At 53.7% G+C, this 60,948-nt stretch overlaps 3 protein-coding genes and 1 pseudogene across 11 annotated transcripts in view; 1 reads left to right on the top strand and 3 right to left on the bottom strand.

Annotated features, from left to right (window-relative positions):
• Positions 1–321: 321 nt before the first annotated feature.
• PLCB2 (phospholipase C beta 2) lies at positions 322–35,812 on the bottom strand. Of its 7 annotated transcripts, XM_032175037.2 has the most exons (34): positions 35,682–35,812; positions 23,200–23,250; positions 20,059–20,169; positions 16,490–16,567; positions 15,774–15,842; positions 14,955–15,095; positions 14,756–14,835; positions 14,621–14,674; positions 14,443–14,518; positions 11,623–11,723; positions 11,293–11,459; positions 11,056–11,202; positions 10,717–10,874; positions 10,372–10,454; positions 10,016–10,100; positions 9,241–9,403; positions 9,018–9,130; positions 8,792–8,888; positions 7,693–7,777; positions 7,427–7,551; positions 6,718–6,872; positions 6,014–6,178; positions 5,364–5,463; positions 4,777–4,881; positions 4,503–4,597; positions 4,287–4,362; positions 4,045–4,089; positions 3,704–3,926; positions 3,457–3,622; positions 3,184–3,260; positions 3,000–3,095; positions 2,449–2,506; positions 1,715–1,801; positions 328–1,361 (listed from the first exon to the last, which is right to left on the bottom strand). In XM_032175037.2, the coding sequence occupies exons 3-34, from the start codon at positions 20,140–20,142 to the stop codon at positions 1,158–1,160; spliced, it is 3,558 nt and encodes a 1,185-aa protein (XP_032030928.1). In that variant the 5' UTR covers positions 20,143–20,169; positions 23,200–23,250; positions 35,682–35,812; the 3' UTR covers positions 328–1,157. The 7 variants fall into 7 exon arrangements, with proteins under 7 accessions (XP_058283488.1, XP_032030932.1, XP_032030928.1 ...); XM_058427505.1 differs by lacking the exons at positions 23,200–23,250; positions 35,682–35,812 and having other exon boundaries at positions 322–1,361; positions 9,253–9,403; positions 20,059–20,408; XM_032175038.2 differs by lacking the exons at positions 23,200–23,250; positions 35,682–35,812 and having other exon boundaries at positions 4,045–4,086; positions 20,059–20,395.
• Positions 23,388–27,240, bottom strand: LOC131381151 (large ribosomal subunit protein uL10-like; annotated as a pseudogene).
• Positions 35,813–36,169: 357 nt separating the features above from the next.
• INAFM2 (InaF motif containing 2) lies at positions 36,170–39,130 on the top strand. Of its 2 annotated transcripts, none has more exons than XR_009209646.1 (2): positions 36,170–37,366; positions 37,756–39,130. XR_009209646.1 is itself a non-coding variant. In XM_058427507.1 (2 exons), the coding sequence occupies exon 1, from the start codon at positions 36,463–36,465 to the stop codon at positions 36,922–36,924; it is 462 nt and encodes a 153-aa protein (XP_058283490.1). In that variant the 5' UTR covers positions 36,170–36,462; the 3' UTR covers positions 36,925–36,973; positions 37,756–39,130. The 2 variants fall into 2 exon arrangements, 1 of the variants encoding a protein (XP_058283490.1); XM_058427507.1 differs by having other exon boundaries at positions 36,170–36,973.
• Positions 39,131–43,877: 4,747 nt separating this feature from the next.
• Positions 43,878–60,948, bottom strand: part of CCDC9B (coiled-coil domain containing 9B) — a 24,685-nt gene continuing 7,614 nt past the window's right edge. Inside the window, exons 1-11 of one of the 2 annotated variants that reach the window (XM_032175331.2) lie at positions 53,248–53,384; positions 52,343–52,453; positions 51,948–52,055; positions 51,184–51,339; positions 50,970–51,095; positions 50,161–50,330; positions 49,814–49,872; positions 49,180–49,233; positions 48,994–49,084; positions 48,200–48,242; positions 43,878–48,116 (exon numbers count right to left, since the gene is read on the bottom strand). In XM_032175331.2, coding sequence (XP_032031222.2) covers positions 47,574–48,116; positions 48,200–48,242; positions 48,994–49,084; positions 49,180–49,233; positions 49,814–49,872; positions 50,161–50,330; positions 50,970–51,095; positions 51,184–51,339; positions 51,948–52,055; positions 52,343–52,453; positions 53,248–53,259 — 1,473 coding nt within the window. In that variant the 5' untranslated portion in view covers positions 53,260–53,384 and the 3' untranslated portion in view covers positions 43,878–47,573. Of the gene's footprint in view, positions 48,117–48,199; positions 48,243–48,993; positions 49,085–49,179; positions 49,234–49,813; positions 49,873–50,160; positions 50,331–50,969; positions 51,096–51,183; positions 51,340–51,947; positions 52,056–52,342; positions 52,454–53,247; positions 53,385–60,948 lie in introns of those variants that run through there. The other variant, XM_058427694.1, reaches the window with a different exon arrangement.

Raw genomic sequence — 60,948 nt, 5'->3', positions numbered from 1 at the left:
AATAGGGGACATCTTTGCACTCAGCTCTTCTGTTCCAACCCTGAGAGTGGAGACAATGAAGGGCCACATCTGTGTGGGGGCGAAGAGGGGGTGACATAATTTTCCAGTGATTGTGGCATCAGGGCCAGCAGAAGGGGAAATGAATCCTCTTCAAGCCCAGAGGCAGGGCTATTTCACTGGACTCTGGAAAGGACCCCCCCCTCCCCTGGGTTCACCTCCCAAGAGATTTTTTTTTCCCCAGCCTGTTTCATTTCAGGGGCACTCTACTACCCTGCCCCACATTTCCTACCTGTAGAATAGAGACCAGGCTTAAGCAGGAAACACTGGGACAAGGTTCTTTAATAGGAGTAAGAAAGAGAAAAATAAATATACCTCATAAATTCAGGAGAGCAAATGATGCTGACCCTGTCAGGCAGGCAGCCTGAGAGGGGTACATGCTAGAACTGCCTGCCCCCAGGCCTAGGAAGAGGGGTGAGCCAGGTTCAGGGTGGAACAGCACCCAAGAGGCCACTGCCCCTTGTGACTCAGCCAAGCAGGGCCAGGGCAGCTTTTCCATTTCAGCCTCCCGTTCCGGACAGGCAGAGGGGAGGGGAGGGCCCTCAGCCAGGGAGTGGCCGTCCCCAGGGAGCTGTGAGGTAGTGCCAGGCTCTGCCTCAAGGAGTGGACAAGGCCAACTCAGGGCAGGCCTGATGGGGCCTGGAAGCCTGGCAGAGCTGCTAACATTGGGGCAGGAGGGTTCGGGGCTAGAGTGGAGGTTCCAGGTGAGTGGGTCCAACCCTCCAGGTGAGGAAACTGAGCCCAGAGTGGGGACCGCTGGTTGCTCAATAGGAAAGGCAGAGTGGGGCCAGGATCCCACTTTCTGCCTTCCAGTCCATAGTCTTTTGCCCTCAACAAATATGACACTTATCTAGAGATAGGGGGGAAGTAGGAAGTCAGCTTGAGACGACTTCTAAGCCCCAGAGAGGCCCTGCCGTGAGGGTGCCTGGGTCCTGTCTCGGCCTCTGGCCTGGCCGTTGAGGAGGGGGCTGCAGCGTCCAAGGCAGCCACAGGTTCCCACAGCCTCAGAAGGCTGGGGCTCCTTTTTCCTGGGGGAATAGAACCACATCCCAGAGAAGGGGCTGAATATCTTTGCTAAATGTCCCAGTGGGATGGGGGCATCAGAGGCGGCTCTCCTGGGTATCTGCCTTTGCTACGAGTGGGTCCTGCTCACACAGCTCTGGGGGGCACTCGCAGACCCCCTCAGGCTTGTCCTTGGCCTCAGAGGGAAAGCAGGTCCTGAGGCAGGCCCTCACCGACTCCTTCACCTCTGCCTCCAGACCCTTCATCCTGGCCTCGTACTCTGCCAGCGCCTCCTTCTGGAACTGTGGAGACAGCAAGGACCCCTGCCTGGCTCAGGAGGGGCCCCCTGGCCACCCTTGCTCCCTGGACAGTGGGAAAAGGAGATGCCCAATATCCATGTTCGGAGCTCCCAGGAGACTGGGGTGAGAGGCGGGGTGGGGGAGTGGTGGAGCCCATCAGGAGCCTCTCAAGAAAGGGGATCCTAACCAGGCAGAGATCTGCAGAGCTGCCTCATTTGAACGGGCCTCGGGACCCCACAGTGAAGGATGATGGCCCCCTTCCCCTACCCTCTCACTGGCAGCTCCCTGGGGCAAGGCCCCTTTACAACCTGGAACCCATTCGGTTCTGCTGGCAGCCCCAGTAGTGAACTTGTTACCTGCTTTTCCATCTCCCGTATCTGTTCCAGGCAAGCCGCCTGCTTCACCTCCAGCTTCTCCTGGTGCCTCTCCAAGTTCTCCGTCATCTGGGTGGGAGTGGATGGCAGAGAATCAGGACAGCACAGACAGGCAAGCTAGGTCAGAATCCAGCTGTAATCCCAGCTGACTAGTTGTAAGACTTTGGGCAAATTCCTTAACATTTAGGTAGTTTTTAAAATTTGTAAGATAAGGATAGCAGCACCTGTCTCACTGGACTGTAAAAGATTATACGAGACAGCTCATGTGAGGCACCTGGCAGAGTGCCTGGCACAGGTCAGGACCCAGTAGGTGGCAGCTGTGTTCTGTGGTTAATGATCCCTAGGGGAGCTTCAGGTCCATTCTCTCTTCTTACTCCTTGGCACCTCAGGAAGCTTCCTCACTCCCTCTTCATCCCCTGACCCTCGCCAGTCCCAGCCTCCCCTGGTCCTGATATGGGCCAGTTAGCCCATATCATTTCTACACACGAGAACTGGCCAGAGACAGATCCCTTCAGGCTGGTACCCCAACCTCCATACACAGGCCGGAACCCCAGGATGTCCCCTCCCACTTCAGCTGCATGGACAGCGCTGGACAGTGCATCTCCTAAGGGCAAAGTCAGGGCCTGGGGCCACCCCTTCCCACTCGTGAAGAGAGAGAGAGAGAGCGTGTGTGTGTGTGTGTGTGTGTAGGAAGGAAGGACACAGCCCTTACACACCTGCTTGATCACCTGCACTACTTCCTGGATGTGGGAGTTGTTAATCTCTCTCTTCAACCTGTTGGTGTAATTGGAGTTTTAGAAAAGGGAGAAAACCCCTAGGGAGAGTAGGGTAACGTGAAGTCTACGCAGGGTGTAGGCAAATGAGAAATCCAACATAAGGCAGGAACCAGCTGGGGGCAGATGTGGGGACCCAAAGAGTATGTAGGGGCCACTGGGAGTCCTGGGGCCCTCTGAGGGAACCATTTCCCCACCAAAACACGCTGTCCCTCCGTGGGAAACAGTGCCACCACAGTGGACAGGCTGCGATCCCAAGGCCTCAGCTCCCTCCCTGCAGGCTTGGCTGCCTCCAGAGCTCTGCCCATGTAGTGTTGGCCTCCATGTTTTGTCTGAGGGGGACACTCGGATCAAAGGTGACAGGTGGGATCCGCTTTTTGGAGAGCCGGGGACAGGTGCATCTTTGGGAAGTGAGTCAGGATCCACTTGTAGAGAGGCCCCTTTCCACCTGAAGTGGGGTCTGCCCAGCCCTGGGCCTCCCCTCCAGGGCTCACCTCTCCTGGGCCATCTTGTTTACAGTGACTTTGGTCATGCCCTGGATCCGCTCCAGTCTCTTCATCTCCAGCTTTTTCTTCATCTCTTTGGTGTCGCTGCAGAGAGACAGGCATGAAGGAGCTGTTTTGTGCGGCTGAGCCCTTGCTGGGAGGCGAGGCAGGTGTGGGAGGGAGGCAGTCGTACCTCTCCGACGTCTCCTTCAGGGCCTTCAGCTCTGCAGCCTGTTTCTCTCTAGCCAGCTCCATCATTTTGGAGATTTGCTGCGGGGAGAGGAAGTAGGCTTGGCGAGAAGCCCTTTGTTGTTCAGAGGGAGTGGTGGGGGGTCGGTGGGAGGGCGGGAAGGGTCGGTGGAGGGGGAGTCGGTGAGGGGGTTGGGTCGGGGGGAGGGGCGGATGGGCAGATGGGGTCGGTGGGGGGTGGGGCTGGTGGGGTTGTCGCCCCGCCCCTCCAGGCCACCTCGGCCGCGTGCTGCTCCTTGCGCTTCAGAACGCACTCGTACTGCTCCTCGCCCTGCCGCAGCAGCTCCAGCTCCAGCCTGTCCTTCAGCTCCCGCACGCGCCCGTCCACGCCCTCAGGGCCCTCGCCCGGCGCGGCTCCGGCGCTCTCCTCGCAGGGCAGGCTCCTGGGGAGGCCACGTGGGGACAGGCCCTGAGATCCTCCGCCGCCCGCGCTGCAGAGGGCAGGGCACCGCCACGGACCTTACCTCTTCTTGCGAGAGCCCTTGCCCGGACCGAGCTTGCAGGCCCCGCCGCCCCCCACGCCCGGTGGCCCGAGCTCGGCCAGCTGCGCCGCGCCCCGCTGCAGCAGCTCCTCCCAGCGCCGCGCTCCGCGCCGCTCCAACTCCTGCAGCTCCTTCTCGTGCCGCCGCTGCAGCTTCACGACGCCCTTTAGCTCCCGGAGCTCCTCCAGGCTGGCGGTCTGCGGCTCTGCGGAGGCCCGGGTGAGGCGCACCACCGGCCAGGCCGTCCTGCCTGTCCAACCCCCAAGGAGCCCCGGACCCGCCCCAGGCTCATCCCCGAGATCACCGGACTCAGCAGGCCTTACCCGCAGCTTCTTTCATAGCCTCTTCCCTGGCCCCGGTCCTGGCTGCTGCAAGAGCCAAGGGCTGGGCTGGCAGGTGCTCTGGGGGGCCCCTTGGCTCCATTCGCCTCCCCTACACCGCCCCTGGGAGTCGCAGTATGTGCCCCCTGCCCTGCACTTTCCCCAAGTGAAATTTTTTAAAGGGAAGTGCCTGTGGGTGCAGAGGTGGAGGTGCCCCCAGTAGGTGTGCGGACCGAAGCTCATACCTGGTGACCCATTGCTCGTTGGGGCCAACGCCCCATTGACCTGGCTGGCAACTGGACTCCCCAGTGGGAAGGGCTTCTGTGCAGGGAGAGCAGGTTAGGAAGGTGGCTTGACAGCCCTCTCTCCCCGAGCCTGGGACTCGGCCCTCCCCCCATCCTCTCCCATAAATAGGGCCGAGCTCTGGTGAGCCCCTGGCCAGCAGTGCAGGCAACACAGACCTCAGGCAGACCTCCCATGGCCTCCTTGAGCTTCAGAGACTTCTTGTCATGGGCACTGAAGAACTTAATGGGGTTGGCGAGGGCCACAGTGAGATCTGGGTGGGTGCACAGGACATTACAACATGGTGTATATGGAGATGTGCCTGGAAGTCTCCCCTGTCCTCACCCACTCCAGGATGCCCCATCTGGATCCCACCCCACTCTGGAAGCTGGCTTGATGGGAAGGAAGGGGGAACAGACACCCTGGGGCTCCTGGCATGCCATGGGCTCCTACCTGCCCAAGCACCAGGTACGTAGTCCTTCATCTCCAGGAAGATGAAGAGCGCAGGCATGGTGAGGGGCATGTTGCTCTCACTGTGCAGGCACAGGTGGTGGTACCCTGTCAGACAGGACAGGGTAGGCAGTGAGCCAGAGCCCCTTCCTGCCAGCGCTGTGTACACACAGCCGAGGACTCAAGGGTCTGAGTCTGGCACTACACCATCCTGGCTGTGTGACTTCAGCCAGGTTACTTTAACTGTCTGAGACTTTACTCATCTGTGAAGAGGGGATGAGTGTCTACTCGTGTGGTTATTGTGAGGATGAAGTGAGAATGTATTATAAGCCCTTAGCACATTTTAAATGCCCGTAAGTGTCAGCTACTTGAGAAACTGCCCCAGCCGTTTCAGAAAATTATAGCAATTCTGTTAGGTGGGCAGAGTTCCCACCTCTCTCAGGTTCCTGGAGAGGTACTGTTCTGCCCTACTCCTTATAATGTGAGGGCTTAGGTAAGGCCTCACTCCAGGCCCCCTCCCAGAAACTGCCCCACCCTGTGCACAGGCTCCTGCTGCTGATCTTGGAACAGTGAAGGATCCCACTCCTTACCAGAATTTAGGGCATTGATGGGGATGATGCGGTGTCCAAGAAACTTGTTGCCTTCCTCCATCACAGCCACCCTGAGGGAGGCCAGCTCAGGCATCAAGATCTGGGGAGAGTTGGGGACATGACAGGCTGGGAGGGGAGAGAGGAGCCAAGCTGCCCCCCTGCCTGGCTCCAGAAGTCTCAGCATCAGTGTGAGAACATGGTGAGTGTCACCAGATTTGGTGAGGACAGACAGAGGGCACACTCTAGGCCATATACAAAGATATCCCAACAGTACATGCCGTGGCTGGTTCCACACAGGGGAGGAGGGCTGGATTTGCAGCCCAGGGCCGAGGGGGCCTGGCACAGACAGCCCTTGGCAGCTTTGCCAGTGGGTATCCAGTGGGGCAAAAGACTCCCATGGGACCCTCAACACTGAGATCACATTTCTGCCTCTAATACACACACACACACACACACACACACACACACTCTGCCTACCAAGTAAACTTCTGTAAACTTAGGTTTTGCACTCTTGTAACAGGAGGGCCCAGGGTAAGTGGTGGGAAGAGGAGGAGGAGGAAGGTCAAGGAGCTGCCTTGTTTACTTCCTCTTGTCTGTAAGTAGAGGCCAAGAACTAGACAGACTCTGCCCTGCCATGCCCTGGCCCCCACCTTCTCAAAGATAAAGGGCTCCTCCTTCCAGACAGGATTGATGGAGTTGGTACTAGGTGACAGCTTAGTTCGATAGCGCCTCTTGGGGTCCCCAGGAAGGCCAAACAGCTCCACTTCCACATAGGTGCGCACGCTGCGTTCTGACAGGAACTGCCCAGAGATCACCTGGGGGTAGGGGCCCAGGAAAACCAGCATCAAATCCCCACCCAGGCTCTTCCCCAAGCATCTGGGGCCCCTGGCTCCCTAGAGCTGAAGCATTCGTTCTTGGGTGTTATGAAGAACCTCATTCAGCTCTGGCCATAAGTAGAGGCTGTGTAGCCCACAGGTTACAGCTAAGCTCTGAGGACCAGGGAGCTTCTAGCATGAAGGGAAGAGGTGGGCCTCCCACCTCCCTCCCTAGCCAAGGAGGGAACAACACCTTCCCCAAGGACCTGGGGCTCCAGCTGCCCCATTCTGCCCACTCTTCCTCCCCTCCCCCACCCCAGCCTCAGCCCTTCCCATTGGTTTCCATGGGGACCAAGTGGCAGCCTCCAGTGCTGAGGAGGAGGCAGTTTCCAAGGCAACTTGCTACTGCAGGAACTGGCTGGGGCTGAAGTTTCCAGGATATCAGGGGAGGGGGTTGGGAGTTGAGTGAGGGGTGGGCTCCTGTGCCCTTCTACTCAAGACCTCAGCCTCCCGGCCACTTGTGTGCCCCAGGGCCTTGCCGTGATGGAAAGGGTGGTGGCCACCACCACGTCAATGCGGTCCACTGAGAAGGGGTTGAACTGCTTGTCCGGCCGGCGCATGAACTCGTGCTTGAGGAGGTAGCCACTCTGCCCGTTGAACTCAAACACTGCCATGTTCTGCTGCATGGGCAAGTCTGGAGGGACAAGGACACTCAGTGAGGAAGGCCCAGCCCTGAGGCTGTGCCCAGTCTCCATTTCCTCCATTCCCAGCCTTTGCTGTCTGGTGAATGGGGAGGTTGGGTGGACCATGAGGATGAGGGCTTCTCCTGTCCCAGTCTGGTTCCTTGTGGTGTCTTCTCTCTTAGGCAGGGTCCACAGCCTGGAGGCAGCAAGGAGGAAAGCCACAGACAGGCTGAGGGCCTGTGGTGGGAGCTGGGGCAGCTGGGGCAGGCTGAGGGCCTGTGGTGGGAGCTGGGGTAGCTGGGGCAGGTGGCCCACAGACACACCTGGGTGGAGCGGCCAGAACCCACACTGGCAGCCTGGCATCTTCACATCCACCATGTATGCGCAGGCACACAGGCACAGGCTAATGCATTTCTACCCCCAAATTCTCACGCACCTGGGCATGCTCCCAGAGTCTACACTAACAGCAGGACTCCCCAGGCTGTTCCAAAGACCCCTCAAGGATGTAAAGGTGGGGGGTGCAGGGACCAGGGAAGGATTCTTAGGGGCCTGGGAATGCCCTCACCCATCGTCTGGAAGTTGAGGGCAACCATCTGGCATCCAGCATTCCAGAACATCTGGGGCATGTAGTTTGAGGAGTCCATGCGGGTTCCCTTGGGGTAAATGCGGCTCATCTGGCGCTTGTTGTAGCTGTCCCTGAGTATAGGACCCTAGCCCAAGGCCCTCTGCACCAGGAGGACCTAACAGCTTACCCTGGGGGCCCTGTCCCCAGGCCCTCCTCTGGCTCCCCACCCCAGCCGGGGACCCTGGCCACTGAAACCTCAAGGATACTCCACAAACTGCACTGAGGCCTTGGAGAGCAGATCATATGCCTTGAGCTCTGTGAAGGATGAGATGACATAACTTCGGTTCTTTTCTACATAGGGGAGAAAGGGAGGGGAGGAGTCTTATCAGGCTGTCCCCTCCCTCAGTCTTGGCCTCCCCTTTGGGGCAGCTCCCTCTGGCCTATAGAGATGCCTCCAACCCAGTATTTCCACTGAGGCCTGAGGTTTAGGGACCAACCTCTGGGAGAAGTGTATGGATCACAGTGCCTGCTGGGGTGAGGGGTGTTCTCAGTGTGTATGCACAGGAGTGGAGTGTGTGCCATGGATGTCAAGAGTGAGACCCACATGCCATAGATGGGCACAGAGGGCATGGGGAACATGCCAGGCTGAGCCTAGGGGGTCAGTAACATGCTGTGCACACACGAAATGTGAACGCATGCTTTGATGTGCACAGGGAATGAGGTATGTAAGCTATGGCTGAATGCGTCTGGGGAGAGGGGCACATTAAATGTAGTACATGCTATGAGTGTGCCCAGATGGGGATGTAGGCTGTGGGTTCAGGGATGAGAAGTCAGTGCTACAGAAGTCCAACTGTGCACAGGAGGAGACAGAAAGAGGTGCTCGTGTACAGGACATGCACAGAGAGTGAGAGGAACGTACTGTGCTTGTGTCCAGAGAAGATAAAGGTAAACAGTCGGGGTGTGCATGAAAGGGGGAGGGTGCAAGGGAGCAGTATGCTCTGGTGGCTTTCTCTGCCTCCACTCCCTCTTAGGAAGTCTCATGTCCCACGGCCAGGGCTTCTGGGCTTGGGCCAGCCCACAGCACAGTTCAGCCCTGGGAGCCACAGAGCCTGCAGGCAGCTGCAGGAGCCCCAGGCCATCCCAGCCAAGGTGGCCTGTCATAACGCCCAGCCTGTCACCGACACACTCCAGAGCATTCTGTTTGGTGCCAAGTTCCTCACTAGAGAAACTGGGAGCCACTGCCACTTAAGCAAGCCCTTTGCCTGACTCCGTGGCTGGATATTTATAGGCAGGGCCCCAAGTCCAAGGAAGGGGGAGATCCCCCTTCTTCTTACCCACCCATAAAAGTTACTCATGCTAACTTACGGGCAGAGAACTCAAAGGAGATGAATTTGGTGGGCTGGATGTAATTGACTAGGCTGGACATCTCCTCATAAGCCGTCACTTCCAGGCCCGCTGTGCCCTAAGGAGGAGAGGGGAGGGCAAAGAAGAGGAGGATGGTGCAGAGCCCAGGAATGTGGCCCAAGGCCCCCATCCAGAGGGCTCAGCGGTGGAGGATGACACAGAGGGGTCCGGGGCTACCCCTACACACCTCATCCGACTGCATCTTCTTAATCTCTTCTTCGTCCAGGTTTCCTGACTCCTCGTCCTCTTCCTCTTCCACCTCCTCCTCCTCCAGCTCAGTCCCTTCCTCGCCAGCCCACACTGCCACACACAGCTCTGTCGGCACTGGCTCCTGCATGGCTCCTCCAGGTCCAGCCCCTCTCCTGTTCCAGATGCTCCTAATACCCCCGCCATAGTCCTCCCTGACTCACCTGTGCCCTCACCTGCAGGGGCACTGGGTGGGCCGCTGCCCTCAGCCTCCCCACCAGGATCCTTACTGGAGGAGGTGGGGCCAGAAAACTGGTTCTTCTTGTTCTTGATGAGGATCTTGCCCCTGAGATCCTCAGGGCTGGGCAGGGGGACACCTGGTTTCAGCTATGGAGTGGAGAGCAGGTCAGCACCATCTTCTCACCTTCATGGCATAGGCTGAGCTCCTTAATACCAAGCATGCTCCCTCGGCCTCCCCCACTCCTCTTGACCCGCCTCTCACTACTGCTCGTCATCCCCATTCTCACTGAGATAAATCCAGCTTATCCCTTGGAGTAAATGCGGCTCATCTGGTGCTTGTTGTAGCTGTCCCTGAGTATGGGACCCTGGCCCAAGGCCATCTGCACCAGGAGGACCTAACAGGCTACTCTAGGAGCCCTGTCCATCACTTCCTCTAGGAAGCCTTCCCTGATCCCCAAGACCCGATCAGAACTCCCCAGGTGCTCCCATAACAACCACTGGGTTGTAATGGCCTGGTTACTTGTCTGTCTCCTCACTAGAGGGTAATACACCTGAGGGTAGGGACTGTGTCTTTGTCACTAGCATACCCCGAAGCCCAGCACAGTGCCTGACACATGGTAGGTGACAGGATCCCAGACCCGCATCTAACCAAGTGAACCCTAGCATCCTCTGGAAGTGTCTCCCTCCCTAACCTGGTTCCCACCCTGCCCCAGGTTCCCAGGCCCAAGGCCCAAACGTCCCACAGCGAAGCCCACTCACTGGGAACTTTTCCAGGGGCTCTGTGAGCAGCATATCCCCAAAGATCGTCCGGCAATACTCAGCCATCTTAGCCTGCTGGCGGGGTCTGCAGGGAGCAAAAGTGGGGATGGGGTTCAGCCGCTCAGCACCAACCCTATTATGCATCCTTTTGTGCCCTCGATGACCCAGATCAGGGGCCAAGAGGTCAGGGAGGCTGGGACTTGAGCAGGAGAACGTGGGGCCTTAGGGAGATTATACTGAGACATGGGAGATGCTGTAGGCAATGGCTAGAGGCTGGGGCAGTTGCGGGGAGGACAGTTGCAGGCAGGAGACTGGGGACTGGGTGAGAATGTGGCTGAATGGGCCTGGATACGCACGAGTCCACATGGTTCTCAAACGACAGGATGATGGGATAGGGGGAGGTCTTAAAGGCACTTTCTGCAATAGCCTCAATTGCTTCCTGGAGGAGAAGGAGACTCCATGAATAGAAGGTCAGCGTTCCGACTGCCTGTCCCATGATAGCACTTTTCCCCCCTGCCTAGTTTCAATACACACATAAAACTGGATGGCCGCCATTGGCCCCCAATCCCTGAGGTCCCCACTGGTCTGAGGCCTTCCAGCCATTCCTCCTCTCTAGCTTCAGCCCTCCAACCCCTCAAAGCTTCTGGCCCAGAGCCCTTCCCTACTGCCACTGCCACCAGCCTCTGTGCCCAGGGTCTCACTTTGAAGAAGATGTCTGTAGTCATGGTGAAGCCATGAGTGATAATGGGCTCCTCGTCAGGGGGTTTCCCCTTCCAGCAGTCTAGCTCCACACAACGGCAGCCAGAGAGCAGCACCTGGCGGTACATCTCAGCCGAGGAGACGCCTGAGAACTGGCCGGCTGAGCCAGAGGATGGCAAAGAGGTGGGGGCATCACCCAAAGGCAGCCCAGCTCTCCCCCCACCGCCACTCCATCATGGTCTGTATTATTCTCAGGGCCAGCAGCATGTGGGCAACCCCTATGGAGGATGCAGGGAACCCCTGTGAAAGCAGAGGTTGGCACCGAGGTTATCAGGGCCCACCTGTCAGGTAGGTGTTGTGGGACGAGTTGATGAAGTAATGATTGAGTGGCTGCGTCATGTCGTGGTGGAGCAGCAGCTTGTCCTGGGCCAGCACGCTGTTCTCTGGCCCACAGAGAAACCAGACCATGCCTTCAGGTGACAGCTGGCCTGGGGGACAGGAGATAGCTGTCAGGGCTGCAGCCCCGCTGTCAAGGCAGGACAGGACCACAGGGGACGAGGGGTTCCCTTAGTCCTCACCCCTCTGCACATTGATGCCACTGGGCTCATACTTGTCGATGAGGCCCTGCACCTGGTCAGGCCGTGCTGGCGGGAACAGCAGGGAGTTAAGCCGGGAGTCCCGCTGTTTCTGGTTGATGAATTTGGTCAGGTGCTCCTTCGTCATGTAGGGTTTGGCCTTAGCATGGCTTCAGGCCAGAGAGAAGAGCACAGATCCATATCCCTTGGGCCTGGAGGCTTAGACAACCCGCTTGTCCAGTGAAGCCTCCTGATTCCCACCATGGCAGGTGGGAGGAGGGGATTGTTAGCCACCACCCTTTTCCCATGACCAGCACAACCCAAGAAACTCACTAAGAAGTGAAGATCTCATCTATTTCTGGCCGAGGACAGAGGCTCATGAGGAAACTCTTGTAGACAGGTTCTGGGAAGTCCTCAGGATTGATGGCGTCATTCTGGGGGCATAGTAACTTTATTGCCCCTGCCCTCACCTTCTCAGAGCTAAGAACCGCAAACTCGGCCCAGCCCTGGTCAAGGGGACCTGGTCAGAAGGTGGGCTCAAGGCAGACAGAAGAACTTCAAGGACACCCAAGCACCCACTTCTCAAGGCCCTGGTTGCTGAGCAGAGAGTGTGCTTAGCTGGTTTGCTCTGACCCTGATTTTGTACAGTGGCTATTCCATCAGCTGGGGCAGGATCAGAACTAAGAATGACCAGAATGAGGTAGAAAAGAGGTCAGAAGAAATGGTGCTGCTTGCCAGGCTAGTAGGCTGTCTTTTTTAAGTGGAGGACAAATATTCAAAAAGAAGCAATTTGAATATAAACATATATGCACCTAACAACAGAACCCCATAATATAAAAAACAAAAACTGATAGAATTGAAAGGAGGACAATTCAACAATAATATTTGGAGACACCAAAAGCATGGGGACAAAGAAAGATAAATTAAACGTCATCAAAATTAAAAACTTTTGTGCTTCAAAGGACACCATCAAGAAAGTGAAAAAGGTAACCCACAGAATGGGATAAAATATTTGCAAATCAGATAAGAGATAAGTCAACAAAAAGACAACCCAATTGAAAGATGGACAATGGATTTGGACAGGTATTTCTCCAAAGAAGACATATAAGTGACCAATAAACACAGAAAAGGTGCTCAATATCATTTGTAGTTAGAGAAATGCAAGTCAAAACCACAATGAGATACCACTCCCGCTAGGATGGCTAAAACTAAAAACAGACAATCGCAAGTGTTAGTGGGATGTGACTAAACTAAAACCCCACACAGCACTTTGGGAGGCTGAGGAGGGTGGATCACCTGAGGTCAGGAGTTCGAGACCAGCCTGGCCAATATGGTGAAACCCCATCTCTACTAAAAATACAAAAATTAGCCTAGCATGGTGGCACATGCTTGTAATCCCAGCTACTTAGGAGGCTGAGGCAGGAGAATCGCTTGAACCTGGGAGGCAGAGGTTGCAGTGAGCTAAGATCGCACCACTGCACTCCAGCCTGGGCAACAGAGTGAGACTCTGTCTCAGAAATAAATAAATAAATCCCTACACAATGCTCTCACTTTAGAAAACAGTTCAGCGGTTTCTCAAAATGTTAAATATAGAGTGACCACATGACCCAACAATTCCACCCCTGGGTATATACCCAAGAGAATTTACACATGTTCACACAAAATCATGTACATGAATATTCATAACCAAAAAGTACGAAAAACCCAAACATCTACCAACTGATAAACAGATGAACAAAATGTGGTATATCCATACAATGGAATATTACTAGGCGGTAAAAAGGAATGAAGTACTCATGCATGCTACAACATGGATAAACCTTGAAAACATTATGACAAATGAATAAAGCCTGACATCGAAGAGCACATATTTATGATTTCATTTACTTTACCACCAGAATAGGCAAATCTATAGAAATAGAAACGAAAAGTACATTTGTAGTATTCAGGGATTCTGCACCTTTGCATTCCTTCCCCCCCAAAAAAAACATTAAATGTCTTTCAGAATCACACTGGAAGGCCAACATCAGTCTTAGTTTGGAGCAGAGGGTCTGAGCAGGAGAGTCTAACTAGATCTCCCCAAACCCATCCCTGTCTCTGGAGCTTCAGCTCCAAGCAAAGTTGGGTCAGTAGCCTCTACTAAGACACAAGGAAAGCAGATAGATAAGGAGGACTTAGCCAGAGGAGCTCAGGCGGCAGGAGAGAGGGAGGGTGGATATGTGCTGACCACAGGTAAGTGTTGCTGGCTGTAGGGGAGCTGGAGGAGCCCATTCCTACCTCTCCCCAACGCCACATTTGGATCCCTGTGACTGACTGCATCAAGGAATCACCAACTCTGCAGAGCTGTGGCTGTGGGGTAAATGCTCCTCCTGGGATTCATGTGGGCAGGTGATCAATGGGGGTCGTAGTTTTATTTATTTATAATGTTCCAAATTCTTACCAGGAGAAAATACTCCATGGGGTATAGGTTGGGACCCACACAAGAGCACTGGCCAAGCAGGCACAGGGGCTGAGATTTGCTCCATTAGCCAGGCTTGAACCCTAGCTCAGGGCCATACCAGCCCAGAGGGCTCCTTTTAGTAATTCACATAAGTTGTCTCATGGGGTGACCCTGCTTACAACTTGTAATTAAAAATTAATTACTTAACTAAAAAGACAGGGAAAAAAATGCTTTTCTGTACAGAGCAGAAGTCTGCATCTTGGCAGTTCCGCCTTTGGTTCAGTTCCTCTCCCTCAACACCCTGCAGACTTCCAGATCCCTGCAGACTGCTGCCTGCCACTGCCGACCTTATCTCGTTCCTCCAGGCTGAAAATATTCACGCTTAGCTCCCATTCCCAACACTAGACTGGGAATGCACGCCGTTTCTGCTGCCTGCCCTGAACACAGTCCATCAACCATAGCCCCAGCGCCCCCACCACCCAGGGTAGGGGATACAGAAAAACCTGCTTGGAGCTCAGTGTCTCACCCCCTTGCCCTGGCTCCACCCCTGTGCCTAGTGTCAGTAACCAGCAGCTCCAGGGTTGATTGGCTCTCCAGGCTCTTGGCTGGGGCTGTGATGTCACCTCTGCTCCCCCACCCATCATTCCTGGCGAAGTTGCTTTCTGGTGGGGACAAGAATACTGGGGGATGGGCAGGGGTGCAGATCCACTCACTTTGCCTTTGGGGAGGTGGCAGGCACTGAGAGCAGCTTCCACCCGCTTACGGTCAGCAGGAAACATCTGGAAAAAGCTGAAGGGGCAGAGAAAGGTACCAGGTAGAGAGAGGAGTCAGGCCTGAAAACAAAAGCTTTGGGGAGCCCCTGGAAGCCTGGGGAGGGGTTGGGGGGCTCACTTCTTCACCGGAATCTTCCCTTCAGAATTGAGCTGCATCTTGAGCTTCACAAGGCTGGGGGGCAGAAAGCAGCCCGTCAAGGCCCAGGGCTGGCATGCTCAGCACCAGGGCTCAGGCCAGGCAGGGGGCGCTTACATCTTGTCCAGGAAGGTGCTGCGAGAGGCGTTGGCTGTCAGCGGATGCTTGACTAGGGCCAGTACGTCCTCAGCCCAGACCTGCACGACCACAGAGAGCAGCAGTCAGGCTCCTGAGCATCCCCGCCCAGGCCTGTGTCTCTCAGGAAGTCCAGGTTATCCCAGGGGCCCAGACCCAGGCCCGGTGCTCCCTGGCACACCTTGCCCACGTTCTCCTTGTAGGAGACGAAGTTGTGGAAGCTGAGGTCCACCATGTCCGGGCCGGACACCACTGTGAGTGTCTTCAGCAGGAAGCTGTTGTCAGGAAAGTCCATGTTGAAGACCTCCCGGAGCTTCTGACTCTGCAGCACGTGGTGGCATGGTTAGGATGGAGGTGTGCTCCCTCCCTGCCCAGTGTGGCTCTCTCTGGCCCTCCCCTCAGCCACTTGGGCTATGGCCCACTGGGCAGAACCCCATCCCCATCCCAGGAACCACAGGCCTTAGCATCTTCCTGTCCCTGACTCCAGTGGCTGGGATGGGAAGGAGAGGGAGGCCCTGAGGAAAAGGTTAGCCAAGATGGCGGGCAGGGAGGCGGGCCTGGGATTCCTGTGCGTGTTGGTTGCCACTTTTGTTTGAAGACAGATTCTTAGCTCCCAGTCTCAGGAAACCGCGCTTCCCACCAATCCCTTCCTCCAATTTTCCTACCAGCATTAGGCAAATATAGGCAAACTAGTCCGGGGGTGGGGGTGTAAACCACCCCTCCCAGACAGGCTGGGGTGCTTTAGGGGCAGGAGCTGACCCCTCCTCCCAGATCCCTGCCCTCTCAGCTCACTGTGCGCAGTTCTGAAGCTCAGAGCCCAGGCGAGCCCAGGAGCCGCTGCTCCCCTTCCTTGGCTTCCGGCCACAGTCCTTGCTGCCCAGCCCAGGAACCATTCCCCATGCTCCAGAAGTCAGGCTTCCCACCCCTACAGGGACCCCTGCCCTTGCCCCATGGAGCTAGTAGCTGTGCTTGAGCCTGGGCTGCTACTGGACACACCTACCTTGGGCATCTTGGCAAACTTCCCAAAGCGAGTATCCCGGATGCTGGTGATATCCAGAAACTCCATCTCCTGGGGGTGGTGGTGGGGGGATCCCGGTAGGAGCAAAGAAGGGATGTGGGACAAAAAGTCCAGGTCAAGAATGAGCAACAGGGAGAAGGGAGCTTCCACACCCTTCAAATCTTGGCCAACACCTCTCTCTAGATGCCAGGCTGCCCAGGGCCACCTGGACCCCACCTTCCCTTCCTATGGCCCAGGTTCTCTCTACTCATGCAGATCCCCCTCCCTTTCCCTCTGTCCATTCCTCCCTGGCAGGGAGCTGGAGCCTGCAGTGTCTCCTCCACCAACCTGGACCCTCCCCAGCTTCCGCTTGCCGTCCTCCTGCCCAGCGGCTGGGGCCTATCTGTCATCTCCCAGAGCCCCAAGTCAACCCACAGCCACAGGCAGAGCATCAGCCTTCAGCAGCAGCGCTTTCGCCTGTCTCTCTCTCTCCCCAAGGGATGCTAAGGATGGAACATTTAGGTAGCCACAGGTTGGAGTGACTGCATCCTCCTTTCCAGAGCAAAGAGCCCCTGCCCACAGGGGAGCCCCTGGAGCCACCCTTCCAGGCCATTCTGTACTCCCCAGCATCCATGCCTCCACCTCGGTGCAGCCAGGAGGGTGCCTGGCCTCAATGATAAGCAGGAGTCCAGGGCCATGGCACACAAGGGTTTTCTCACCTTACTTTGATATGTCCAGTATAAGTAGTAGCCCTTAGGATCCACACGGAGGATAACTGGAGAGGCAACTGTAGTTTCCTGCAAAGAGAAGGAGCCAGCACTCTGTTCCGAGACCTCAGGCCAAGCCTCCCTGGTCCAGGCCAGGGGTTTCAGAGCTCATTATCTTCCCAGGAGGTGCCCATCCCAGAAATCTGAAGGCATTTCCTTTTGTTGTCTAGAGCTAAGCACTGGGAGGGACAGAGGATTGGGGATGCCATTTCTGGAAGAGAAGGGTTTTCCCCTCTAAAGCCCAAATAGACATTCTCCCTCTAGACCCTAAACAGGATCTTGGCCCCTACCTCACCTCATAGAGGGAGACTCCCTACTGCCACCCAGGAGAGATTGACACAGCGAGAGCCAAGAGCCCAAACTCCTGCACCGGCATCCAAGGCCCTGCACAATCCAGATGCAACCTAACTTCCCATATGCCCCTTCTTCCCTCCATGAATACCTCCTACCCTGTCCATTCAACTGTCCCATAAAGATACCAAGCCTTCCCACCTCCAAACCTAAGTGCCCAAATCTCCTCTGTTTGAAATAACTTCAAGGACAACCCAAGCCCCCCAACTTCTGAAAACACTTACTGAAATGTGCTATAGTAACCGGGGGGATGTGAGTCACAGACCTACAAGCCCACCTAGGAAATCCCCAGGGACTCATGGACTCCAGGAAAACAAGCCTGCGCTAGACCTTGAGCTTGGTGCTTGGCGCTTGGCACTTGAATGTAGTGTTTGCTGAATGAGCAAATGAATGAATGAATGAATGAATGAACTCACCTTCTAAAGTCCTGTTCCACTCACTGACAGAGCACATAGGCTACCTTTTAGTTTAATGGTCTTTGTATGTGTATATAACAAGATATTAAAATTAAGGTTTCCAGCAAGGCACAATAGTTGCCACATACTAAAACAGACCAAATGCAGCCTTTACAAAGTAAATGATCCAAAAAATGTTCTCAGATCAGAGGTGGTTAGAGTAGAGGGGAAAGAGAAAATTTTTGTGGGGAAGCCAATTTTGAGAAAGCTGTGTTGGGAGCTCCATTCCCTTACCTCCCCAAGGGAGAGTTGGAGTGCCTGATCCCCCACCTTAAGCCTAGTGAGGGGTTTCAGCTCTGCTTGAAGAGCTTTCGTGATCTCTTTTTTTTTTTTTTTTTTTTTAAGTTCTGGGATACATGTGCAGAATGTGTAGGTTTGTCACATTGTATACATGTGCCATGGTGGTTTGCTGTACCTGTCAACCTGTCATCTAGGTTTTAAGCCCCACATGCATTAGGTATTTGTCCTAATGCTCTCCCTCCCCTTTCCCCCCACCCCACAACAGGCCCCTGTGATCCTTGAAGTTGTAGGCATAACAGACAGAGGTCGGACTCCTGCCCAGGAGACCTAGTGGACTACAGCGAGCTAACTTTGCAAGGCAGAGCAGGGGGTGCTGGCCTGTTGGACGAGCCTGCACCCTTGGGACAATGGATGCGTGGGTATTTGCTGGGGTCCAGGGTGGGCCCATGGGAGAGTGGGGGCAAAGGGCCTAAAGCCACAGGAAGCTGAAGGTGGTAACAAGGGGCTGAAAACATAGTTGTGAGTGACCCCTAAAATAGAAATGCTGGGGGGACTTCAAGCAAGAGGTTCCCATTCGAAGGGGAGGGTCTCCCAAGAATCCTCAAAAATGTCCTCCAGAGAAAGAATCAGCTTTAAGCTTCTGCCAGGCTCAGAAAGCATGTGCCAATTTATGACAGCACCTATTTAAATAGAACTTGGTTACCCCTTTCCCACCTCCCTCCCTGTAGCTCATGCCTAGAGGGGCCTTGAGCAAGACCAGCAGGGAATCCCACCAAGGCCCTTTCCATGGGGCCTGCAGCCTACCTGAAACCATTCCTAGAAGGAGAAGGGTAGAAGATGTCAGTGTAAATAAAGGTTGGAGTTTTGACTATAGCCAATTTCTGACATCGGACTGGATTTTGTGATGAAAAGTGACCACTGGACTGTGTTACCTGAGAGTAAATATAATGTCTTGTGGCCTTGCAGAGTTTCTTTCCATGGCCAGGGGGACAGCTTCTCCTACCAAATATATTGTAAAGAGGCCACGGGAGATGAAATACAGTTGGGATTTGGTTACATCCTATGTATTCTGCGTATTCAGCATGGCACAGCACACCCATGCCATCCACTAACTGTGCTGAAAGCGGCCTGAAAGCAGAGCCCTGTCTCACAGCAGCATGGGCCTGTGGATAGGCTTGGGACATTCTTGCTTGTGCAGGTCAGGATCCAGGGAACATCCAATGCCCTACCTTGGAGAGGGTAAGGGAATAGCCAGGTACACAGGTGCCAGCTTAGGAAGAAGGACAAACAGTCTCCGCTGGCTGCCAACCCCCCACCTCCACTGCCACCCTGTGACCCTCTGCCCAGTCAGGTTACACACACTGCCCAGAGGAACTGAGAGAGGCCACTTCACTTTTCATTCTGAGCCACTTCCCTCATTCCACAGGCTCCTGGGGCATGTCACACTGCCATGCTACACCAACCCCACATCACTCCTAGGGAAGCAGGAAGCATCTCACCACAGGGCCCCAACCCATAGTCATGGGCAGCGAAATCCTCTAGCCTAGCCCAGCCCCGAAGGGCCTAGACCCAGACCCCTCATCCCACCTCCCATCAGGTGGACAAGCCAGCACTAAGGGCTGTCTTCCCTACCCCACCAAGCCTTCATTTCCCTTCCTGGGACAAGCCAAACTCTCAGACTGGGCCAGCCCAGCAGCCTCCCCTCCCTGAAGGAGGATCTCCATATTGTTCTCTCCAGCCTAAGAGAATCCCTGGCCTAAGGTAACATTTTCAGGGGCCAGGAGAACCAGAGGCTGGGAGTAGCCCCGTGTAGGAAGGAACAGACACAGCAGAGAGAGGGCTGCAGGGTGCAGCAATGCCTTCCCCTTCCCTTGCTGACAGGCCTGCATCGGGGAGCAATGCTGAGCCCAGCAAGGGGTAGCAGAAGTCAAATCAGTTCCTTCCCTGGGAGCAGAAGCCTCTAGTTCTCACTTAGGTCCAGGGGCCTTTTGTGGCTGCCCCCACAGCAGGGCAGGGGAGAGCAAGGCTTCCCTGAATGGAATGATGCCCGGTGGAGGGGGTGAAGGAGCTGGGTCTGAGCGCCCTGCCGGAGCAAGGGCAAGACATCTGTGCTGGGAGCGGGGACGAGCTCACCTCTCCTCCTGGCCTGCCTCAGCTCTGGGGTGCACCTTCCTCCTCTTCTCTTGGGGGTTTGAAGGAGCAGAGATGCAGACCCAAATAAACTACCTCCAGTGACCACCCAGGCAGCTCACCCACTTCTCACACCTAGAACCAAGGCTTAGCCCTGCAGCTGGGGACATACACCCTTAACCCCAGGTTTGTTTATCCAAGCAGTGGTGTCAGCTGCCTGGCCAAACCACACAGGTGCCTGGGTCCTAGGAGACATAAACCAATCCTCCCACCCCAGCAAAGGCCCCTAGCAGCCCGGCCCCCACCACCGGGTGCTCCAGCAGCTGAGGCCCGTGCCCCACTTACATCATCCCATTTGATGAAGCGCTCCCCTTGGCTCAGATAGGCCTTCACCTTGGGAGGCAGCAGGACAGGGTTGAGCAGAGACATGGTGTCAAGCGTTCCTCTTTGGAGAATCTGGGCAGACACAGGCAGGCAGAAGAAGGGCAGGAAGGAGGCCAGCCAGGAGGGGGAGCCAAGCTGTGCTCAAATGGCACCCATCCCCGAGCTGCTCCAGAAATCTAGTTGCTCTTATAGCCCCTGGGGTGGCCTTGGCTAAGTGCAGGGCTGAGCTCTAGCCAGAGGCCCATCTGCCTTGTAAATCACCCTCCTACCACCCGCCCTGCCTGCCATGGGGGCCTGTGGTCACTGCTTCTGCCCTAGGAGGCCGAAGCAGGAAGCCCCCGCCCCCATCCCCACCCCCACCCCGTGCCTCTCAGCACTTCCTGCTCTGGGCTTCCTTCTCTGCGCTGCTCATAGGGGAGAGGTGGTCATGCGGCCGGGTCGCCTTGGAGCCAGGGCCTCTCAGTCCCTGTGGTGGTCTCTGGGCAGATTTGGCCCATGAGGGCTGGAGAAGGACAACATGGAGACCGGCTGGGAAGACTGCTGCCCAGGCCTGGACTGAGGGAAGGCACAGGGAGCTCACTAGGAGAAAGGACCTCCTCAGGGGCAGGGGCCAGAGCATGGGCATCTGACCCCAGAGGCTGGGGAGCACCTTTGAGGCAGGGGTGGGGTGGGGACAGGGCCCAGCTAGAATGGAGTGTTTTGAATAAGCAAAGTTTGCTGAACACACGGCTCCTCTTTCTCAATGCTTCCTCCCCATGAAAATGAGGTGCACCTGCCGGGCGCGGTGGCTCACGCCTGTAATCCCGGCACTTTGGGAGGCCGAGGCAGGCGGATCACGAGGTCAGGAGATAGAGACCATCCTGGGTAACACGGTGAAACCCCGTCTCTACTAAAAATGCAAAAAATTAGCCGGGCGTGCCGGCGGCGCCTGTAGTCCCAGCTACTCCGGAGGCTGAGGCAGGAGAATGGCGTGAACCCAGGAGGCGGAGCTTGCAATGAGCCGAGATCGCGCCACTGCACTGCAGCCTGGGCGACAGAGCGAGACTCCGTCTCAAAAAAAATAAAAAAATAAAAAAAGAAAGAAAATGAGGGGCACGTTAGGCAAGGCAATCACTTCCCTCACCTACCTCACCAGACTCCCACCTCTGGGCCTCTGGGACTGCCTGAGGCCTGGACCCCCACTGAGCAGCCCCTGCCCCTGCCTCCACCGCACTCTCCTCCAGGTGCCCGCCTCTGCTGTGCATCCCAGCCTGCAGCAGGGCTGGGGCGGAGGGATGGCTGCTCTGGTCAGCGAGGCTCAGCCCCAGCTGCTCAGGTGCCTGACCCACACTCTGCCCCAGGTCCAGGGAGTTCAGCACCAGCCCAGCTCAGCCCAGTCCACTTCCTCTTGCCTAATCTGCTCCTCTTATCGCCCTTCTTAGCCCAGCCCAGGAGGCAGGGAGCTCTACCCATGACTTCCTTCCCCCCTGGGGCCTGGCCTTCTGCCCTGGGTCCTCCCCCCTGCATGGGGCTTTGCATACCCCCGACAACGGTGAGACCCTCACCCAGGCCCTAGAATTGTCATGGCTGGAGGTCTGGTCCAGGGCAGGATGGAGGGTGAGAGAGGACACTCTTCATGGGGAATTAAGATAATAAACTGCCCAGTGGAGGCTGGAGCTAAGGGGATTTCCAGCACAGAAATAATCTGCAGAAGAGCAATTCTAGGGCCAGGGGGATGGAGCTGGAGCAGGGCCTGACCAACCCTCCTGGAAATGGTAACAACTCAGAGACTCTTCCTCCTCCTTTCCCCCAATCCCTCAGAGTCACCTCTCCTCTCTCCCTCCCTCCAGTCTGGGGCCCTTCTGGGGGCCCCTCTGGTAGCCCATGCTGTTCTGGGTCCCTCCCTGGGATCAGGTTCCCTCGATGTCTGTTTGAATGGATTTTGCAAGGGAAATCCCTGTCCCTTCCCAAAGCCCCTGCACCTGTCACCTGCGGCTGCCCTGGTCCCGGCACCCAAGTCCCTCCCTTTCATCTGTCCTGTAGCCATCAGCCCCCCCTCCACTTTGGGCCTGGAGAGACCAGTCCATTCCTCCCCCTCAGCCTGAGGAGGAAAGGGACAGGCTCCTCTCCTCATTTCAGGATTTCAGGGCTCCTCACTCTGTTCCTTTCCATCTCCAGCTCCAAATCCACAGAACAAAGCCTTGCCCATCTTTACTCAGTGATGACACTGCCTGCACTGTTCTTGGGACCCCAACTGTAGCTTCAGTGGGGGTCTGTACTCTCCTGCTCACATCCTGACCTCCTGCAAAGCTCGCTCCAAAAATGCAGAAAATCCAGGCAGTCAGGAGAGCCGAAAATCTTCATCAAAGAGGGCTTTTTTCTTTAAAAAATAGATTTAGGTTTGAAAATTTGTGTTGACAAAGAAAAATGTTATGTAAATAATAGTAGAGAAAATCAGGGAAGTTACATGAATGCCCCATTTGGGAAATGTGACCTCGGGCTCCTGGGCTGAGGCACAGATGAGAGTGCTGGGTAGAGGGCACCCCCTGCAGTGGGCCAGTCTCACCCCCCAGGGTGGGCAGTGGAAGGGCAAGGATGCCCCCTGCTGGGTGCACTCAAAGCATGCATGTCCTGAAAGTTGCTGTTGGGTCTGTCATTTGTGACCCACGGGAACACCAATGCCAGAGAGTCTGGCAAGTAGGAGCCTTGGGCCATAGAATGTGGTAAGAACTTATATTCAACCAAATGTTGCCTCGCACAAGGGACATGCTTGTGACCTGGACCCCAGCACCTATGTCCCAAGTTCATTTGTTCACTTGCCAGTGCTATGTGGGAGCCCCATGCATTGGTTTCCCAGTTTGCTCATCAGAGAAGTTTAGTGGCAGAAGTTGAACTCAGACCTTCAGGTGCCACAGCTACCAGCCAAATGAGAGAATCGGACTAGGTCGGTTTCGTATCTGATGCCATGACTGTTGAAGCAGTGGGTTTTGGGAGCGTGGAACCCTGTTGTCCATCTTGGTCAAGGGCTGGCCCTCTTTTGGAGGGAAGATGGCTCTTATGGTATCTGTTTCCCAGTCTGGCAAAGGGAGCCACACTCACCACTCTAGGAACCCAGCCACTTACTAGCTGGTTTATCTTGTGATACTTAACCTTCTTGGGCCTCAACCTTCTCACCTGTAAAATGGGGATAATAATGCCTCATGGCGATGTTGCAAGGATTAAAGAATATAATGAATGGTACTTAATACAGTGCCTACACATGAGCTCAATAATACTATCATTATCATTATGAGTTATCGTTGTTATTTTATTGTTACTTATTAGCAGACACTGGCAGGAAAAATGGCAGTTTCTTATTCTTTCTTCCACAATTCTTTCCACAGATGTCTTCACTGACTTTCTCTTTGGATTTTTCTTCCAGCAGTTCGTGTGGATCAGGGACTGGACCCACCTTTGCAGGGCAGACTGAGTTAGGGTTGCTCCTGCCTGTGGACTTGAAGCAAGCTGTTCCCAAGCGGCCTGAACTCATGAAGTGATGAGCACAAGGGCTCCAATCATGCGCAAGTGCCAGCCTCCCACCAGCTTCATGCCACCACAGCCCCCCAGCTGATGAGGCACAGATGAGAGTGCTGAGCTGCCCAACTGTATGTCCATCTGTGGCCCCAGCTCCAGCCACCCTCTGCATACTGAGAGCTAAGCAGAAGTGGAGGCATGGGCAAGGCTGGTAGCCAACACTGATCCCTTAGGCAGGAGAGAGCCAATCAAGATTCCTGTAGATGCCCAGGAGGAAGATGTTGCTTGTCCTCCCATTCCAAGCCCCTCTAGAACCCCATCTGGGACTTAGAAGTGGAAAACAAACTGGGCATGGTGGCTCACACCTGTAATCCCAGCATTTTGGGAGGCCAAGGCGGGCGGATCACGAGGTCAGGAGTTCAAGATCAGCCTGACCATCATGGTGAAACCCTGTCTCTACTAAAAATACAAAAATGAGCCAGGCATGGTGGCATACGCCTGTAATCCCAACTACTCAGGTGGCTAAGGCAGGAGAATAGCTTGAACTGGGAGGCGGAGGTTGCAGTGAGCCGAGTTCACACCACTGCCTCCAGCATGGGTGACAGAACGAGACTCCATCTCAAAAAAAAAAAAAAAAAAAGTGGAAAACAATCAGTCCATGTATGTTTCTCTTTGAAGTGCTATTTTGGATCAAATTTACCTGTGTCTATCTTCAAGAAACCCAGAGTTTAGTCCCCACTGAAGCAAAGGTTTGTTCTGTGATCTTAGCAAGTTACCTGAGCCCGTGAATCTGTCAAACTTTTGATCATTTCTAAGATTCCTTCCAGCTCTAAAAATCTCTTTCCACTCAGAAGGGCCAATCTTGTCACTTTTCTCTCTTGCCTTTCCTCTGAGAGATGACAAACCTAGAGATGAGAGCTGTAGGTGGCAGGACAGGCTTAGCTCTCACCCCAGTGTGAGATTCTTGGGCACAGTCACTCCTCTGCCTCTGTCAATCCCTCTGTGAAATGGGCCAGTTTTAATAAGTGTGATAGAAATCAATTAGATGATGTCCTTCTCTGGGTGGGCACAGTGCATTGCATATAGGGAAGGTCATCAGTATTGATCAATTGCTTCTGTTCTTACTCCTGTCCAACCTTTTTTTTTTTTTTTAGAAGTTAAGCCTTTATTTCCTTGTTTTGTAAATAAAGCTGGCTGAGTTGGTTGCTTTTTGGTGATTAGTCAAAGAGACCAAATCCCATATCCTCATCCGGCTCCTCCAACTCTTCCTTGGCTTCAGCCTTAGCTGGGGCTGCAGCAGCGGGAGCAGCTGTGGTGGCAACAGCCACAGAGGCAATAGCCACAAATGCAGATGGATCAGCCAAGAAGGCCTTGACCTTTCCAGCAAGTGGGAAGGTGTAATCAGTCTCCACAAACAGAGCCAGGACTCATTTGTACCCACTGATGATAGAATGGGGTACTGATGTAACAGGTAGGTAGCCAGTCTGCAGACAGACACTGGCAACATCGCGGACAACCTTCAGGAAGCAAGAATGAAGTTTCCTCTGTGATGTCAAGCACTTCAGGGTTGTAGATGCTGCCATTGTCAGACACCTGCTGGATGACCAGCCCAGAGGAGGGAGAAATTTTGGCGTGTTCAGCAGCCTGGCTTTGTTGGCTCCCACTTTGTCTCCAGTCTTGATCAGCTGCACATCACTCAGGATTTCAATGGTGCCCCTGGAGATTTTAGTGGTGATTCCTAAAGCCTGGAAAAAGGAGGTTTTCTCTGGCCCCAGACCAGTGTTCTGGGCTGGCACAGTGACTTCACATAGGGCAATGGGACCAGCACAGGTGGCAGCTGGCACCTTACTAGCCAGCAACATGTCCCTGATTTCAGTGAGGTCCTCCTTGGTGAACGCAAAGCCCACATTCCCCCGGATATGAGGCAGCAGTTTCTTCGAGCTGGGTTGTTTTCCAGGTGCCCTCAGATGGCCGTGAGCATCATGGTGTTCTTGTCCATCAGCACCATAGCCTTCTCTCAGAGGGACATGCGGATCTGCTGTGTCTGCTTGGAGCCCACATTGCTGCTCCCACGATGAAACATTTCGGATAATCATTCCAAAAGTTGGATGATCTTGAAGTAGTTGGACTTCCAGGTCACCCTGTCTTCCCTGGGCATCACGGCGGTGCATCAGGGATTGCCACGCAGGGTTTAAAGACAACATCACTTTCACGAGGATGCCAAGACAGAGCTTTTTTTTTTTTTTTTTTAATATAAGATGGAATCTCACCCTGTTGCCCAGGCTGGTCTTGAACTCCTGGGCTCAAGCAATCCTCCCACCTCACCCTCTCCAGTAGCTAGGATTACGGGCATGTACCACCAAACTTGGCATCTGATCCACCTTTTTATCAGGACCTGGGCAAAGCCACAGAGAACAAGCCCTTCAACTTTGTGAATAGCAAGGAGCCAGTGAAGACAGGAATATTGTGGAAGACAGACTCAGGATCCAAAAACATCCTAACCTATTGGAGCAATGGCCTAAACCTCACAAGGTGAAATGAACAGGGCTTAACTGAGAGATCTGGGCTTGCTGCCAAGACACCGACTGTACAAGGACAGGGTGGGGAAGTGGCAGCTTAGCAGAAGCATGTGTGAATAAAACTGAGGGTTTTTGCTGACAGCCAGCTCCATCTGAGTCAAATGACAGAGCTGCCAATAAAAACGGACAGACCCAGGCTGCCGAACTGAAGTCGGGTACTGAGCCCTGTGGTTCTCCATCTTGGTATCACACCAGAACCACCTGCAAAGCTCTGGTAACACTGCATATTCCTTGCTGTACCAAGACCCTCTGAATTATGATCTGGGATGAGTTGAGAGAGGGAAAGGAAGGTGAGGAGTTTGCATTTCTTTTATTTTTTTTTTTAGAGACAGGTTTCACTCCGTTGCCCAGGCTGGTCTCAAGCTCATGGGCTCAAGCAATCCTCGTGCCTTGGCCTCCCAAAGTGTTGGGATTACAGGCATGAGTCACTGCGCCCAGCCAGGAGTTTGAGTTTCTAAAGAGTATCCCCCCTCGTTCCAAGATGCATCCAGGGCTTTTGAACCAAGGAACAGTCAGTCCCATTCTCATTCTCAGCACAACAGACCATACCCAAAATACTTGAGGAATTCAGTTTAGGTTGCTTTGTTGCAGGGAAGGTCATAAGTTGAAGGATATTTGGTGGAAAGCAGCCAGAATGCAGGATGTAGGCAACACCCTGAAGGGAACCACTTTATAGAAGACACAGGTGGCCAGGAGGCCCAACTTCACATGGATGAGACTTGTTCTCTGGGGTCCCAAAAGTTAGAATCTAGGCCAGGTGCGGTGGCCCACACCTGTAATCTCAGCACTTTGCGGGGCTGAGAGGGGGCAGATCACTTGAGGTCAGGAGCTCAAGACCCGCCTGGCCAACATGGTGAAACCCCATCTCTACTAAAAATATAAAAATTAGCCAGGCGCAGTGGCACATGCCTATAGTCTCAGCTACTCAGGAGGCTGAGTCAGAAGAGTTGCTTGAACCCAGGAGGTGGAGGTTGCAGTGAGCCAAGATTGTGCCACTGCACTTCAGCCTGCACGAAGAGCGAGACTCTGACTCAAAAAAAATGTTTTTAAGTACATATTTTTTTTAAAGTTAGAATCTTAGGAGACTGTCTTAGGTCAGGTTTCTCAGGAAATATGCTGAGGTAGAGATTTTCTTGTAGGAAGTTTATTGGGGGTGCTTTCAGAGATAACATCTCTGAAGTAGTGAAAGAATCAGAATCAAACCAGAGGAAGAAATTGGTGAACAATGCAGTCACAATACAGAATGCTTCCACAGGAAACCCTGGGGTTGAGCTGGCCCTTTAGAGTTAGCCCCAACTTGGATAAGAGGGCTGTACCTTTGAATTCCACATTGACTTGGCAGATGACCCCTAGGGAAGAGTTGTGAAGTCCAGCAAGACAGCTCCCTTTGGCAGCTGAAGGAAATGCCAAGGGAGAAACTCATGTGTGAGCCACTGGCAGCCAACACTTCTGGCAACTTCGGGGATAAGCTCCTTGGTCCTAAAAGCAGTATCTGGGTGGTGCACCACAGCAACCGAGACAGTACCCCCACACATGACCCAGACCTACTTGATTTATGTGGTAAGTTCACTCTACCTGGGAATAGCTCCTCCAGGATTCTGGGAAACTTACAAGAATTAAAGGGAGAAACTATAGCCCCCACTACTGCAACTAGTCTTGGTGACACAATTGATATTCATCATTCCCGTCCTCTGTTACTCATTCTAGATTCTTTTCACCTTCAACTTGTCTAGGTGGCTTGTGTTGGGGTAACCAATCACCAATCACCATGCCTTCAGACCATGCTGCTGATGTGCCCACCTTCCACCAAAATTGGGCATACCAACAGACACCCCAGTGGATCACCTGGGTGCCAAACATATTCTTTCCTGACCCCCTTATGTAACAGCAGCCCTATCTCTCCCAAAGGATCGGGGTCAATTGCCCCTTCCAGGAAGTGACTCCTCTTCTTTCCTGCTCGTTTCTTGGCACAAAGAGTCTGATGAACAGAAAGCAGCCATACTTTAGTTTATGGGGTTCTTGTTCTGTGCCTGGTGGAAGTGTTCCCCCTCTGGGAACCAGATTCTCTGAACCTGGAGAGCTTGGAACTGCAGGAACAAGAACCACAAATTCCTCCAGAAAGGTCACTGGGAGTGATGGTAAGTGGAGTCATTCCTACTTCTAACCCTAGTTTCCTAAACCTCTGTTCTACACGTTGACACATAGCACCATATATAATAGTTATTGATTAGGATGCATACCTCATCCTGGAGCATGGTGTCCCATCAACTCTAACATGGCATTTCAGCTGCGCTTCTAAAGGCTGTTCTATCATTCCACCAGCTCTATTCAGCTTCTGGATGGTGAAGTATGTAATAGGCCTAAAAGATCCCATGATCATGTGCCCATGCTATCCTTAAAGTGGGACTCTTGGTCTTCTGCAATGGTATGTGAGATCCCACGTCAGTGAATCAAACACTCTTTTAGCCCCCAGAGAGTGGCCTTTGAGCAGAAAAGACAAATCCATATCCAGAATATATGGCAATTCAGGTCAAGATGAGTCCCTCACCCTTCTGGAGTGGAACAGGTCCAAGGTAGCCAGCTTGGTACTGCGTGGCTGGTATCAGTTGCTGGCAGGTTGGACTTTTAGCAGTGACAATAGCTAGATTGGCCTTGGTGAGTGGGAGCCCATTCTGTTGAGTCACCCTTGCCACCAAACACGTGATACATGTGTCACCTCCCTCTATGCCACCATGGCCACTTTATTCATGTGCCCATTGTGCTGGCATGGGGTGGTCAATGACAGAGGCAAGCTAACATCAATTCCACATCATTCTATCTACTTGGTTATGCAGTCTCCCCTGTGGCAGGTGCCCTCTGATGAGTATTAACATGCAATATAAAGATCTTCAATAGTGAGACCCATCTCTAGAAAAAAAAATTAGCCTCGTGTGGTGGTGTGTGCCTGTAGTCCCAGCTACTCCAGGGTCTGAGGTAGGAGATCACTTGAGCCCTGTAGGTCGAGGCTGCAGTGAGCCATGATCGTACCACTGCACTCCAGCCTGGGCAACAGAGCAAGACCCTGTCTCAAAAAATAAAAAATAAAGATACTCACACTTGGTGCTCACTCAAATAGATATAGCCACATATCTCTTCCCAAGACCTTCTTGTTCCCAGTCTTCCAGTATTTCTCTTTCTAGCCCTCTAACCAACCAGTCAAGCCATTTGCCTATAGCTCATGAGCCCGTAGACATTTTTACCTCAGGCCGTTCTACCAGGGGCCATGCTGATGATTCAGTTCCCAGTCAGGTATCAATGACAATGCAGACGCTGCATCCAGCAGACCTTAAAGCGTTTGACTATTCTACTATCCCCAGTGTACAGTTACCCAGGTAAACGGCATAGTTCCCTTTGGGGAAGTAGTGGGGAAATCATTACTGTATTGCTATAGTATTGCAGAAACCTTTCTCCTGGGAACCTGAACTGAAAATTGAATCGGGACTGGAAACCAAACAAGATATTGTGACTTTTTATTGGAGCAGCTGCCATCAACCTCCTGGTCTTTCATCCTTGATTTATTTTAATTGTATAGCTCAGCAATTCTCAGTGTGTGGTCTCCAGATCCCTTGGGGTCCCTGAGATCACTTCAGGGGTTTCACAAGGTCAAAATTGCTTTCATAATAATACTAACATGTTATTTACCTTTTTAACTGTTTGACATTTGCACTGGTGGTGCTAAAGCAATGGTGGGTAAAATTTCTGGCACCTTAAACAACCAAGGCAGTGACACCAAACTGAACTAGTAGTTCATTGCAGAAAGAAAGAGGAAAGAAAAGAAAAAAAAAAAGGAAGGGAGAAAAGTCGTTTTACTTTAGAATATCTTTAACAAAACAATAACAAGTGTTAAATTGTATGAAGTTATGACCCTTAAATAGATGTCTTTTTAATATTCTGTGTGATTAAATGAAAAGTACTCTACTACATGTGGAAGTATAACGGTTCTCTTGGGGAAAAGCACTTTTGTGACTGGGTCGTGAGCTCAACTAGCTGCTCTTTTCATGGAACACCAGTTTTACTTGAAAGAAGAACTGAAAAACCATGGCTATGCAGACTTGGCTATTTGGCAGATGTTTTCTCACATTTGAACCAAGTGAGCCTGTCATTTTGAGAAAAAATAATTGATAGTGTTTGTTACCAATTATAAAATTTGAGTTTTCAAGTAAAAACTAGAATTTTAGAAAACATGTATGCACTATCATGAGCTTCCTAGGTTCCTAATACTTAAACTTTTTATAATATTATAAAATGTGATTTTTTCCTATTATATAATGAAATGTATCAATATTGCAAAGATATGTTTAATTCAGTGAACCAATATTTTCCAAATGATCAAAGTGGGATATTATAAAATCATGCATGGGTAAAAGTGCCATTCAAAGGGCAAGTTAGATCAATGGACTTTAATGTAATTGAGTACAAAAAAAGTTCACTGATACAGTTTTATAATCTACATTTCAACCACCATTTAAGAAAATACTGCTAGTTGGGTTTTGGTGTAGTATCAAAGAAAAACAGCCACAATTATCTGAAAAGGCTCTTAAAATGCTCCTCTCTTTTCCAACTACATGTCTATATGAGGCTAGATTTTCCTCATATATTTTAGCCATAACAACAAATTGCCAGCAGATTAAATGTAGACGCAGATATGAGATGCCAGGCATGTTGGCTCATGCCTATAATCCCAGCATTTTGGGAGGCCAAGGCAGGTGGATCACTTGAGCTCAGGAGTTTGAGATGAGTCTGGGCAAAATGGCAAAACCCTGTCCTGTCTCTACAAAATTACAAAAATTAGCCAGGCATGGTGGTGTGCACCTGAAGTCCCAAGCTACTTGGGAAGCAGAGGTGGGAGAATTGCTTGAACCTGGGAAGTGGACGTTGCAGTGAACTGAGATCACACCACGTACACTCCAGCCTGGTGACAAAGTGAGATCCTGTCTAAAAAAAAATAATAAAAAATAAAAATAAAATAAAATAAAATAAAGTGGATATGAGGATCCAGTTGTCTTCTACAGTATAAAGCCACATTCCAGAGATTTGCAAATTTACAAAGCAAAGCCACTCTTTTCATTATTTTTTGTCATAAAAATATATTATCTGCCCAGGTGCAGTGGCTCACGCCTGTAATCTCAGCACTTTGGGAGGCCGAGGCGGGTGGATCACAAGGTCAGGAGTTCGAGACCAGCCTGGCCAACATAGTGAAACCCTGTCTCTACTAAAAATACAAAAATTAGCCGAGTGTGGTGGCGTGCACCTGTAATCCCAGCTACTCAGGAAGCTGAGGCAGGAGAACTGCTTGAACCCGGGAGGCAGAGGTTGCAGTGAGCCAAGATCATGCCACTGCCCTCCAGCCTGGGTGACAGAGTGAGACTGTCTTGGAAAATAAATAAATAAATAAATAAATAAATAAAATACGTATTATCTATGTTAACATGTAGTGAGGCTTATTATTCTTTAGACAAATTAATAAATATTTTGCAAAACCCTTGGTCTTATTTCTAATATGTCAAATTAAAATAGCTATAACCCAGATAAACAAAATCCCTTTAGATACCTCTCTCTCTCATATATACATACATATATATATATATATATATATATATATATATATATATATTTAGAGACTAGGTCTCACTCTGTCACCTAGACTGGAGTGCAGTAGCATGATCATGGCTTAGTGCCGTCTCAAACTCCTGAGGTCAAGCGAACCTCCTGCCTCAGCCTCTCGAGTAATTGGGACTACAGGCATGTGCCACCCTGCCTAGCTAATTTTCAACTTTTTTTTGTAGAGATGAGGTCTCACTATTTTGCCCAGGCTGATCTTGAACTCCTGGGGTCAAGTGATCCTTCTGCTTCAGCCTTCCAAGTAGCTGGGATTATAGGTGCGAGCCACCACATCAGGCTTAGAGACCTCAATATTTAAGAGTGTAAAGGGATCCTGAAACTAAAACATTTGAGAATCACTGGTATAGATTGAGCAGTACTGTTACTGGCTGTCTAGCTAGCTTGCTCCAGGGATGCTATGCTATCAACTGTCTTCAACCATGGTCCTCTGTTGGCCAGGACTGCCCCCACTGCCACTCCAACTTGCTGCTTATTACAACAGTTGTGCTGTCTAGCTTCTATGATTTCACGGTCCTATCATCCCCACTGCTATCTGGCCTCTTGCTGTCAGGCATGGCTTACAGAGGACAGTCCAAACTCAGCTTCTCAGGGATGCTGGTACCCCTCTCACCAGTGTGTTCCTTGTTGCTTTGATAACTAGAGTATCCTCTGGGCCTTCCTGAAGAACTTAAGTGGTTTCTGGCCTTACATAGAATATACCAACTTCTCTGAGCTTTTGAACCCTTCTTCCACATTCTGCTGTGGTAGCTCTGGCATTTCCATTACACTCTGGTGGCCATTGCCTTCCTCCTGTCTCCCAAGATCCTTGTCGGGATATCACATCCTGATTCACAGGAGAATACTCCTATGCCAACAAAGTCTCCCTTGTTCAACTTAATGTTTGGCACCACACCCCACCTTTATCTAGCCTATACATTTGCTCCTGGATCCTGCCAGTATATACTGGCTACTTCCACAACGACTTCATGGTCTAGCCTTCTTCCCTAGTGGGCCCCTGCACATCTCTGACTGGGCTTTATTGTGATCTGGCTCTATGTATTGGGCTTGTAGGCCAGGACAGAGAGGCAGCTTCCTTTGGTGTCAGAAGGCAAGTCCCAGTGACAGTTGCAGCTGAGCCATCATAGCCAACACTCCTGACAATTGGAAGAATGAGCACCTCCCTCCTGAGTGTGACCTGGGTAGTAATCCCCAATATCCACTACAGAGACAAAGTCTAGCTTTGCCTATGAGGCAGAGCAGAGCCTGGATCAAGAGACTAATGCCCTGCAGTCAGGGGTCTGAATTCCATCAGGGCTTTTGAATTCCAAGGCATTGGGACTATGTGACCTTGAGCAGGTTCCTGGCCCTTTCTGAGGCAGGGACTTCATCTATGAAATGAAGATAAACAGTACTACCTGATAGGTCATTGGGAGACAAATAAGACAAGGAATGTAAGGGCTTGGTATAGTGTCTAGCACATTCTAAGGGCACTGTTATTGTCATAATTGGTCACAACTTTCCAAAGCCAAGAAGGGCTGCCTCAGGGAGCAGACAGTAAGGTATGCCACCATCCCAGATGGTCTTTGGGCTGACGCTGCTGAGTGCTCCCCAGGGATTTTGTGCAGGAGGCTATAGGGCCCACAGGGATATTCACAAAAGATGACTTTTTGGGCCCATTCTTTCCCGAGCGGCCTTGATTCTCTGATTTCTCTGATCCCTGCCTGTTCTTAGTAGGGAGAGGCATATTCACTTTCAGGCCACTAGGGGGCCATTTAGTTTTCTGCAACAGGAGAACACTAATGGTTTCTTAATGGCTCAGGCACCAGGGAGACCAGGCTCAATTATATCTGAAAGCATTCTTAGTTCCTGGAGTAAAAGACACTATGTAAATCCAGATAATAAATAGGGATTATTGATGACAGGTTAAAGAATCTGGCACTGTTTCGTTTAGAGAAGATAGAGTGAGAGGAATTGAATAAAGGCTTCAAGTATATTATTCTTTGGTACGGAAGAGTGACATGCTGTTTTCCCATTCCACTGGGAACCAAGCAAGAAGAAAGGCATTTAATTTGCAACAGAAATATGAAGCAGCAATATGGAGTGCATTCAGGAAAGGGGACTGAAGGAAGCTTTGTATTGGCCTCAACCTGGAATCTGTAAGAATAATTCATCATGGAACAGTTGTATGATATGTCCTGCCAGGAAGGCCCTAGAGCAGGGGAGAGAAGAGAGGACAACTTCCAGAGACAATTCAGGAATTTTTTTTTTTTTTTTTTGGACGGGGGCTGTGTCTTGCCCCCCCGCGCTGGAGCGCAGTGGCGCCATCTCGGCATTCTCCTGCTTCAGCCTCCCGAGTAGCTGGGACTACGAGTAGCTGGGACAAGTAGCTGGGACTACAGGCACCTGCCAACACGCCCGGCTAATTTTTTTGTTTCACCATGTTAGCCAGGATGGTCTCAATCTCCTGACCTCGTGATCCACCTGCCTCGGCCTCCCAAAGTGCTGGGATTACAGACGTGAGCCACCGCGCCCTGCGACAATTCAAGAATTTTAAGTCAACAGGCTGCCCTGGCTGACCTAGGAACCGGGTGGAGGAGTGAGTTATTTCTTCCCCACCAGCCCACAAAAGGCCATAAACACTCCACACTACCAATATCCTTGAAATTTCTCAGAAAGTAAAAAAAACAGCTTTTTCCTTGAAATAGCATCTGGCTAGCCATTACTAGTGGCACCCCACACCTGGGCCTGGATCAGGAATGAGACAGGCTGGGTTAGAGGCCTGTGGTTCCAGCAGTCCACTAGCACACTCAGTTCTGGTAGCCACTTGACTTCTGTGCTGCTGAGGTGGCAAGGCAGCAGTTTTGGGAGGGCTTCCGTGTGTGTGTATGTGTGTGTGTGTGTGTAGGGGGTCCTGTGGAAGCCAAAGATTCCTGGAAGAGGGGGGGAAGTGAGAAGGGCAGAGGGGATCCTGCCCCACAGGGTAGAAGCCAGATCAGGCTCACACTTGCAGGGGCTTAAGGGAGGGTTCACCTACAGAACCCCATCAGAACCACAGTCCTCTTCCCCAACACACGCCCAGGCAAGTCTCCCTTACTCATTCAGACACCCAGGCAGTCCACATGCCCAGTTCTGGGAACACAGGAAGTAGCATACAAGGAGGAGGGAACCAGAATTCTGGAAAGCCTTATAGAGAGGGAATGGGGAGGAGAGAAGGCAGGGAGAGCAGAGAGCGGAAGGAGGGGGAGGGCACAAGTAAAGCCTCAAGGGAGAGTCTGAGCACGAAGGGTTGTTAGCACCTAGGGGGTCCAAAGACCAGGCACAGAGCCCACTGCCTGGCCCCTGGCCTGGAGCCAAAAAAGACAAACCTCACATGGGAAAGTGGGGAGGGGACAACCGCCCAAGCCTTGAGGTCTGGAGGGGATCTGAGAGTGAAAACGCTCTAGGAGCCCTGAGAGTTAAACTCCTCAGGTTCAGTGCAGCCCCTTGGGTCCAAATCCAGGCCAAAACCAGGAATTGGAAGACCCAAAAAGCGAGACCAGCGACCTGCTGCGAACTTCGGGACTAAGGTGGTAGGCGAGTCTGGCGAACAGCTCAGTCCGTGGCTCTGTCCCGGAGGCTCAAGGTTGGGGGGTGAGGCGGGCTGGGGTACGGAATTGCGAAGACTTCAGTAGAGCTCCGAAGCCCAGCCTGGACTGCGTAGAGGGAACACAACCAGCTGCGGCCGCAGTGCGCGCTCCAGGTGCCAGAACCGCCTACCCCTGGCGTCAACCAGGTTCTTTAGCTGTGAAGGGGCCTGGGAGACCCGCCCAGGGGGTACGCGGAGCGGGGCGCAAGCTGAGAGCTGGAGCGTGGTATCTTCCCTCTCCCTCTTACCGTCCCCTCCCAGAGGATAAACCGAGGCCTGGAGTCCGAAGCCCGGGCTGCTCTTCCACCTGTCACTTCGGAGCCTCGGGGCGGAGCAGGGAGGCGCCAGAGTTGACAGCTCGCGCTCCGACCGCCCACTTCTACCTCCGCACTCCGCCTCGCACAACGCCGTTCCCCCTTTTAAAGAAGTGCCCGGGGCTCCAGTCTACCCCGCGCCAGCCCGCAAAGGGCCGCGGCGACGTCGCCCGTTTAAGAGCCAGCCTCCCTTAACTCTCTCTTAACGGGGCGTCCCGGCGGGGCTCGCGGCTCCCGGCAGCCGCCGCCTCCCCTCGCGGCACTTCCGGACCCCGGCGTCGCCCTTTTAAGAGGCAGCCCCCAGCAGCGCTCTCCCCGCCCCCTGTTGCCGGCGCGCGAGGCGGGGGAGCCGGGCTGGAGCGGAGCGCGCGGTCCGCGCGGCCACTGGAGACCAGGCGGCCGGCGGCCGGGCAGGCGGCGGCGGATGGGGACGCGGAGCCGGGCGGCTGTGGCGGCTGTGGCTGTGGCGGCGGCTGGGAAGCAGCTGACGGGCCGGCGGCGGCGGCGGCGCTGGCGGCGGTGACTGGTCCAGGCCCCGGCGGCGGCTGCAGCGACGCGGTGGCGGGCTGCGGGCGGGCGGCGTGAGGAGCGGCGGCGGAGCGCGGGGCCGCCGGGAACCGAGGGCGCCGGGCCGCCCCCTGCCCAGTCCTTGCAGGCCGCCAGGCCCCCTCCAGCCGGGGCCGTGGAGCACCGGGGCAAAGGCCGGGGCCCCCCCATGAAGGAGCGCGACGCGGCCCCGGCCGAGCGGGGCAAGCCGGCCACCTACACCGGGGACAAGAAGGCGAAGATGGCGGCCAAGACCAACAAGAAGTGGGTCCGGCTCGCCACCGTGTTCGCCTACGTGCTTTCCGTGTCGCTGGCCGCCATCGTGCTCGCCGTCTACTACAGCCTCATCTGGCAGCCGGTGGGCGCCGGGACTTCGGGGGGAGCCGCTGGCCCGCCCCCCGGCGGCTCCAACGCCACTGGCCCGTCTGGGACTTCGGGGGCGGCGGCGGCGGGGCCCAACACCACTGGGTCGTCCCGCCGCGAGGCGCCGCGCGACGCTCCCCCACTGCAGGCGGCGCGGCCGGCGCCTCCGGAGCCCCCTGCGGACAGCCCCCTGGCCGGGCCGCTCGAGCGGCCTCGGGGGTCGGACGAGGACGAAGAGGAAACGTTGGCGGCGCCTGGGAGTCGTTGAAGCCCTCCGCGCTGGGGGCCGCCGGGAACCATCCTCCCCAAGCCCAGAGGCAGGACTTCGCAGCAGGATGGGGTGGAGAGCCCGCGGGAGTGACCCCCACGGGAGTGAACGCCCCTCACACTCCCACCATCGCCGGCTGGCCCCGGAGCGGGAGGCCCGCAGCCAGATCTTCAGCCAAGGGACCACGATTCTCCGGGGGGGGCTGGGGGTTTGCTGCCCAGGACCGTGCTGCACCAGGGCCCTGAGCCGTAGGGGGATGGGGGGAGGGGTGGGGAGATCCCGGCACCAAACCCTTGTGCGCCGCTCGCTCTGGTGTATCCTACATGCAGGGGTGACTGGGGCTTTCCCCCAAGACTCAGGGGAAGGATGGAGCTGTAGGGGCTCTTTTTAAGTAAGCTGAAGCTCTCGAAAGGAGGAGGGCACCAAAAGTAGTGGAGCTCAGGTACGTCAACCTAGTTGCAGTGGCCAGAGATGCATTAAATTTCTAGATCCCTGTATATAGTTGTTGACATATGCACTAGAAGCTATAATCACATAGAATTCTATGTATATCCTCCCACACCCTGGGTAGCTACTGACTGAAGGGGCCAAGCAAGGGCTATTTGCTGTCCCCCAAAGTGCACCTGGCCAGAAGGGCAGAAACACGGCTTCTTAAATCACTCACTTTCTCCTGTTCCCTTCATGTTTCTGAAATATAAGTTTATGACGTTCTTTCACAAAAGAGTATAATCATTCTTAGACTGTTGACATGGCTGTAGAAAGCCTTAGGAGAAGTGGAAGCAATTTAGGGAGGGTGGGGAATGTACTCATCCCCTCTTCTTTCCATCCTAGTGCCCCCACCAAAGAGGCTTCTTGTTGCAGCCCTCAGTATCTGGATATGGGCCAGAGAGGAAGGAAGGGAAAGGGCAATGCTGCTGTGCTTCAATCCTGGCCTTCCCCTCACAGAATTCTTTTAGGAAGAGCAAGCTTTTGTAAGTAGAGTGGCAAGTGTTTTTATCTTTTTTTTTTTCCTGCTCCTCAAAACGTTGTCTTGTTCCGGCAATCACTTTTGCCTTCCCTCTTTCCTGAACCTGTAGTGACAAAGCCCTGCGATTTGGGATGAAATCTGTTGTGACACCAGAGCTTTGATCACACATCCTCTGATTATGAGTTATACTACAGAATCAGAAAGGCTGGAAGGTGGGCTTCACACTCAGGATTGTGCTTTGAGAGCCAGCTAATAGACCAGCCAAGGGAAGGTTGAATTGGCTGTCTTTACCTTTCCTGATAAGCCCTACTTAAATGCAACCCTACTTAATTGCATAAAGGAGATGAGAAACATCAAGAGAAATGACATACGTGTAGCTCTGGGGTAGCAAGAACTAGACTTCCTCAATTTTGATTCCATTTCCTTCTGCCACTTGCTTTTAGGCAATTGAGTGTGGGTAGTGATGAGATATCAAACCCCTTAGTGTTTCCTTTTTGGGAAATGAGACACTATTTTTTTTTTTTTTTAAAAGACAACTTAACCCACCTGAGTCCTGAAACAGTTTGTCTCTCCAGTTTTCTGGCCTATACTCTAGTTAGCTCTGATCCAAGTTTACAGGACAACAGCCTTGCTTTAAGCCATGTCCTGTTGTGGGCACGATAATAGCAACTGAGCTGTCACAGCCTACCAGCAGGCTGGTAACACCTCCAGGGTCTCTTGGCTAGAGCAGATTTCTTAGCAGCTGACTAGGACTTCAGTCATTGAGAAGCCTACGAGGCCTTTACATTTTTGGTGTGAGATGGGGAAGAAACATAAAATGCCACTTTATAACTTCAATAATAGCCTGTAATTTATATTTACTGTGTGAATTTTTAGTCCTATATTTTAATAATTTGTAAATTGATCTCTTATTCCAAGAGTCCTTTGAACTTGTAGAACATCTGGGAGTCCACTTCCCTGTCCTCTTCCTGATCCCTGCTTTCTGGACTGTTTAAATCCTCTTTGGGATGGATCAGAGAGTCTAGAGAGGCCATTCATAGGTCCAGCTGCTGGCCTCCTGACTCTCCAAAGCCTTCACTGGAATTGGGACATTTGCTCCAGCCCTAGCTGTGAACATGACCAGAGACATTATTTATAATTCAGCCATTTAAGATATACCTGTACTCAAAAAGTCCTGTATATTTTTTAAAAGTTTTATTTTTCAGGTGAACAAAAATACATCCTAAGAACTCTGCCTAAGCCTGTGTAAGTTGATCATTTCTCTTACTGTGCTTCGTGGGGATGGAGTAGAGGTTGGAAGAGTAAGTGGTCTGAGGTGCGATAGATGGATGGTGATGAATAGGTTGAGGAGGAAAAAGCAATTGCCCTGCTGTTCTCAGTGCCTGATGGCTTGAATGAATTGATTAGCGAAGGGTGGCAGAATCCATCTTAGTCGGGAAGCAATCCCAGGGTGGAAGAACAGTGATCTCTAGCTCAGCCACCTTTTGCCAACCTTAAACAGGCTGAGAAAAAGTTGTGCTTTACCAGAGCAGATGCCTAGCTGACAAAGCTAAGGGACCAGTAAGCATGAATATTAAGATTTACTGCAAACATTTAGCTGGCTAAGCACTGAGATAAGGATAAGCTGCCTGATAGCATCACTATCCTCACCTTTCAACCATTGGCCTCTAGATAACTCAAGAAGTGCCAGCACCAGAAAGGCAAGTGTACATCTGTGGGGCTTGGTCAGAGCTTTGTCTACCATGGAGGAGGTAAGAGAGCCAAATGGCTGAGAGGTGTAGGTTGCTTCAAAGGTGAGGTTTTTTTCTTCCCTTCAAGCAAACAAAAAAGACATGTGGGTGAAAAGCACAAATATAAGGGATTAGTTATGCTGCAAAATACATGGTAAGCAATTGAGCTCAGCTCATTATTAGACAATGCTGCCCGGTACAAATCCGGAGTGAGAAGCCAGTGTCGGTGGGGCCCCCTGAGGCCTGCACTTCAGCAGAGCTGTTGGGGGGTAGCTACTGTTCTTTTACATTACCTTGTAGTCTGCAGGGAGGCATGGAAAAAGTCCGCCCTTCTTTTATTTCCCTCTTCAGCCTACACAATGGCTTTCTGAGAGAGGGCTTGGTAAGGCAGAGCAGAAGGGGAGTGAAAGAGTTTCCAAGGCTCTTTTGGTCGGCCCCTCCTTTTTGCAGACAGTGACATGTGGCTTCTACAGCTGCCCACGGCAGCTTCACATGTTGGGCACATACAGCAGTATGTACAGTGGGAGCCTGCTAGCCGACGAGACGGCCTGGTTGGCTGAGGAGCAGTGGTCTGAATAGCTTTATTTCCAAGGGTTAGAAATCAGCTGCAAAATTGTCCATCAAGTTTTAAGCCAGGAAAGAGAGATCTGTGCAAAGGGGGTTACTTTCCTTCAACGGCTTTGCACCGGGACTACCAGGACCCTTTCTAGGTGTTTGCTTATATTAGAAGTTAACGGTGTGCATTCATTTATTCCCTGACAGCCTGAACTTGAAGAAAGAGATAAGCCTGTTTTGAAAGTGAAGTTTTGGGGGGTGGAGGATCAGGGAAGAAACCCATTAGGCTGAGTTTGTGAGGGTATCTTCACTTTCCCCATTAATGTTAAGGTACAATGAAGTGTTTCTCCGAGGTTTTAAGCATAAGAAATATTTCTCTTCCTAACAGCCCTAGATTTCCACATGGTATGAGACTGTGTTTTGGAAGCTTTTCTGTCTACCTTGTTTTTCAGTTTTCACTGGGGAATTCTGAGATAGCGTGTTCTTTCGTGGAGTATTTATATCCTGTCTTGAAATGCTGAATGCATAGCATCTACTTGTTTCTACATGTTTCTTTAAGGAGAGCTGAAAGGTCAGGTCACAAGCTTTAGGACTACCATAGCTATTTAAAAGGGGTAATAATTGTCCTGTCTTTCCTGTCTACAGAGAATGGAGGTATTTCTGGAATCGCAGTTCAGTAACAAAAGGGCCACAGCTGTACTTTTGGTTTTCCATCTCCCTCGGTGGAAGGAGAAACTGCAGTGGCTTTGCCTGTTTCTCATGACCAGTACTCACTCAGTGCCTGGCAGTGGGTACTCAGAATTTGTTGATCTCTGGGTTGATCAGCACCCAGTGGGTGCTGGGTGCTGATGGAATCAGCCTTAGTATCATTGTGGTGTCCCTGTCGTAATCTACTTGCTTACCCGTATCCACAGCCCATAATCTGGTTCAAGGAGGTGGGTTGCTAAAGAAAACCCCTGCAAATCATAGCTGCACTGATCTCTCAGGCCTCCGTTTTTTTATTTCCAAGTTGAAGGACTCAGCCTTGGCCTTCCTGTTGTTTCCAGGTGCTGGGAAGTCCACAGTGGTATTCCATATGGTGCTTAACGGACACACCGTAGGATATGTGACCCATTCATTGTCTCCTAGGTCCCAGCCCTGCAGCCTAATGTTAAGCTATAAAAATACCTGCTCCGTCGACAGTTTTTTGGTTACCTCTGTTTTACTTGCTGACATAGCCTGTGGTTTTCTGCTGCCAGAAAGCCTGTGTTATGCTTTTTTCCCCTCCAGTAGCTAATTGAAAAAGCAAACAAACTTCTCTTTACCACTCACCTAGACTCTACCAGGCTTTCCACCCTAAATGCAGAAATACCCAGCATGGGAGCCACCTGGTCAGTGCTCCTCACTGGATCCTGTGCCCCATTCAATTCTATAACCATTTGTTAAGCTACCACTAAAGGACCAGAAAATTACCCTCAAGGAATTTACAGTCGTGCCCACAAGTGTCCCTTTGTCAAACTACCCTGTTTTCTTAACTTCAGTATTCTGTTTTTGCAATAGCTTATCAGTTAAACAGCAGTAAGATTTTAGCCAATATCCTTAGGGATATTTCCACGAACCATTACCTTTAATTCAAGAACTTTAGTTTAGTTTAGTCTTTATTTGGTGTCTACAGTGTGCTAAGTGAGCCTCAAAACTCCGAAAACCAACTTGTCCAAAAAAAAGCAATTGCATTGATTACCAAGGATTTCCTTTGACATACATATACCTTTCTCTGCTACCTCAGTGTTCAGAGTCATTAGTTGAGGTCTCCCCACACTTGTGTCTTGGAGGCCCACCTGCTCCCTCAGGTCCCTGCGGGTAGCCTGGATAGTGTAGAGTCACAACAGTCAGGCTTAGAGGTATAGTCAGCTCACGGCATCACGAGGCCCGGGCAGGGAGACTGTGTGTTCTCGGGAGGGACCCCTGAACTGGAAGATGGGAAGCCTGGGGACTCAACAATGGCGTTAGTTAAGGCCCTTGACCTCTCTCTTTTCTGCTAACCAAATGGGAATTCCTGAGAGCAAATGGAGGTTATAGATATGAAAGGGCTTTGAGATCTTGGGAATAAAAGTACAACATGTACACATGAAGTAATATATTTTCAAGGAAATGTCTATCCCTTGGGCAATATGATGCACAGAAAGAAATGTGAAGGGGTAGGTGGTAAACATTACACCAGTGCCCAGACTAGCAGCATCAGCGTCACCCGGGAATGTGTTAGAACAATGACAGCTTAGGCCGCATCCCAGACCAACTGAAGAAGAAATTCAGAAAGCGAAGCCCAGCATTCTGTTTTAACCAGCCTTCCAGGTGATGCTGATGCACACTGAAGTCAGAACCACTGGCCCAGCCTTTTCCTCTGATGCTGTAACTTAGGGGTAGGGTATTTCTGTTTTGACAGATGGTCATCGAGATGCCTTTTGACCCTTTCTCTTGGTTAAAGCCAGCAGTCCTGCTGGGGGGAAGAGGAAACAGTGTCCCTAGTGCTTGTAAGAAAAGGGAAAAAGGCTGCATTGTCCATTATTTTTGACAGTTGCCGCAGAACTTGCCCTGGAGAGCTTGTTAAAAAGGAGGCAGCCCTGAATGAGTCCCCTCCCTCTCCCACGAAGGTACTGCTGTGTTTGCCTCACCTCCTGCCCTGAGGCCTAATGCTTCTTGAGCCAGTCCTTAAAAGGAGCAGTGGGTGCCACATTTGTTCTTTCTGGTGCCAGGTCTGTGCTATTTCACTTCCCCGGCATCAAGTGGGTGCTTAATGAGCAGCTGTGACGTAAGGCCCAGCAGACTTGAGAGAAAGCAGCTGCAGTCCATGCTTTCTGATGGCTGCTCTCGTTCCCTCTCCCAGCCTTGAGTTCTCCCCCTTTGGTGGGGTTGTGGTCAACCCCTGTCAGCCCTTCCTCATGAGCCCTGATAACCCTTGCTCAGAAAGAGATGTGTGTGGGGTGTGTGGACATGGATAAGTGACTCGAGACAGAAGTGACGTGGTGTCTTTAGTTCTCCTATTCCCTCGGCCCCTCCCCTTGATTTAGTCCCTAAAATAAGAAAATGTGGCTGTATTAGGATTTTTGACAGTTCCTTCTTGTTTTGGGGGGTGAGTGCGATCTTTTCCTGTTGTTCTTGTCCCTGACAGGGTCGGGGCTGGAGTTGACTGGAGGTCCAACCTTCCAAACCTGTGCCTTGTTAGATAAGCTAAGCTCTTCTGCTTCCAAGGATCCCCAGTTCCTGTCCCTTGACCACAGCAAACTCTAGTCATGCTGCTCCTTTGGGTGACAAAACAACTCTGAGACACACAGAGCAAACTCCTCAAGGGGGTTTGTTTCTGGGGAAAATAAGCAAAAAACTGGTGTGAGTGTGAGATTACTACTGAGGTAGACAGAAGAGAGGAGGAACCCCTGTGAGCTGCAAGCGCAGCAGAGCGTGCAGGGTGAAGGAGGGTAAGTGTGATGGAGCCAGTGGGGGAGGTCAAAGAATACTCCTCGGTAAAGCAGGGGCACTGCCCGAGGCTGCGACTCCACTGGACCCCCCATGGGACTGAAGGAAGCTCACCTGGTGGGCTGGATGAACTTTACAGACCGTTATTGTTTCCCTGAAAGTGCACTGAGTGCCCCCACCCCCCGCCCCCCCAGCAAAGATGAGGCTAGAAGAGAAGGTAAGGAAAAGATAGAAAACAAAGTAGACAGAGATCACACCAAATCGCTACTTCATTTATTCAACAAATATTTACTGAGTGCCTTCTGTATGCCAGGCTGCTGTTAAGACAGAGTCCAACTCCAACTGCGGGCAGGTATATTTTCCATACTCTCCCCGTCCAGGTACTAACCAGGCCAGACCCTGCTTAGCTTACGAGATTAGGCGCGTTCAGGGTGGTATGGCCGTAGACTATTTTGGATACCCTTATCTTTAATTTTCTCAGCAACCCTTCAAAGCAGGTATCACAAGCCTCATTTTGCAGATAAGGAGACTGAGGCTTTTAGAGGCTAAAATTGACCCAGGTCACCCGGCTGACAGATGGCAGGCCTAGGGTTCTGATTCAGACCATTGGATTCCAAGGCCTGTGCTTGTTCCACCCAGCCACGCTGCCTGTCATCAAAACACATGTCTGTCTTGCAGGCTCGTCTATTGCATTTCCGTCCCGCCATCTGTCAAAAATGGGCCTGGGATGGAGAGGCCTCTGCCTATTCTGCCCTCCTTGTTTCGAGACCTTAGGTAAAGCCAGCATCTCCCTACCAGCTCCTCCCTCCTCCTGTGTGCCCTCTTTTTTCCGGGCCCCCAGCCCTGTGCGTGGGCTCCTGGCAGCTGTGTTTTATGAAGACCCTCTACCTTTAAGGAGCAGTCTTTTCTGTTGGTTGGAAAAGAGAAAGGCACCCAAAAGGAAGGCTCCCAGCCAGGCCTTTAAATAAAGGAGCTAGGAAGAGGTAGAACCAGGTTCCCATGATGCCAAGTTCTGTGGAGGGGTGTCTTATTGTGCCTCCCTCCCGCTCCATTGCTGTTTCCATCCTAGAGCAGGAGAGGTGGCAACCATCTGGACTGATAGCTGGAGGTTAACACCATAACTACCACTTCCTTATCTTGAAGATCTCTCCTTTTTTGAAAACAGCTCAATGTTACCTGCCTACACTACCATCTTCCTGCAATGAAGAGGTCCTGTGCCAGTCTCTGTTCCCTCCAATGTGTATAACTCCTGTGACATCTCTCCTCCTGACATCCTTCTGGATGTCACTCCATGGAGACAAGCCCTACTTCCCCACAGCCCTTCTGCCCAGCCTTCTCTCCTGCTTCAGTCCCGTTGTGAGGGCTGAACCGGAGCTCTGCCTGCTTCCTACATCCTCAGTCCAGGGTCAGACGAGCCTGGCGTATGCCCCTTCGTGGAGGCGCAGCTGTACAGTTGGCAGCACTGGTTTGGGGAGCAGATTGTGAATCTTATAATTCAGATTCTTGATCACAATCATTTTTGGAGACATCTGCCTGATGTCTCCAAAATCCAAGGGCTTTGCCTGAACCTCCTCTACCCCTAGCCCCGTCCTTTGGGAGTCATGGATTCTTAGACCAGTGTCACACTCCAAAGCCATGTTCTTGTGACTAGAAGGCAAGAGAAAAACTTGAGCTTGGAGTCTTTGCCCTGGCATAGGCGTGTCTCACATACATAGGAATGTTTCCAAGCCTTTCCAAAATTCCTCTGATCAACCCCACACCAAATGCCTCTGCCCCCTTTAGTCCATCCCATCCCTGACCAGCTCTCCCACTGCACTAGCAGAAGTTGACACCACCCACTCACTGCCTTCCACAGCATCTTCCCCAAGTCTCCCACCCAACTCTGCAGCCAAGAAGCCCCCACCACCTGACAGGGGTAGCACTCTCCCATCCCCTACACAGCCAGCCACCAAACTTTAGAGTCTGTCTTCACCCCCAGCCCTTCATATATTCTAGTCCAAACCCTTAACTACTCAAAAGCATGGTCCGGGAACCAGCATGGGCTTCACCTGAAGCCTCTTAGAAGTATGAATTCTCGGCCAGGTGTGGTGGCTCACGCCTGTAATCCCAGCAGTTTAGGAGGCCAAGGCGAGCAGATCGCTTGAGCCCAGGAGTTGGAGACCAGCCTGGGCAACATGGTGAAACCCTGCCTCTACAAAAAACACGAAAATTAGCCAGGAGTGATGGCACGCCTGTAGTCCCAGCTACTCAGGAGGCTGAGGTGAGAGGATCGCCTGACCCTGGAGGGTTCGAGGCTGCAGTGAGCCATGATTGCGCCACTGTACTCCAGCGTAGGTGATACAGCAAGACCCTAACTTAAAAAAAAAAAAAAAAAAAAAAGACAAACTCTCAGGCCCTCCCCAGACCATTAGAATCTGCATGACTCTTCAGTTAAAGTATGAGAGACACTTCTCAAAACAGTCTGGTCTGCTAAAGAGACACTCTTCACCTTCCTGAATAGAGGGGTGGGGTGGAGTTGAGAGCCAGTGAGGAAGGCTGAGCTGGGACCCCACAGTTTAGGCCTCACATTGGGCAGTGGAGAAATCCCAGGGTGATCCAGACTCTCCCTAGAGCCCCACAGCCTTCAGCAGAGTGCAGCAGCCATGGCAGGACCAGAAGGAGGGGGCAGAGGGGACCACGCGGTGAGGTCCACACTAGGGCTCAGGAGCAGAAGGCACACATAACAAGAAAGAAGGGCACCTGCTTCTGCCAGGCAGAGGTGGGAGGGTCCCCTGGAGCTCCTACTGCCATCCTGCTCCCAGCCCTGTAGGGCACCTGTGGCCCAGAACAGCTCCCGCCCAGAACAGCCCAGATCTGCCGGATGACTGGCTTTCTTCCCTCTCTCCTGCTGGCAGTCTCCGTCGCCTACCGGCTGGATTACTGGTAGTGGGTGCTCAGGAAATGTTTGTTGAACTGAGAGGAAGCCACAGCTTGTGCAGAGTCCGGATAATTCAGCAGACGTGGGCCTCAGGGGAGGGGCGGGGATGGAGGCTTAGTAGGAAAGACAAGTCCTGATGTCATACTTAGCTGGAAGTTGTTTCTCTGTCTGTGGAGTCCCTGTCTGATTCTTGCCTTGGCCTGGCCCTGGTGCTAGTGCAGGACAGTGGGGAAAGAGGAAGTGGAAAGAGCAGGAAATGACCCTGGGCTGCAGGGCCAGGCCCTTGCCTACATTCAGGGTGCACGTGATGTCTGACCTGGGTGTGGGGGCCTGGGAGTAAGCTCTCCCATCCTGCTGTGGGAAGAGGAGGTTGTCCCTCCCCATCCCAACCCATTTCAGAGAGGAGGACTTTCCAGAGATCCTCCTTTTCACCGAGAAGATGTGAGCTCTATTCTTCTTTGCCCAGGCCAGACCCTGCCAGCTGTGTGGCCTCCCCTCCTCCAGGCCTCAGCCATCACTCAGGAGAGGCAGGAGGCTGGCATGTGGTTACTGGGATTCCCCTGGTTGGGCATCCTGGGAATCTGGGACTGGGGGAATCCAGCCCAGCCAAGAGGTGAAAGCCTGCAGCTGGAGAGGGAGGCCAGACCCTGGGGGGTTGACAGGGAGCCAGGAGAGCCAGGTGCTGGGTGCCACCAAGCCTTGTTCTCTCGTCATAGTGGAGGAGGCTTGTGGCCTGGGCAGCAGTAGGCCCAGGTCAGGGTGCACCAGCCTCAGATGCCAGATACCAGTACAGGAATACCCCAGGGGCTGTGCCCGTGTGTAAAAACACACATGTGCACAGAGATGAGCGTGTGAGGTGCAGGGAGGCCACTCCTTGCCCTCACAAGGTCGCCGTGCTGGAGAGTTTGCCACACTGCTCAGTGACAATGGCGCAAGCCACCAGCAACCACATGGCCATCAAGCGAGGGCCCTTAACGGAGTGATTCCCTTTTCCTCTCCCCCGGGACTCCCCAGCTCCCAGGAGCTGTGTTCAGCATCTTCCTGCCGGGCCGGGGCGCCCTGTCCTGCGCCTCACACCTGCTGTGCCTCTCGACCTTTGGCTGCCTCCTCTCGGGGGCCGGCTTCTCGGGACCAGGCCCTGCTGGGCCCCAGCCTTGCCAGACCTGTCTTCTCTGGGCTCTGGGAGCCCTGCTCCTCTCTGTGGCTCAGGGCAAGTCTGGACTTCCAGCTCAGCCTGGTGATCGTTCCACCCCAGGGGCTGCTGCTCAGAGCCCTCTGGCCAAGACACAGGGCTCTCCTGGGCCCCAGGCCTCAAACTGAGCACACACGTGCTCTCCCTAGGCCCAGGGATGCCAGTCCCTCCTAGGGAGAGGTCAAGAGGAGCCAAGTCAGGCTCCTGTGGAGAGCAGGGGACTGAGCTGGCTGTGGAAGCTGCTGACTCCCCCTTTGGCCCCTCTGGGGATGCCAGGGCTGGGCTGGCTGCAGGGGTGCTCCCCAGTTGGCCCTGCTCCATCCCGCTCTGCTTCTGTGCTTGCTCCTCCTCACTGGGAGTCTCTCTGGTGCTTTGGCTTCCCTGAAACAAGAGAACAGCCCCGGTGGCTGATGAATCCAGGGCTCGCATCCCCAGCCTGCCCCATCCTATACCCAAGTACCTACCTCCTGACTTTCCAGCTCCTCCTTGTCTTCCTTCATATCCCACCTGTAGAAACACAGCTCATGGCACGCCCCACCCCACTTCACTCCAGAGCCATGTCCCCCTGCCTGAATAGAGGGGTGGGGTGGAGTTGAGAGCCAGTGAGGAAGGCTGAGCTGGGACCCCATGGTTTAGGCCTCACATTGAGCAGTGGAGAAATCCCAGGGGTGATCCAGACTCTCCCTAGAGCCCCACAGCCCTCAGCAGAGAGGAGCAGCCATGGCAGGACCAGAGAGGAGGGGCCTCCACCTCCTCTGGGCCTCCATCTCCTTGCCAAAGAAACCCCTGGCAGAAGCCAAAGCCCAAGGGTCTCAGACTGGGATCAGAGCCAGAATGTGGCTCCAGGATGCTTCCCCCTCCCCAGCCTGACCTTGTTCCCTAAATCCAACTATTTCCTCTGAATGCCACGCACTCTGGGCCCATCCTGGGTCTCCAGCTGCTGTTTATGGCCAAATTTGCAGCACCTTGAGTTCTGTGGGGACTCCAGGCATGTCCCTGCCTGCAATGCCTGGGAAAGGCATACCTCACTTCCCAGGGGAAGGGAGCTGCTGTAATTACCACCAGCCTCCCCAGGCACCAGGCTCTCGCTGCAGCCTCTGCTAATGGCCTCTCCCAGCATCTCATTAACCTGTCGCCAGGCAGCAGTCAGCCAGGAGGCAGGGGCCCCAGGGACGGAGCTGGCACCTGGGCCTGTACTGGTCCAGGAAATTGGGACACCCAGATGCCCGTCTTGATTTTGTCCCCTGCCACCTGTTACCTTCTGGCCCTGCCAGTCAGCCTCTCCTTGCCCCGGGCTTTGCTGCCTGTGGCTGGTGCCACCGAGGGTCTGCTGGCTTGCCCGCCCCGACCTGCAAGAGATGGTCGGCCAAGGAGAGAAGAGGCCCATAGCAGCCGGCTCCATCTTTAGCTGACGAGACCCGGCCCCTCCTCCTCCCCAACTCACCTTTTCCATCAGGGAGCAATGGTGGGGGCTGTAGTTTCCGGTGGCTCCTGGGACCTGCGGGGGACAAAAGAAGTGGGGAAAGGTGGGGTGACAAAGGATCCAAAACAGGAACACCAGTTCTTCCAGCCTCAGGAAGCTGTCAGTCCTCGGGGCCAGTCGTGGGTTTTGCCTCCCCAAAAGCGCCCTTGCCTGGGGGTCAGGAGAATCGGGTCCTGTGCTAGCTTTGCCGCTCCGTGGCTAGGTGTCTGGCCCCAGCTCTCAGGCCACAGCTTCTTTATATGTAAAACAAGGGGACCAGAACTCCACAGAGCTGTTTCTACAGTAGGTCTGGGGAAGGACCACCAGGATTTTCACCCATTAGGGACCGGCACCTCGAAGAGACCCCGGGCAGGCTTCCACTGAGCCTCCTTCTGGGGCCTTCTGCTCAGAACCTGGACAAGAGCTGTGGGCTCAGAGGGGAGGATGGGAGGTCTTGGTGCCCTCCTCTGATAGGGAGAGGAAGGAAGATGTTCTCCAATGCTTCCTTTCAGCTCTGAAAATAAGTAAGAGACTAAGAGACAGAGAAAAGAAAGGACAAGGGGGTGAAAGATGAACAAAGCCGAGGAGGGGAGGGATGAGGCAGGTGTGGGCTCACCCCTTCTGCTGCCTGCCCTGGCCGGGCCTTCTCCCCTCAGCTGGCTGCAGTCTTGTAGCCTGTGTAGACAGAGGGAGTCAGGTTGCTGGTGCACAGAAGCTGCCGCGGGCCCCACCCTGACACCCCCCTCCCCAAAGCCCAGGCCCAGAATTGAAGGCAGCAGGGAGATGGTGGGCCCAAGAAAGATGGGAGACCCAGTGTGCACGCAGAGCCTTGAACCCTGGGCTCGACCAGAATGCCCAGCAAGGTCCTCTCAACCCCGAGGAGGGTCCCTGCAGCCCTCCCAGCAGCGCCCGCAGCCAGCTCCACCCCGCACCACAGGCAACCTGTCCAACCCAGCCACCCACGTGGGCTTGGCCTTGTCCAGGTCCCACGGGCGGCGCCAGTCACCCTGTGCGTCTCTGTGCCGGGCGAGGCGGGCTAGGTCGATCTGCTCCCGCTCCTGCTTCCACTGGGCATAGTCCCAGCCCGCCTCTGGGGGCTCCCCCACCGGCCGGCTCCGGGGCTCCCAAGCACCCTGTAGGGAGAATACACTCAGAGTGAGGGGGAGAAGCAGGAAGAGGCTTGGGGTGGGGTTTGGAGACTCCAGGTGCTTCCTCTCTCAAAGTTTTCACATCTCCAGCTAAAAATGAGATCTGTTCCAGCTCTCCCATGGAAATGGTTTCCATCCGCTTGTTAGCTGTGTGTTTTAGGCAAGTAATTTAACCTCTCTGTGTCTCATTTCCTCATGTGTAAAATGGGGAGATCTCCGTAGCACCAACCCACAGGGGTATTGCAGGGGTATGCAGACGGGCCGGAGTGGGAGGGGCCCTGGAGGCTGTGAGCAAGGGCAAGGACTAGGGGCTGCTGCCACCTAGAGGTCACACCTGGCACTTGGCCAGTCAACTCCACCCTCCTGCCCCCTTCCCCACTCCCGTGCCACCAGCAGGGCTAGATAGGGGAGGGGGCCGGATCACATCTCTGGCTTAAACTGTCTCCCACTTCAAGGCCCACCCAAAGTAGAGACTGGCCAGAGAAAGGGAGGAGGAGCAGGAACTCCTGCATGTGCTCCCTCCGCCACGTCCCCGCAGATGAGGGACATATCTGACTCAGCTTCTCTGCCTCCCCCAAGTGAGGACCTTCAGATCCATGTCCCCATCCCCTCTTGAAGACGCACCTTCCGTGCAGAATCCGAGCTGATGGCCACCTGCGTGGTGGGGCTCCGGGTCACACGCCCTCCAGGTGACCCCTCTGTGCCTTGGTTCCTTGCTCTGGTGGGCTTTTCACTTACAATCCGTTTGGCCTGGGGAGGATGAAGATGGGCAGTGCAGCAGAGCCAGGGAAGAAGAGGCTGCCCGCCGATTCCTGCACTCCCCACCCACCCTGCTCACCTCTGCTTTGTTCTCCATGGTCACAGCCAGCTCCACCAGCTCCCCTAAGCAGAAAGTACCCCCGTGGTCCTCAGCATCCTCATCCTCAAGCATCTCGTTGGTCACTCCGGGTCCACAGGTGCCCCTTGCCCAGTTCCTGCTAACCACCCGCTTTTCCTGCAGAATGAAGACCCTCAGGCCACATGGGCAGTGCTGGGCAGGACCTGGGTGCTGGGTCCTCTCGGTGGTTCCCCAGGCCTGGGTTCCAACCCCAGCCCTCCCTGCATTCCCCATAGAAGAGCTGACTCCCACAGGGTGTTCACATGCCAATGGCATGAGGTTATCCAGGGCCCAGGGCCACCCAGCGGCCCAAGATGCCACAGTGGCCCGTCATCTCTGAGCTGGGAAACCCAGAGCACTCAGACAATGGGTCTCTGTCCCTCAGACACTGCTCCTGGCATTCAGCCCCAACTTCTCTGTCCCCCACTTCCTGCAGGGTTTTGGCCCCTGGGGCTTGAGGTTTAGGAGTGGCCTGTGCTTTGTGGCATAGGCGCAGGGCTGTGGACTGGAAAAGGGTATGAGAAGGCTTCTGCTGGGGGTAGGGGGGCTTTTAGCTATGGCTCTTTGGTGGGGACAGCACTGGTCCGACTGCAGGAGGTTGGAAGCTGGCAGGTGCACCCCAGAATAGTTAGTGGGAGAGGGGAACAGAGGCAGCTGTCTTCCCCCAACATGGTCTGGGCCTCCACCTCCTTGCTATGAGCCCTGTCTCCCAGGGTGAGGCTTACACCGGGAACCTGGCTGATGGTAACGGTGAGGCCATCGGGCCGGAGGAGTGCTGGTGTGGTCACAGCCATGCCCCCCTGCTCTGCCTGCCGACGGTCCTCCTGGATCTCCTGTGGGAGGGCCGGGGGTCAGCATACGCCATGGCCCCCCAGGTGCACAGAGACATAGACGCTGACAGGCCTACACAGAGAGACACCAGTGGGACACCAGGGGGCAGAGGCGCCACATCACACATCCCCAGGACCCTGACCAAGCCTCTAAGAGGGACCATGCCCACCCTACCCCTGGCCCCAGCCCCAGAGGCGCATTCCTGAGCCTGCAGGGAGAGACCACCACGTGTGGGGCACAGGGAGCGGCAGCCAAGTGGGTCCTCCCGGCCCTGTGGCAGCCCACTCACCTGGTACCTGCGGAGCAAGGCCTGGTTCTTCTTGCGCAGGGCAACTATCCTCCGATCCAGCTCTGCGTCCTTCTCCTGCCTGCTCATGGGGGACTGGGCTCTGGGAGGTCCCTGCAGAGGCAGGGAACCCAAGCTCCTGACTTCCAGGTCCCCTTCTCACCAGTCCCCAGCTTTCACATTTTTACCACCCAAGGAACAGATCCCAGACCCACAGCTAAGGTCACCCAGGAAGGAAGGGGATTGCTCAGGGAAATGGCCCAAAGAAGGCCCCAAACCCCCATTCCAGCTAGGCCTGTCTGCCTGTCCCTGCCTCCTCGGGGGGCTCAGGTCAGGGCCTCATACCCCAAGCCACAGCTCCCAGCAGTGGGCTGCCCCTCCCCCAGCTCTCCAGGGAGCTTCACTGCCGAGCAGAGCCTGGAATGGGAGTTATAAATGGCTCTGGCAGCGGAACCTGCCGTGACTGGGAAGCTGCCAGGGGATTCGGGAGGTCGAGGGGGGAGCTGTTTGGCTCCCAGATCCACAACCAGAGAAAAAGGAGAGGCCCTGGCTCCGTCCTGGGCTGTCAGGCCCTGGACCCCGCACCCAGGCCTGTGCCCAGCCTGGAGGAAAGAGCCGCTCCCACGGGCCCAGCCTCTCCAGGCCGAAAGCTGCTGGTAGTCGGGGTGGAGAGAGCAAGCTCCCCTGGCGGCCCCAGCCCGGGAGTCACCCTGGGCAAGCCATGTCTCTGCATCAAGATTCCAGGTTCCTCTCTGTCTGGATGCAGGGTCTCTGTTGTGACCCATCTAGTCACAGCCCTCTTCCTCCCAGCCCCAGCTGTCCCCAGCTGCCCCAGAGGGTGGCTGCCTGGTATCCCAGCCCCCTCCCAGTCCCAAGAAGCCCCCTGCCAAAGGCAGACTGCCACTCACAGCCGAGTGCATGGCAACGGCGGGCACCGAGAGAATTCCAGAGCAGCCCCTGGGGAGCCAGAGTGGGAGGAAAGCTGGAGCCACTGGAGCCGGGCCTCTGCCGGCCTCTCCCTGCCGGCTTCGCTGCTCAGCACACGAGATCATGTTGTGATTACAAAAGACTCCTCTGGGCTCCCAGCCAGGAACGTCGGGCCGCCACCCCCACCCTTCCACTCTCAGAGGGCGAGGACCAGGGCACTGGCAGCTGGCTGGTCCTGCCTAGCACCTCTCCCTGCCCTGCCCCAGCGTCCCCAGACAGACTGGTAGGGACTTCTCCCTGGTGGGTCAAGCTCACACAGGAGGCCTGGCTGCCTGGGCCCCATCAGGATCCCAGCCTGGGCCTGCCTGCAGACAAGATGGGCAGCCAGCATAGGCCTCTGTGCCTCCCATGAGTAGAAAAAGGCCTACAGCACACAAATGCACCTGCCCTCTCCTGCTCCTTCGCCTCATCAGCCTTGGTTTAAGTAATTCAAAGGGATCAAGAAGCTCACCTGCCCTAGACTACCAAGTACTACCACATCCCTAAAATGACAATACTAGTCATTCATTCTTTTAGGTTGGACATTGTCTTCTCTGCAGTCATGCACCATATAATGATGTTTCACTCAACAATGGACCACATATATGATGGTGGTCCCATAAGATTATAATGAAGCTACAAATTCCTATGGCTTAGTGACATTGTAGCCATTATAACATGATAGCACAGGGCACTACTTATGTGCTTATGGTGACGCTTCTGTAAACAGACCTACGGCATGCCAGTCGTACAAAAGTATGGCACATACAAGCGTGCACAGTACAGAATACCTGATCATGATAATTAACAATTATGTTACTGGTTTATGTATTTACTATACTATATTTTTTATCATTATTTTAGAGAGTATTTCTTCTACTTACAACAAAAAAAAAAGTGTACCGTAAAACAGCCTCGGGCAGGTCCTTCAGGAGGAATTCCAGAAGAAGGCATTGTTATCATAGGAGATGACAGCCGCAAGCCTGTTAATGCCCCTGAAGACCTTCCAGTGGGACAAGATGTGGAATGGAAGACAGTGATGTTAATGATCCTGACTCTGTGTAGGCCTAGGCTAATGTGTGTGTGTTAGATTTTAAGAAAAAAGTTTATTTTAAAAAGTTAAAAAAAGAAAAAGTTTCAAAATAGCAAAAAAACTTACAGAATAAGGATATAAAGAGAAAATACTTTTGTACAGCTGTACAATGTGTTTGTGTTTTAAGCTAAGTGTTATTACCAAGAGAGTCAAAAAGTTTTTTAAAATTAAAAAGTTTATAAAGTAAAAAAGTTACAGTAAGCTAAGGTTAATTTATTACTGAAGAAAGAAAATTATATATTTTTTAATTTTTCATTTTTTGAGACAGGGTCTCGCTCTGTCACCCAAGCCAGAGGTCAGTGACATGATCATGGCCCACTGCAGCCTCAGCCTCCTGCGCTCAAGGGATCCCCCTGCCTCAGCCTCCTGAGTAGCTTGGACAACAGGCGCATGCCACCATGTCCAGGTAGTTTTTGAATATTTTGTAGAGAGAGGGTCTTGCTATGTTGAACAGGCTGGTCTTGAACACCTAGGCTCAAGTGATCCTCCTGCCTTGGCCTCCCAAAGTACTAGGATGACAGGCATGAGCCACCATGCCTGACCAAAAAATCATTCTTATAAATTTAGTCTAACCTAAGTGTACAGTGTTTATAAAATCTATAGCAGCAGACGGTAATGTCCTAGGCCTTCAGATTCACTCATCACTCACTCGGTGACTCACCAGAGCAACCTCCAGTCCTGCAGGCTTCACTCATGGTAAGTGCCCTATACAGGTGTGCCATTTTAAATCTTGTACACCATATTTTTACTATATCTTTTCTAAGTTTAGATATGTAAACACTTAGCACTGTGTTACAGCTGCCTACAGTATGCAGTACAGTAACCTGCTGCACAGGTTTGTAGCCTAGGAGCAACAGCTACACCATATAGCCTGGGTGTGTAGTAGGCTGTACCATCTAGGTTTGTGTAAGTGCTCTCTGTGGTGTTCATACAATGACAAAACCACCTAACAACATATTTCTCAGAACATAGCCCTGTCATTAGGAGACACGTGACTATGTTTTAAAGCACAGCCACTTCCAAGAGGCTCTGTTGTTTGGGTCTCTAGCCCTTTGGTATGGTGAGCTGGGCATTCCTCCAGGGCCCTTGCCATGACAGTTCAGAGCTGGTCAACAGCCTTCCTCCCTCAGGCCCTAAGTCTGGGCCCTTCCTGGCCTTGCTCTCCAAGACTGGCTTTTTCAGCCTCTCTGAACCTGGCAAAGGAATCAGCCCTTCTCAGGAAAGCTCCTCCCCTATATCTTCCTCACGCAGCTGAGGCTGGTCTCCCTGCCCAGGGGGACAGCCTGCCTGGCAGTGCCACCCTAGAGCCTCTGGGACTCAAGGCGTGGGGGTGCTGAGAGGAGGGTGGTCTTTCTGGACTAGGAATTCGTGGAGTCTGTTTCCTCAGCTACAAGGCCCTGACCTCCAGGCCCTCAGGTGAGAATCAGAAGCCCCTGCATTCCCCACATCCCTGATTGACCAGGCTAGTTTCCCAAATGCCACAACTCGTCCCCTCTGTCTCCAGAGCAGAAACCCCCACTGCCTTCTTTCTCCTCCCAGACCCACCCAGGCAGCCAGAGGTCCAACCTCCACCCCTCCAGAACTGCCCTTTCCTCCCCACTCCCTCCCCCAGCTCCGCCAGGCTTAGCCCTCTTCCTGTCCAGGCCTTCGCACAGCACCCCTGGCCCCACACCCCATCTCCACCACCCCAGAGTTCCCATCTTGCTCGCAAATGCCACTGCGCTCTCCCTTCCTTTCCTGCCGGATGTCCCCACTGAGTCAGACTTGTCAAACTCTCCCAGCAACCGTGACGCACCCAGGCTCTGTGCCCTGGGCCTCTCTCACACACATACACACACACACACACACACACACACACACACACACACACACACTCTCTCTCTCTCTCTCTCTCTTTCTCCCAGCCGCTCCGCGTCCTGCCCCACACAGTGGACTGAGTTCCACGCCAGCCTCAGGAGGCTTCAGAAGCCTCCAGAAGCCTCAAACTTCCCTTCGCCTGCCCCACACTGTGTTGGAGCTGGGAGGCCCGCAAAGCACCTGCTGGGGAGGGAGACCTAATGCTCTCCAGCCTCTTCAGAACTCAGGCCCGGACCAGGTCTGGGGAGGAGATGTGTAGATGGGGGAAGGAAGCTACAGGGATAAGGCAAGGTCTGTGTACCCCCCTCCCCCATTCCCAGACAAGGCGGGGGCAAGAGAGTAGCAGGGGGGTAAAGGCATGGGCACAGGCTCATCGCCTATGGGATGGCCACTCAGCTCTTCTGGAAGGGCCTGCAGGAACACACTCCCCTCACCTAGGGCAAAGGCCTTCTGGTCCGTCAGGCTGGAGGGGTATGTGCCCAAGACAAACCAACCATCATACGGGGGGTACCAGCAGCTGCTGGCTGTGTGTTTCCCAGTGTTATTCACACAAGATGTCACACCTCTGAGCAGCCCCCACAGTCTCCCACTTTCCCCAGAGTCTGTGGTTGGCCTGTCTGCTCTCCATTGGACAGAGGCTCTCTGAGGGCAGGAATGATGTGCCAAGTGCCTCTGGATCCCCAGTGTCTGGCACGGTGCCCCTGCATACTAAAGAACCTCCATCAGCGCTTGCAGAATGAAGACATGCGTGAATTGTGCTTGCCATCCTGTGCATAGCTGTGGGTATCCTATGCATAGGCTGGGACTGCCTTTCTGTCCACCTAGAATGTAGGCAGCCCTGAGGGAGCTGGTGGGTGGTAAAGGCACCCTAAGAGTGCCCTCCCTTCCTGGGGAGAAGCCCACAGGAAGCAGGGGAGATGGAGAAGGAGCAGCTTGCCATCCCCGTGAGACAGTGTGTCTGTTTCTCTGTGTCGCCACTAAGGGGCAGCAGAGCGACAACAGCCTGTTTCTGGGTGCAGGAGGTGGTTCCCTTTCTCTGTTGTTCCGCAGGGCCTCCCCACGTCCCTGTAATCTCCACCTCCCAACTCCATCAGACTAGAGAAGCCATCTAGTTGTAGAAGACTTATTTTATTGATAAGGAAGCTGAAGCCCAAAGAGGTGGCGCCCTCTGCCCAGGTGGCACAGCCTGTCTGTGATGCCGCTGAGGCCACACACCCAGGCGCTGCCTCCTGCCCAGGGTGCCTTCACTGGCTGCCCCACCAATGCCGTTCTGCTGATCCTTCCCTCTGTGCCCTCCCTCTCTCCACCCGGGATTGGGCTGGGTGTCCCAGCACCTCGGGCACAGGCTCTTCCCTGTGGTCCCCCACCCTCCCAGGCCACCTGCTGGCTCAGGGGATACCCCCTGAGGTCCAGAAGGGAACGTATCTGGACCCTATTCGTGGTCCTCAGAGCACAGACTTGGGACCAGCCCTGAGAACGAGATGGCTGCAAGTTGGGATTCTCACTGAGGAGAAAGAGGGAAGGGGGCTGCAGGGGACGAAAGACCCTCCGAACCATACACGGAGCCACGGCGCCCCTGGGATCACAGCCCTGGCAGAGGCTCCACCCACGAGGGCCGCACAGCTCAGACCTCATTCTGTTTCCGGAATGCTGCCCCTGCAGCTGGATCAATGAAACATAAGCAAGCCGGCCCCTGCCCTTCCCCTAAGCTTTGTCAGAAGATGGGATGGGGGGTGGGTGGATTCCAAATGAACTTCACCCCTTACTGGCTGTGTCCCTTCTCTCTCTGGCCCTCATCTATAAAATGAGGTGTACTTGCGTCACAGAATCATCTGGAGAGGAAATGAAATAACATGGGTAACCATCCATATCTGGAACAAAGTGTGCCCAGAGTAAGGCTCAAAACAGTTTTCTTGCCTCGGGTAACTTCCTGATGGCCACCTTCTGGATGCTACCTCCCCAGCACCCTTTGAGAGGCCCAAAGGCTGCCTCCTACCAGCCTGCTGGGGCCTGAACACATTAAGACTTCTGGGTTATGGAGACCATTTGTGATCTGGTGGGGCAGATCCTGAGGCATTCCCTCAGCCACCTCCCTTCAGGTCTCCTGCCCAGCACACCCTCTCGAGGGAGTCCTCCCTGTCCCTCTTTGTCCCCTCTGAAGTCCCAGGCCCTGGTTGCCATCTCTCTCCAGCCAGCACTGGTGCTTCTGGAAGCAGTCCCTGCACTTTACCTGCCTCTGGATCCCCCCAGGCCCAGTTCCAGGATCACATCCCAGTGCTCGGGAACCCTTCTTCTTGGTGAAGGGCCGAGCCCTTAGAGGTCACTGGTGCCACTAGCCAGCCCTGGGTGTGTGGGTATTGAGGAAGAGAGTGAGCCAGGCTGGATTGCATGAGAGCTCAGCTACTAGGCAGGGAGACCCTCCAGATGGAAAGGGGCCAGAGAGTGGCTTGAAGCACAGCATTCCCTTCCTGCAAACCCGTCCTCCCTCCCTGCCCCACCATGGCTATTCTTGTCTCAAGAAAACTCCTGTCCTGGCTCCCAGGACTTGAGGTGTGGTCAGGCCAGGCCTGGTCTTGGGTGGGGAGAACTCAAGACTGCATGAGGTGGGGCTGGAGGGACCAGCCCTGGGCAGGCTCCAGCTGCCAGGGACAAAGTCTGGGCCACACCTTTAGAAAGAACACATATGCCAGAGTAAGGTGGGGCCCAGGCTGAAGTCCTTTGAGGCATTGGAAGCAGAAGGAAAGCGGGACCAAGGACACACTCCTCCATTCTGCTCTCCAGGACATATCCAGGGCTGGGGCATCCTGAACCTTCCAGCGTCAGACCCAGTAATAGGAGGTGAACGCTGGCGTGGACCTGAACCCCTGAGGTCTCCCTTATTTGTTGGTGTTCTGTTCCCATGCACCAACACTGGATCTTCATGGTGCAAAGGGGATTCATTGTGTTTTCCCAGAAGCCCCACCTTGACCCCCAGCCCAGAGCTGTCCACGAGCAGAGGCTGAATGCTGCCCTGCTGGGACTTGCCCACACCATGCCATGAACAGAGCACCTACTGTGTGCTTCACCTGGCCAAGGCGATGCAGGAACCAGCAGGGAAAGACCTCAGAGGCACCTGCCGACACCAGGCTGCGTTGGCCTGAGGCCCAGCCAGCACAGGGCTCAGGCCCACCAGGGAGTTTTCCAGAAGGGGATGAGCTTCCAGGGGATGAGCAAGATTCAGGCAGGGGGATGGGAGGAGAGGGCATTCCATGAATGCACGGGAGATAGCAGGATCGCAGGAGGCAGGGAGTGGCGGTGGCTTTTACCTGCAAGAGGACATTAGGTTAGGAAGGTACAGACCAGACTGGGGAGGCACTGGAAGGTAGACTGAGGAAGTGGAGTCATCCAGAGGGGCTGAAAGTTTTACAGCAGCTGCTGATGAGGCCACCCCACTGTTTAGGAAGCTGAAGCCAGAGTGGTCTAGATGGGTCGCATAGGGCAGGGGTAGGGTTGGGGGCAGTTAGGAGGCTGTGTCCAGATACCGGAGGGAGGAATCTGGGCCAGGCGGGGTACGGGGTGTCCGGGGAAAAGGTGAGCGGGAGAGCCTTCAGGAGGACTCACAGCCTTGGCATGGCTGGTGCGATACAGTGGAGAGGGAGCATTAAGCGCTCAGGCCTGGGGGCGCTCACAGAGTCAGGCATGGAATGGCCTGGCCTGATGTCTCTGGGAAGGGTGCCCACTGGGCAGCAGAGGCTAGAAGGCTGGGTGAGACAGTCTCTACCCCGTCTCTAGGCTTGTCACATGGGTCTGAGGCGGCATCTCTGGGGCAGGGAAAAGGTCCAGTGTGGCTTTGAGGCATGGAGAGAAGGGTGACTAGGAGACTGAGGGAAGGATGAGAGCCCAGGCCACTGAGGAGAGGGCATGGGCCTCTGCAGTGGCATTAAGTGGTGTGGCTCAGGGGCTTTCACCCAGCCTAGAGGTGGCTAGGCAGTAAAGGGCAACCAGGGTGAGAGAGCGCGCTGAAATGCCGGGCCTGGACACCTGCTGGTGGGCAGCAGGGTGACTAATTGTCCCCATTTGCCTGGAACTGTCTCGGTTTTAGCACTGAAAGTCCTGAGTCTGGAACATGCCTCGGTCCTAGGCACACCTGGATGCTCGGAACCCTGGGGGAAGAGGGGGCTGCAGGAGGCTGAGGCAGGGAGGGGGGGCCTCTTGGGGGCCTTTCAGTGGAATGCTCTGAGGGACGAGAGGCCAAAGGTGCGAGGGAAGTGTCCCGCAGGCAGGGCTGGGCAAGGGAGCCTCTGATGAGGCATAGAGGTCACCACTGATAGTCATACTGATAACAGTAACACCCTGCACTCCAACGTCTAACACTGCCAGAGCCCCACACAGATGATGCCATTGGATCTCTTCAAGCTCTGCAGCCTGTGAATTAGCCAGGGCAGGTGCTATTAGCTTCTCTTTGGAGATGAAGGTCAGAGACCTGCCCAGGAGTCTCTAGGGCGGGGCCCCCCAACTGCCTCTGAATCACTGTGGCTGGTGGCCCATCCCTGCAGCACTCTCTCCAGCGCGTACCTTTGGCCTCATACTGTGGAAAACCTGTCCACCCAAGTGGCGCCTGGCTGTCTCGCCTCCCTCCCCACCCTGCAGGGCAGCCCGGGAGGCAGGGAGACCTTCCTGGTTCTGCTGACAGGCATTGGGGGTTCCAGAGAGG

The sequence above is a fragment of the Hylobates moloch genome, unplaced genomic scaffold (assembly GCF_009828535.3).
Source record: "Hylobates moloch isolate HMO894 unplaced genomic scaffold, HMol_V3 SCAFFOLD_14, whole genome shotgun sequence".
Lineage (NCBI taxonomy): Eukaryota > Metazoa > Chordata > Mammalia > Primates > Hylobatidae > Hylobates > Hylobates moloch.
Note: the sequence above shows the minus strand (reverse complement) of the source record. Positions and strands in the feature narration are given on the sequence as shown.

Bases quoted from the DNA above. Each gene is read 5' to 3' on its own strand.
- PLCB2 (XM_032175037.2), bottom strand. From the start codon at position 20,142: ATGTCTCTGCTCAACCCTGTCCTGCTGCCTCCCAAGGTGAAGGCCTAT. The intron at 7,552-7,692 runs GTATCCTTGAGG...ACTCAGGGACAG, and splicing joins GCCTCAGTGCAGTTTGTGGA to CTACAACAAGCGCCAGATGA. The intron at 1,802-2,448 runs GTGTGTAAGGGC...ACTCCCACCCAG, and splicing joins TAGTGCAGGTGATCAAGCAG to ATGACGGAGAACTTGGAGAG.
- INAFM2 (XM_058427507.1), top strand. From the start codon at position 36,463: ATGAAGGAGCGCGACGCGGCCCCGGCCGAGCGGGGCAAGCCGGCCACC.